General features: G+C 48.7%; 1 protein-coding gene across 1 annotated transcript; it reads right to left on the reverse strand.

Moving 5' to 3' along the window:
* Nucleotides 1–8,789: 8,789 nt before the first annotated feature.
* On the reverse strand, nucleotides 8,790–54,971 carry Ret (ret proto-oncogene). The gene is made up of 20 exons (XM_051203809.1): nucleotides 54,792–54,971; nucleotides 41,103–41,366; nucleotides 39,236–39,523; nucleotides 37,467–37,708; nucleotides 36,558–36,756; nucleotides 35,785–35,984; nucleotides 33,813–34,071; nucleotides 33,370–33,495; nucleotides 32,815–32,928; nucleotides 31,694–31,813; nucleotides 30,814–31,070; nucleotides 26,541–26,688; nucleotides 24,355–24,462; nucleotides 23,236–23,450; nucleotides 23,019–23,141; nucleotides 21,328–21,398; nucleotides 20,034–20,171; nucleotides 18,180–18,279; nucleotides 12,375–12,522; nucleotides 8,790–11,064 (listed from the first exon to the last, which is right to left on the reverse strand). The coding sequence occupies exons 1-20, from the start codon at nucleotides 54,862–54,864 to the stop codon at nucleotides 10,907–10,909; spliced, it is 3,351 nt and encodes a 1,116-aa protein (XP_051059766.1). The 5' UTR covers nucleotides 54,865–54,971; the 3' UTR covers nucleotides 8,790–10,906.
* Nucleotides 54,972–71,487: the final 16,516 nt, after the last annotated feature.

Genomic DNA, 71,487 nt, shown 5'->3' on the forward strand with positions numbered 1-71,487 from the left:
GTGAGGTAACTCAGAACTAGAAAGATGAAAGCTGCATGTTCTCTCTCATTTGAACTTCTTGGCTCCAGATGCTCAGACATGAATATACAACATGGAGCAAGCGCAGAAACTAGGAAAATAAAAGGGACTTTGGGAGGAGGGGACAGGAGGAACACCAGATAAGGGAATAGCAGGATAGAGGTGAAGGGAAAGAGAAATGGGGGAATGGAGGGGGAGGGCTGTCCGTTAGGACTGCACGGCTGTGAAGAGACATGTGACCACAGCCACTCTTAACAAAGGAACACATGTAATTGGGGGCTGGCTTACAGTTCAGAGGCTCAGTCCACTATCATCATGACGGGGCGCATGGCAGCTTGAATGCAGTGGTCCCTCATGTTTGTCTGTCATCTTTGATGTTCTTACTTCTTATTAATCAAGTCAATTTGTGGCATTTTCCCATTGTCTTTTTATTTGGAGTTAGACAGTTGTGAGCTGCCACGTGGGAGCTGAAATCAAACGTGAGTCTCCTGGGAGAACAGTCAGCATTCTTAACCACCACTGAGCCATCCCTCTGGGTTTTTGTTTTTAAACAATAAAAAGGCAGTTCAATAGTGAAAAAGATGTGTAAACAAAGTTAAAGAATATATGAAGAATAAAGAAGAAAAAATCAAATTACTGCTAAAGTCACAAAAGAAACAAATTGGCAAAGGGCAAGGTGGGGTAAATTCGGATGAAGTTTTGCTGCATTCTGGTCCTTGGAAACTGGAGACCGCATGGCTGAATGGGGAGGCTCAGTTGAAGTCCCTGGATTCTTGTCTTTCCTATGGTTAAAGCTGCTTTGAGCCTGTATTGGACAAAGCCATGCCTGCCAGGTCTGCCTTCATTTTAGTAGATTTCCTTGGTTGTGTAACAGGGGCCACTCAAGCCCCACTTAAGATTGGCAGTCTGTGGGCTGGGCAGGTTTGCCCTTCTGAGTCTCCATACGTCGGAGGTGGCTGTTTTAGCTAGGCTGTGTCTCCCAGTTGCTGGGGAGTAGGAGCAACCACAGCACTGATAGCCAGCATCTGGTGAGACCCTGTCTCCTACTTCTAAGACCTCCTCAGTATCTGTCACCCTGCTGGAGGGACACAACTGCAGTGTCAAGCAGAGCACTGAAGATTCAGGCATCAAGATTCACAGCAGTGAGAGGCACAGAGGCAGCATCAAAGGTTGTCCCACTCCCGAGTGCTGGCTCTAGACTACAAGCACCAGGCTTCATTTTAGTAGGTAAGCTCTGGGCCATAAGCAGAGGTGGGGCGACATCTCTGTCAGCACTTCATTGCCCGACTCCAGATGCCTGTCACTTGCTGCTTGCCAGTTTGCACAGCTGCCTCTGAGGGCTCCTCTCCCTGGCATGATAAATTCAGGTTCCCCATTTTGTGGCTGTCCCCTGTTCTATTTCCCTCACTGGTAATCTGCAACAGTGGGCTCTCATGCTGAGCCACAGTCCCACAGTCAGCCACCCAATCCTAAGAGTGAATAGCCAGCACTCTACAGTAGGCCGTATTGCTAAACTTTGATGCTCCATTGGCAAGGTGGAGTAAATACATGGCAACATCTGGCATTTTCGGTTTACATTAAGTTTAGCAGGATGTCGCCTCATTTTAAGTGAGGGAGCAACAGCACTGTGTTTACAATCGCAGCTGTTGCACCGCTCTGAAAAGCATTCACTTCACCAAGGAGGATTTGGGAACAAGAAACAGGACACATGCATTCAGCCTAGAGACAGCTCACAGACCAGAGGCAAGAATGCTTCCCAAGCCTGATGCACAGTTTGTAACCACTAAACAGAAGTCTCCAAGTGAAAGTCCAATTCAAAAATCGCTTCCCTAAAATGTTCTTTGATGAATCCAATTTGACAAATACTAATAGCAAAACACTAGATTTGTTTTCCCAGTAGATGCATCCTCTAGTCACCTCTCTGAATCCATGGCCCACCCCCTCAAATTGCTCCAGTCTGTCTCCTTCCATCCATCTGTCCATAACTTCTTTTGGTTCAGATCCCTGCCTAGCCCCTGAAAATGGCAGTCATCTCTTTTAAGACTCATACCCTTAAGCCACATATGCAGGCAACTGTAGAATGTGAACCTTGGACAGGACCAGAGGGGTGACTCCATGGGTAGAGGTGCTTGCTGCAAAGCTTAATGGCCAGAGTTTGATCCCTGGGATCTAGATGATGGAAGAGAGAAGAGACTCTTGATAATGGCCTCTGACTTCCACACACACTGTGGCATGTGACTCTGTGTGCAGACACATGGTGAATAAACGTAATAAAAACGCAAAAAGGAAAATTAGAAACAAACTAATTAAGGACTTTTTTTCTGTTGTGGAATATTATTTTAAGGTGTGTTACACTTGTTTATGCTGTGGGTCATTTGTTTAATGATGTAAAAAAGATGTGCTGCTTTTGTTTATGCTGCATTTAACTCTGTGTAGCTGAGATTCTTTGTCTTTGCCTGTCTAAAACACCTGATGGTCTAATAAAGAGCTGAATGGCCAATAGCGAGGCAGGAGAAAGGATAGGCGGGGCTGGCAGGCAGAGAGTATAAATACAGAGCCTATAGCTGATTTATATTTTGGAGGCAGGGAAAGAGTATGTGAGACTGGGCCTAGTTTGGCTTTTAAAAGCTTACTGCCCACACCCAGTGACACACCTCCTCCAACAAAGCCACACCTCCTTCAACAAGGCCACACCTCTGAATTCTGCCAAAACATTTTCACTAACTGGGGACCCATGCATTCAAACATATGAGCCTATAGAGGCCATCTTATTCAAACCACCACAGAGATCTGAGAATAAACTAGAAAACACATTTGGGAATTTAAAATACAGCCCTTTCAAATAACTTTCTCTGTGGAGTGAAACCTGAGAGGAACAAAAGAAAACTTGTGGGTTTGCACATCTAACGGCCCACTGATTCCCATCTCTTATCTATTCAATGAGTGAGGTTGTTAGTAATGCAAATAAGAGGAACATTGGGGCATAGAGATAGCTTACAAAATACCTTACAAAAGGAACCCAAACAATAAAACTCCCTAAGGTTGATAAAGTTCTCCAGAGACAAGAAAATTGCTGGTAACTTACCATGGCCTTGATACTATAGACCCAGGTGGGAGGTTCATTTCCTAGGTTGGCACTAGGATAACAGTCATTTGATCCCCACATTTCTGGGGCCAAAGCCAGGTGTCACAGTCTGAGTCCTGGAATCTGTGGAGAAGCCTTCCTGACATTTCCTCTAGTGGGTTCTGACTTTTTTTGGCTTTCCTTGGTATGGAGTGGATCTACAACACTCCAACAACACCTCTGTCTTCAAACTGCCTTTCACACTCTCTTCTTTATGGTCACATTCCCCTCTCCATCCCATGACACCAGTTGCTGGAGTCAGGCCCACCCTAATCCAGTATAACCCATTTTAATTTGCTTCCATAAATCGAAGCTTCCTACTTCCAAAGGTCAAACTCACAGTTCTGGGATGAGGGCTCAGGTGCATCCTCTGAAGAATCCAATTCAGAGAGCAACCTTGGGGGTCTCTGGTAAATGCCAATGCTGCTCTTTCTCCTTCAAACCTTGCTTCCTTACGTATCTCTTCCTGGGAGTAAACATTTAACACAGGCACCAAGCATTTCAAATAACCCACAGATGTTACCTATTTTCCAGCCTTCATCTGAAAACCTTGAACATTTATCTGCAAAATGTTCTTTCCTGCTCTGTGACATCTGTCCTGAAATCTCCTCAAAACCTCTTTAAAGATGTATTTTTATTTTTGCGAATTAGTGGTTTGCCTGTATGTATGTCTGTGCACCATGTGCATGCCTGGTGTCTTCAGAGGCCAGAAGAAGGTACCAGATTACCCTGGGATTGGAGGTACATGTGGTTTCAAGCCACCATTTGGGCACTGAGAATGGAACCAGAATCCTTTGCAAGACTTGCAAGTGCTCTTAACTGCTGAGCCATCTCTCCAGCCCCTGGTCTTGAAATATTAGTAAGAGAAACTTTCTCTTGATTCTTCACAGCCTCTGAGCCCTGTGGGAGGTTCTAGAGGACTTCTCCAAGCACAGGTAGATTGACATTACTCTGTGTGGACCTTTGCTTTCTGCATCACGTTACACAGATACCAGTTAAAGAATCACAATTCCAGATATAGGGGAAATGACAGGAGCAGAACTAATTAAAAGTTCTGCTTTTAGTAGGTTCTACTAAACCATTACCCATGCTTCCCCAGTGTACCTCAAAAGCAGAACTAGAAAAATGATCAAACCTGCGATTCTAGCGTATGAAAAATCTTGGCTTTCAACTTGATTTGGCCAGGGATTAACTGAGATGCATGCTTCCATGAGGAGCCCGTGAGGGTCCTTCCTGATGATTAACCGAGGGGAAAGACACATTCTGCCAGAGCAGGTGGCACCTTCCCATGCTGGTAGCAGTACAAAGAGTCCAAGGGAAAACCAGGACCACTGTTACCTGTCTGCCTGTGGTCCTCGGTGAGTACATTTACCCTGTTGCCATCTTCTGCTGGTATTGAACCCAGCTTTTTCAAGCTTTCAAAATCAAACGAAGACCAGCATCTCTCTGGGAATCCTCCAGGCCTGCAGTGTCAGATCTAGCCACAGGGACTGCTGAGCTTCTGGGTATTCAACCTTTCCAAAGTGCAGATAGCTACTGTTGGACTGCACAGCCCATATCATGCCTGGTGGTTTGAAAGAAAATGTCTCCCAAAGGGAGTGGCACTATTACAAGATGTGGCCTTACTGCACAGTGTGTCACTGTGTGTGTGGGGGAATGGTCTTTGAGGTCTCTTTTGTTCAAGCTTCCCTCAGTGTGACAGTTGACTTCAAGTAGACAGTTGTCTACAAGATGCAGCACTCTTAGCTGCAACCCCACATCTGCCTGCACGCTGCCATGCTCTCCACCATGATCATAACGGACTGACCTCTGAGCCACCCCAATACATGATTCTTTTTTTTTTTTACAAGTGTTGCTATGGTCATGATGTTTTGTCACAGCAATAAAAGCTCTAATGATGACACCATGCTGCAAGCCAATCTACTATCCCCCAATTTGTAATGTATTTCATCGGGTTTTTCTGTTTCTCTAGAGAATCCTAATGCAGATCTTAAGGATGTCTCGTGGCTGGTACTTATAGCACCCCCATTCTGCTGTTGAAGAAACCAAGATGGTGGGAAGTTCTGTTTTTAAAATAATGGGTGTCATTGGTACATTTTCATGTATGTACATTAGCCCTTTCTCATTATCCCCTTTCCCATCCTTCCCACACCTGGGCAGTGAATCTAATGACCCATTGATCTGCTTACCCTTTGACGTTGCAGCACGGAATCTTGCCTCTCCCCAGGGAAAGGAACCTGGTAACTGTCCTACTTCACTTAGCCTACTCTCAGATCTCATTCCAATCTATTAGATCCTCTTCTTTAATACTTATTGGCAGATGAACTACGTATTAACATTAAAGCTATCAAGTTGGATATTTAATCTCTCCTTTAGAATACAGTCCTCCACCTGAGGCAAACGTCTGTCTCTATTGCTCATAGAGCATACAACCTGTCAATAGCTGGCCCATTGAACAAATGCAGAGAAGAGACAGGAAATGTATTTTTTGAGCATGTGGCTTTGGTTGTTCATGGCTTTGTACATAGAATGCCACCAAAATGGCCAGCAAATTAAGTGACTTAAGTCCAGAGATAGGACTGTTTCCAAGGAAGGGAACTCTGCCAAGAAGGGTTATGTTGAAGTTAAAAGAAAAATTTTTGCAGCAAATTATTATGTTAAGCAAGGAAGCTAACCCAAAGCAATGGCTGAAACCAAGTAACTCAAAGGATGAATCTGTTCGTGGGGTTCAAGAAGGTATTAGAAAACACAACTTTAGACTGACTTGGAAGACTGGGGATAATCTGTTTCTTTCATAGCCTGAGTGCATGGTAGCACTAAGTGATTTCAGGTAGATATTGGGTAAATTTCTCTATGAAATTCCTCACATTCAGACAGATTAACTCGTATCTGTTGTGACACTATTCCTGAGTGACATGATAGGGAAGCCAATGGGTTTCTTTGGGTCACTTAGAAGAGCATGTCTGACTCAATGGCAGCTTTGTCTGCAAAAGCCCATTCCAGCATGGGCAACAACTCATGAAGGCTGGATCCCTGGGGCTTTCTGCACAATTTACAAGCAGTTCAAAAGATTGTGGAGTTTCCTTCCTTTAGCATCTAGGAAACGTAGCCTTTTCAGCTAACAGGCAATCATATATGTACGTGATCCCTGTAATAAATATTTAAAAATGCAAACTGCTACAGTACTTCCTTCATTGAGTAATTTCTAGGAAACCAGAATTCTCCCACCCTTAATGTCATGGGGGGGGTGGCAGGATCTCCCACTGTAGAGAAGACCTTCCCGTCTCAGCCTCCCGGGTGTGGAGAGTACCACCCTTAATGTCATTGGGGGGGGGTGGCAGGATCTCCCACTGTAGAGAAGACCTTCCCGTCTCAGCCTCCCGGGTGTGGAGAGTACCACCCTTAATGTCATTGGGGGGGGTGGCAGGATCTCCCACTGTAGAGAAGACCTTCCCGTCTCAGCCTCCCGGGTGTGGAGAGTACTACTCTTACTTTTTGTGATCCTAGTATCTCCTCTGCTGGAGAAGTATTTCTATTCTTAGATACCATTCTTTCTAAGCCCACTTTTCTATCTATAAACTGAAAACATACCTCAGGAATGTCACTCTAACCAGGCCTCACGGCCTGTCACCAGGAAAATTCCCAAGTCCTGTAAAACTTTCAGGGGTGACCCAGGATCTGTGAAAGCCATAGCCTTGATGGGAATGGAAGCCTCCCAACAGGGCTATGATGTAGCACCATCCATCCACTAGTCTCTGGCCCCTGGTAGCATTAGCAGCCTTATGTATGACCTAAACACGGACTAGAAGTTTCTAAACCCATGAAAGGATCAGAGTGAGACAAAAATAGCCAAAAAAGACACAGTTGCTGAGGAAACGCTCAGACACTTAAAGTGACCAGGGTATATTTATTCATGACAGTTTGCAAGGTATCTCCCCTATGAAGTATCGAAAGTTTCCATCCCAAAACTCCCTTTCTTAACAACACATATTTTAACTTGAATTATTGTGTCACCTAACATGGGTCTCCTGGTATAGGAAGGAGCTGGTAGTCACAGCAACTCAGATGCTCTCAGGCTATGGGCTCCCTCCTTACTTCCCAATCTCTCCTTGCAATGCCACTACAGCAAGATGTGTCCCTGTGTAGTCTCCCATATCTGGGCTTTAGCGGAGTGACCAATCTTATTGGCCAGGTCTTGTAATTTAGCATGTCCCCATAGCTGCAAAAACATCTTGTCACTTGCTACAACACACAATACCAGTCACAAAGATAAACTGATTTTTTTTTTAAAAAAAAAAATGTTCACCATGTTTGTTTCCATAACACTGGAAGTAAAGGATGCTTATCCTCAAGGGTGTCATTGGCCTTGCTACAGGCCATGGCCATGAGACAAAATTGAACCATTCTCTATATACAAAAACTGATTTCTCGTGATCTCACCTGGATGATCCATCCTGAGGCCTAGTACCCCAATGAAGTGGGGATCCTATGAAGCTCAGCTAAGCTGCTGCAATCAAAGACACAAGAGGGACTTTCTGTGTGGGCTGGGAGAAGACACCAGAGCAGCCAATCCGCACCCAAGAGTGGGACACAGAAACCCTGCTCCTCTGTATCTTATAGCCACAGAAGTAGAGAAGTCCTCACCCTTCCTGGCCAGCCCTCTAGGGGCAGGGGAAGCAAAATATGTACTTGAAGGAGAGGGATGGTGCCCCGGCCCTCCATTCTGTCTAGGGGAAATGCATTCTTTATACAGTGGGAGTATGCTTCCTCACTAATTCCTTTATATATGAAACACTTATTCAGGACCTGCTCTCAGATATAGTTTTCCACATGACAGAACATGAAAGGAGGGAATCCTTCATGGGAGGTGGTATGCTTTTTAAGGGAAATAGCAGACACACAGATTTACATGACCTTCATGGAGTCTATGTTTCCAGCCTACTAATATAAAATATTGCCCAAGGTACTTTTGAAGCTTTAGCATTATATTTCTTTCCAGTGTCTGTGGTCCAGACCGAAGTGGGAGAAAGCAAAGATTGGCAGGATGGCCTGGAGTTTGGCCTTGAAGGGCGAGGTTGCTGGGTGATGCAGGCAAAGTCCGTTGAGTACACACTGTAAATGACTCAGGCTCCTAGCATCCAATACACAACATGGTCACAGACAAGACTGCTGTTACTAACAACTAGTTTGCCCTAGATAGAGGAACTTGTGGGAGCCCAAATACCAAGGCTAAAACAAACAGAAGTAGCTGGTATGTTACAGTGATTGACAGTTTTCCTTCATTGTCTGTGAATTTGCCCATGGCTATGCAGATTTTAAATTTTAATAACTGAGACATGATTACTTAAGTTTCAGGAAATGAACATCTAAAAATTCAAAAGAACAATGAGTATCAGCACTGGCCTCTGCTTTGTTCTACAGAAGGTCACCTTCAGGGAGGAAATCCTGGAATCACAGATGTAGGCGACTTACCACTTGAGTATGTACGAGACTTATCAATAACACCACGCCCTTCCTTCATTACTGTTGCTCCCATGGGTACTCCAACAGATTCTCTGTGGCATTTTAATTATGTGCAGACACTTTAAAATCAGCAACCTCATTTTTTTTTTTGCAATCAGAAAGTTTGAGAGAAAAAATTGACACATTTTATGATTCACCATTTTATTTACACAACTGAAATTATTTCCTTAGTCACCTTGATTACAAAAACAAACCAACATGGTATGGTTTAATAGCCTTTCTTAAATGGATCTTACAAATTTTACTACCTGACAGATTGCTACTTAATAGTAATTTTTAATATGTGGTAACTTCTGCATATATGTAGATGAAAATCTGTCTGGTACTGTTAACAAGTATGGGCACTTTGACAAGTATGGGTACTTTTCTATCTCAGGAGCAGACAGACAGTGGTTATTAGTTAAGTGTTAACTTCCCACAGATGGGCTGGCTATTTAGATCTGGATCTTTCAGCCCATGAGAACCAAAGTGCTGTAGCAATGCACTTACTGTGTAGGCATGTTGAATAATCTGAGTTTATCCTTACCTTTGCATTTAATAAAACTATTACTAAGCACATCTGAAAAACAAAAAGGGTCCCATGACTAGAGATATTTATATATATATATAAAAACTTATCACAGTGTATCTGAAAAAAAAAAAAAGATGGCCCAAACTAAAGCCACATTACTTGCCTAAATTAGCATTTTTTTTTCATCTTTCTGTCTGGTCTGGAATATTACACATATTCCTAAGGCTCTATCTGGTATACTTATCTGAGCATTCTCAGCCACATAAAATGTCACAATTTTACTGTGTTTGTGAAATGCCCATAAAATACAGTATTTTACTATGACTATTTAAAAGTCCTATCACAGTGCTTTAAGTTTGAAGACCAGGCAGTGTTTTGGTAATGTGACCTTTTCCTGGGAAGTGACAACCCAGAGACAGCCAAAAGAGCTGTGGAGACTTCTAAGAGCCACCCCTGAAACCCTGGAGGAGGGTGGAGTGTCCATGGCTACAAACATCAGTACAGAAAGGTAAGGACCTTACACGAGTCATGGTCAGAACTGAAGAAACCAAAACACGTGCCATAGCAGCATAAACGACGAACAGGAAGAGCGAACCCATGTGCCTTTCACACAAGCTCTATGAGAGCCAAAACCTTGTCCTCTCTCCTCAGTCGCTATCAGGGCAACTTCTAATACACCTAGCCGAACTGTTCTTCCCTTTGGGCATGAGCTGACAGGGTACCAACTACAACGTGACAAACCCGCCTTCCCCAGATGCAGAGGATGAGTGCATTCTTTGGTGGTGGGATGTACTGCAGGGTGGTGTGCTGGGGGGGGGGGAGAGGGAGGGCAGCATTTGTGGCTCAAGGCCTCTGCTGCCAGCAAGTCTGGGCCTGAAGGACACTCCACTCCAAATGCCCCTTTCTTCATCCCGTTCTGGTCAGCTGGTAGTAGTCACTTAGTGCTGAACGTGTGCGAAAGATGCAGAGGGCTCAACGGGGAAAAGATGCCGTGGGGCTATCACTTCTTTCACGCTGCTTTGTATATAGCAAGGGCAGCACCGAATCTCTCCATTGTGCTAAATCTAAGAGCCATTTAACCATGACAGAAACAAAACGTTTTCCTAAGAAAACGTTACATGGTTAAAAGAAAAAAAAAATCTATATTCAGGATGTCATATCCTGAGCTGATAACCACCCTGAGGCCCCTCCTCCCCTCCAGCCCTGGTGGACTTGAATGCTGCCACCCAGACCCTTACTGGGCTCTCATTCTAAACAAGGACAGATCATTCTGGCCTTTTGTCAACTGATGTTTGTATGTGTGCTTCATGTTGAAACTTTTTTCTTTTTTCTTTTTTTTTTTTTGCATGGTAGGTTTTTATCAACCAGAAAAATCAAACAATTCAGGTACAATTTCTCATACAAGGTGTGAATGCCAGACCCCACACATGTGAACACAGAGCTCACTGTGGCTACTGATGAACAGAGGTGCTACCCGGTACTAAAGGGAAAGGGGAATCTAATCGGAGACTTGAACACCCACTCAATGAGGCGGGTGTGCTAGGAGGGAGGACCACCGGCTGCTGGAAGGAAAACCACTTTGGAAACCAGCTAAAACAAACTACAGAAAACACATCTGCCACCCGCAGCTGGTCTTGGCCAGTGTGATGTGCACAAAGGGGGCCGGAGGGCTTGGTGCTCTTGGCATGTTTCTTCCCCCTTGGGAGTCCATTACCGTTCACAAAGAAATGTTAACTATCAAGTGTGTCCATTAATTTTGCCGCTGAGGGTGAAACCATCCAGTTAGCATATACACTATCATTTGCATATCTTGGGAACCCAGTGCTAGTGCCATCGGCTCTCGTGAGTGGTACAGGACTCTCTCCAGGCCAGTTCGGGTCTGACATGCCTAAAAATGAAAACAGATAATTTGTTCTGCACTGAAGAACTCAACCTTCATGTGCAGACAGTAAGGCCTTGGCAAAACTCCCTTTGACAGTTAAACCAACTTGAGCTTTCTGTGCCAATTCCATTAATGGTTTTATATCCCAGGTTTTACTTCGGGCAATCCCACACGCTCCTGGCAAAGGTAATTTAGCAGAGTCTACCAATCTCAATGTCTATGCATTTAGGCTCTCAAATTTGAAACAGATCTGGTGAACCACCTAACTGTGTTCCTAGGACAGTATAAAGCCATCAGCAAACGGCTGGACTCCACAGCTTCCTGTAGTGGGAACACTGCAGAAAATGTTCTAAGGTAAAGGAGGCTATTCATCTGTCATCCCAGCTAAAGTGGAGGAGGAGGAAGGCTTCCTTTCCCATGGAGGGTCACACAGGCTGCCCGGCAGCATTGTCAGTACTCAATGGCATGTACTGACCCAAAGCCAGTGCGGACCTGTGACTCAGGGAGCATGTGGAAAGAAACCTACCTTAGCTTGAAAATGCTTGAAACTCCAAGACTTCAAAAAGGAACAAGGATGAAGGTAGGAAGCAGAAAAAAATTTCAAGTATTTAATCCAAGACAAAGAAGGAGTTTTGGCAAGAACCATATTTACTGTCCATTGCAAGGCCACAGCACCACAGACTATGCCCTTCAGAAAGCACTGGCTCAGTGTTTAGCACTGGCTTCATAAGTGACAACATTGTAATGGGGTAGGGTGCAAAGGATGTGACAGCAGCAGTCTGGTGTCTGCCCAGGGCCCACGTGGTTTTCCCGCCACCCCACACTGCATGGCCGTGAACAAGTAGCTGAAAGCGGGGATTTGGGAGGCTTTCGTGAGGCACACATCAGCCCAGGAGCAGCCTTGGTGCCCTCTAGGTATGTTCTCACTGAAAGCCGGGGATGCCAACTTCCCCTTGCTAAATTGAATCCCTCCCCGGATCAGGGAAATTTATCTAGATAACGAAGTCAGAAGTACTGCGAGTTGCTTCCCAGTGTCCCCTGAGAATTCTGCTCTAATCCACTTCTCCCGTGTCATCTTAAGTTGCTGGGCTGCGTGGTAATGACACGTATTTTCACATCCTTTTAGAAAGACAGAGCTGCAAAATGCCTGAATGTAAACTGGATGCAAAGTCAGATATTTACAAAGAAAAGGGTTCAGAGGAGGAGGCTTTGGTTTCGTTGGGATCAGAAACACTCTTAAAAAGCATTACAGAGAGTTGGGATGGTGCAGAAGGGACAGCGTTGTTAGAATCTAGTAAATGCATGTGAAATTCTACCATAGAGTTTGTTTTCAATCCATGTGGAAGGGAGGGAGCGCGGGAGGGGAGCACTGTTACAGTCCACCAGGGGCGTCTCCTCTTCTGAGAGGCCATCATCGTAAAGCAGTGAGTCAGAAGGGGTGGATGCTGCCAGGTCCAAGTAGTCCTGGAAGAGAGAGAGAGAGATGGCCAGTCATCTTTAACCCTAAACCATTCCTAAACATACTCAGGGTCCCTTACTGCTCATGAGGCCTCTAGCTGTGTCCCTAACCTGTAGAGGCTCACACTCTGTAAGACCATAACCCTCCACCAGGGAGGATGGCACTGAGGTTCCTTAATCCACTTTATCCAGCCAAGAGCAGAGGACTGGCTAAGTGACTTCTTTGCATATTCTTGGGCCTGAAAGCACTCGCTGTGGTTACATTATTCCTGTAAAAACACAGTGTTCTGTGTGGTAGATTCAAGCCAATGGCTGCTTCCCAGCTTCCCTCCCAGGACCTCTGCGGTCTGTATTACAGAGTACTATGCCAGGGCACAGACACAGGCTTCTACTCCCATGAACAAGAGTGTTAGGTACCTGCTACATATGTCACACTGCTTAGCTGTGAAGACACTTCATAGCTGTTGTCCTGGCTGTTTCTCAATACTGATTTGGGCATCTACTGTTACTCATGCTTAGGACAACCCTGCCTATAGATCTGGAAGATTTTTCTCAAGAAACAACAAAACTGTGTCAATGAGTTCAAGGCTGTTCTCCATTTTCTCTTCTATCAATCTTAAGTCGAGTGTAAAATAATGTAAAAACCCAGAGACAGATATTGGGGTTCAAGCTTTAAGCTGAAGATCAGAAAAGCAAAGCAGCCAAACCACTAGCTCCTTACCGCTACCTCAGACTTAAAGGACTGATCTTGTCTCCAGGAGCTGACCTCCCAGCCTCAGACTGCTGCCTCTCCTCAATGTGGCTGGAGACTAAATCTCAGAATGCTGCCTGAAACACTTCCTGCCTTTTACATACCTCTCTAGCGTTGGAATTAAAGGCATGTGACACCAAGTGCTGGGATCAAAGGCGAGAGCTCTGCTCTCAGGCTAGGGTGGCCTTGAACTCAAGAGAGATCCATCTTCCTGTCTCCTGAGTCCCGGGATTAAAGGTGTGTGCCACCACTGCCTGGCTAAAGGGCTTGCTGGTATAGCTGCTGGGATTAATGAATCACCAATGCCTGACCTCTATAGCTTGTGCTAGCTTTGCTTTCTGTATCTTCAGGCAAGCTTTATTAGACCATAAACAATGTATCACCACAGTTGAGGTCTTTGATCCATTTGGAGTTGAATCTTGTGCAGGGAGCTAAGTATGGATTCTTCTGTTCAGATTCTTCTACAGACAGCCATCCAGTTTGGCCAGCACTACTTTTGAATTTGCTGTTTTGTTCCGGTGTGCATTTCTGGCTTCTTTATACCAAAAAGAAAACATGTGTCCATAGGTGTTTGGAGTTATGTCTTGATCTTCAATTTGAGTCCACTGATCAACATGTCTGTTTTTGTGCCAATACCATGCTGTTTTTGTCACTATAGCTCCGTAATGCAACTTGAAATAGTGGATCCTGATACCTCCTGTAGTTCTTTTACTGATCAGGTTATTTCAGCTATCTTGGATTTTTGTGTTTCCATATGAAGCCGAATATTGTCCTTTCCAGATGTGAGAAGAACCGTGTTGGAATTTTGGTGAAGATTGCATTGAATCTGTAGACTCCTTTTGGTAGAATTTTTACTGTATTAATTCTACCAATTCATGTACATGGGGGATCTTTCTATTTCTGAAACCTTCAATTTCTTTTTTTCTTCAAGTTTTTATCATACAAGTTTTTCACAAGCTTGGCTAAAGTTACCTCAACCTAGTTTATATTATCTGAGGCTATTATGAAAGGTGTTTTTTCCCCTTGATTTTTTTCTCAGTCTGTCATTTGCATAGGGAGAGCTATTGATTTCTGTGAGTTAATTTTGTGTTCAGCCATTTCACTGAAAGTGTTTATCAGTTGTAAGAGTTTCTCAGTGAAAATTTTCAGGCCACTTGTGTATACTGTCACGCCACCTGCAAATAAAGATACTTTGACTTCTTCCCCATTTGAATCACTTTGATTTCCTTCAGTTGTCTTATTGCTATAGCTAAGACATCAAGCGCTATGTTGAGTAGACATGGAGAGAATGGACAACTTTTGTTGCTGATTTTAGTGAAAATGCTTTGTTCAAGTTGATGCTGGCAACAGGCTTGCTCTAAACTGCCTTTATTGTGTTGGGGTATGTCCCTTCTATCCTTATCTCTGCAGGACTTTTATCACGAAGGGGTGTCGGCCTTTGTCAAAGGCTTTTTCTGCATCTAATGAGATCATCATGTGGTTGTTGTCCTTCAGTTTGTTTATAGCGTAGATTACATTTACTGACTTAACCATGCTGAACCATCCTTGGCCTTCTGGGATGAAATGTACTTGATCATGGTGGGTGTTCTTTTTCATGTGTTCTTGGATTCAGTTTACAAGTATTTTATTGAGAATGTTTGCACTTAGACTCACAAGGGGTATTTGTCTGTGATTCTCTTTCTTTGTTGGGTCTTTATGTGGTTTAGGTATCAGGGTAACTGTGGCCTCATAAAATGAACTGGGCAATGTTTATTCTTTTTCTATTTTGTGAAATAATTTGAGGAGTATTGGCATTAAGTCTTTTTTTCAAAGTCTGGTAGGATTATGTGCTAAAATCATTGGGCCCTGGGTCTTTTTTAGTTGGGAGACTTTTAATGACTGCTTCTATTCATTAGGGATTATTGGTCTATTTAAATTGCTTATCGGATCTTGATTTAACTTTGGCAGATGGTATATATTGAGAAAAGTATCCATTTTAGATTTTTCCAATTTAATTGAGTACAGGTTTTTAAATTTGTCCTCATTAATTCTCTAGTTTCCTTGGTGTTTCCTGTTATGTCCCCTTTTCATCTCTAATTTTGTTAATTTGGATGCTTTCTCTCTCTCTTTAGTTAATTTGGCAAATCATTACCCAACAAAATACCAGTAGCACAGGCTCTAAGTTCAACAATTAGTAAATGGGACTGCATGAAACTGAGAACCTTCTGTACAGCAAAGGACACTGTCATTCAGACAAAGCAGCAGCCTACAGAATGGGAAAGCCTACATCAGATAAAGAGCAAAGGTAAAAATAATGGAAATAACTAAAAATACCCTGTATAACAAGAAAACAAAATAGCCCAATTTTAAAAATGGATACAGATCTAAACAGAGCATTTTCAAAAGAGGAAACTCAAATGGCCGAGAAGCATTTAAAGAAATGTCTAACATCCTAGAGGCTGGTGGATCTCAGTGAGTTCGAGGCCAGCCTTGTCTACAAAGTGAGTTCCAGGACAGCCAGGACTGTCACACAGAGAAACCCTGTCTTGAAAAACAACAACAGCAACAACAGAAACATCCAATATCCTTAGTCAATAGGAAAATGCAAATCAAAACTACTTTGAGAGTTCATCTTACACCTGTCAAAACAGCTAAGATAGCAAATGACAACTCATGCTGGTGAGGATGTGAAGTAAGAGCACACTTATCTATTGCTGGTGTGGTTGCAAATTTGTACAGTCACTATGGAAATCAGAGTTCCAGTTCCTCTGGAAGATGGGAACTGATATACCCTCCACGATCCAGCTATATCTACCTGGGTCCCATGCCCAAAGGATGCTTCATCCTACTACTGAAACTCTTGCTCAGGCCATGTTTATCGCTGTTCTATTCATAATAGCCAGAAACTGTAAACAATCTAGATGTTCCCCGAAGATGAATGGGTAAGGAAAATGTGGTATATTTGCACAATGAAATTGTACTCACCCATTAAAAAATTAAACCGTGAAATTTTCAGGTAAATGGATTTAACTAGAAAAAATACTGAATTAGGTAATACAGACCCAGAAAGACAAAGATGGTACAGTACATATTGCTCATATATGGATGTTAGCTGTTAAGTCAATGATAACCAAGCTATAATTCGTACTACCACAGAGATTAGGTATTGAGTAAGTGACCTGGAGGAGGGGAAGATATCCTTAGGAATGGCAAATAGGATAGTTATAGATAGTCAGGTGTGGGAGCTGGGATGGGAGAATCAAATGGGGAGGGGAAGGGAAGATAGGGAGAGGCAGGGAATACAGGGAGAGACAGCTAAAATAAGGACCATTACAGTATAGAAACCTAATACAGTAGAAGCTTCCTAAAACATACACATATATCAATTCTATATAAATGAATTTGCCAAATAACAATGGAGACAACCCCATCTGGACATCTCCTATCACAAAATGAAGCTTCTAGTACCACGTATGGGTTACATCTAGTTGAGTTGCTGGTCAAAGGGGTTTAATGGGGACCCCCTAATGACCCAGGGGCACTGCCAATGCTTAGGGTGGTCTCCACAAGAGTCAGCAAGGCTCTGTTGCTGAAGGTAACACCTACACAACTCTTTGAACTTGGAGAAGTTGAGTTGGTGCCTACCTAGAGATTTTACCACTACTGCTAGTGTTCTTGGTACTGGAAGGTACTCTGCATGCTATCGAAGGAGAAATGTAAACAGCAACCCAGCTACAAATCCTTCATCTACAATGGTGTCCTGCCTGCAAGATATACCAGTGCAGTGGTGGCACGAAACTTATGGGAGCATCCAACCAATATCTGATTTGACTTAAGGCCCACTCCACGAGATGGAACCCATAGCCAACACTACTTGGGTGACCAAAAACCTGAGAATGAGGTTAAAACCAAGTACTACTAGCAATACAATGACTTCTAATGACATTGTGCAATGCTCATAGACCAGCACTTTGCTCAGTCATCATCAGAGAAGCTTCCTCCTACAGCAGATGGGAATTAAGTACAGACACCCACAGCCAGACAATGTGCATGGTGTGAGAGACTTGGAACACTCAACCCTAAGTGGGATGTTTCCATCAAATCCCTTCCCTTAGATAGATAGGGCCCTTCACTGACTCTGGAGTTGATTCTCAGCATGTCCCAGAAATCCTGTTTCTCTCCTTGTCCTCCCTAGCACTGGCCACACTTGGCTTTTTTTTTTTTTTTTTTTTTTTTTAAGCTGCTGGGATTTAAACTCAGGTCCTCGTGACTGTGCACCCTTACCAGCTAAGCTACCTCTCCAGCTAAACTTCATCCTGGGAGCCTAGATTGTGAACTTCTGCTTTTGGAATTCAAAGGAAGGATAGCTTTTAGTAAAGATGAAGACAAGGCTTCTTTGGAAGTAGTGTGAGCAGGACAGCTGTTTGTTCATGTTTCCCTGTCTCCCTAGCATCCAGTACAAACAGTTGCTCAATAAATATTAAGCAAAAGCCAACCTTCTCACCATGGCAGAGACCAACTATTACCACATGTTGTGTTTGGCTCACACCTGGCTTCAGAAATCTACATGACCAGTAATAAAATCTGGGAGGCAACATAAACTTCTTAAAGCACAGAAGATCTGGCATGCCTGGACTCCTATTTCTGTAGGTCACATGTGGTGACAGTAAGATGCTCCTGAGGGACATTCCCATTCCTGGGTGCCAGAATTCTGAAATATTCTCCAGTACTTGCCTGTGAGGAGCTCTTGCCTGACAACAAGCTAGAGATTGAGATGTTATTATTGGAAGGCCCAAGAGAGCTGGCTTGAAGGGCAGGTTTTCATCCTCTGCCTGCCCTATGGGAAAGCACAGCCATCTATCCTTAGAGTGGGAACGGAGAGCCTCAAACTACCATCCCACGGTAAGCCCATGGCAGTGATTCTGGCACTCACTCTGCTCTTGACCATCATCTTCTCCAGATCCTTGCTGATGTCAGCAAATACTGGCCTCTTGTCTGGCTCCTGCTTCCAGCACTGAAGCATCAGGCGGTACCTAGAGGGAAGTACAGGCAGGTGCTGACACCTGGCAGGGCCACCACACCCAGAGTCTGCACTCTCTAGGCTGTTTCAGAACCATTTGCAGCTCTGAGCTTCACTGGGCCCAAGGGCAGGGCACTGGCAATGTGGCATAGCCTTCTCTCCAGAGGGGTTCACTGTTCTTTCCTTCTACCAACATGAGTAAACAGTGTTTGACCCTGTACCCACTATGGTGGCTGAGTACAGAGCAAAGCCCTTAAAACTTGTGCAGAGAGGGAACCGACTAAAGGCTCTGAGGGGATGGAAATAAATAATGCCAGCTTGCCACAACTTTCTGAGTGGACTTGAGGTTTGCTCCACAGGAGGGACATCCAAGCCTGGTTCTGTAATCTTGGTCAAAAGCCTGTGACTGGGGAGGTCCAGGGCCCTGGGGTAGAACCCGTTGCTGTTATTTTGCTAAATGGTCATGCTGTCCAATTTTTTCAAAATATTCATATTTACAGCCAGAGAAGCTTCTTTTTCTATTTTCTATTTTTTTTTTTTTTTTTTTTTTTTTTTTTTTTTTTTTGCAGTGAGCTGCAAATGCAGACATGCATAACTGGTCAAAGTGACAAGAATAAACAGCTCTGTTCAGCTAGTGCTCGGCCCTCACACACGCATCACCATGCACTCTTCCCAAGCAGGGCTCGGGAGCACCACTGGGAGGAGACGGAGAAAATGAAAGGCCCAGGGAATAGTGAGGAGGTGCGTCGAGATGTCTCCTGGCTGTGATGTGGCTGTTGCATTGGTGAACTCACAGCAGCTGTGGTTGCCTGCACATGACCAGTGTAAGATAAGTGGGCCACAACTCTCGCACTATCCCCCACTGAGGGGCTACTGGCCGTGGATTGTTGCTTTAAGAGGGGGGATATTTCTCCTTGGAGGGTGTGCCCACTAGTTAAGATTCCCACACCCATTCACATATATATGGGCAGCACTAATTGGCCTCCATGAGTTTTCCAAAAGTGAGACGTTAACTGGGAAAGGGACATGCTGCAGGGATGTGGGGAAGCTGAGGGAGGAACACGGGGGTAGGCGTGATTATACCGCATTATATACCTCTGTGGAATTCTTAAGAATTTAAAATTTTAACAACCAAGGTTCTGGCTGTTTTATCTCTGTCCTGAAGCTCTGCGTCCCCAGGAGCTGGGTGTGGCTGAGGGCTCTGGAGCTGTGATGGAGGTGTTATGTTGGGTGGCTAGCTGCCAGCCCAGGTGCTCAAAGTGACATCTGCCAACCTTGGCATGCCTACCTTGCTCTCAGCTAGGCACCGACTGTGGCATGAATGTGCCAGCCTATTTTCTCCAGGTAGCACCCCACTCTTTAACCTGGCTCTGGTCCATCTGATTTAACTGCCTGGTATAAAGCACAATGGCTCTAGGACTCTGGGTCTCTTAGGCTGAGGTTGGCTGCCCACCTCTGTACCTTACCTCCCTAACACATGTGCTCTCACACATTTTACAGGAGGCCTTGGGCTCTTGCCAGATCCACCAGCTCCCAGAAATTCCAAGGAAGTCCACCAGCCCTCATGCGGTCAGGGCCCCAACATCTACCTCTTACCTGTTGATGGCTGTCTGACCTCTGCCCTATCACTTCCCATCACTCAGCTTATTCAGGGTAGGTGGCACTTGGCTTCTTGGGAGTGAGAAGAGAATGAACGTCTGTTTGACTTTTGGCCCAGGACCCAGGGCATGAGTGTCAGACGCCAACTGGCAAGGAAAGCCTACTCACATTTCCTCGCTGCAGTTGTCCGGCCTCTCCATCCTATGGCCCGTCTTCAGAAGGTTGAAGAGCCGTTCAGGAGGAATTCCAGGGTAGGGGTTGCCCCCCAGGGTCACAATCTCCCATAGCAGTACCCCAAAGGACCACCTGTGGTGAGCAAGGGCACAGTAAGGAGCTTGCTGGCCCTCAAGCCTCCTTGGTGAGCCGCAGACGTTTATATTGTTAACCTCCAATGCCTAAGTGGATGACATACAGGGAATTATCGCAGTTCTGGCTGCACAAGCAGGTGCATAAGAAGAGCTGGGCAAGGTCCACCTGCCTACCTGGACCAGCCCTTGGGATGCTCAAGACCCTTCCATGCTGCTTCCATTGGTGTAACGACACTTAGGTGAGATCCCAGCAACAGAACTCAGGGTGTGCTGTGAAATTTTTATAAAGCCTTGAGTGTTTATAGAAAATATTTAGTAGTAAGAAAACACTATGGGGTGGGAGTACAAGTATCACAAAACACATATCACCTGGCAATAAAGAATTATGTGCACACCACAGACACTATCCAAAGGGCATCAGGAGGGAGGGGCCCAGTGTGATTCAAGGCACTCAGTCTCCAGTTGTATTTTCCTTCGCATTTTCCAGGTCTCCTAAGTCAACTTTATGTTATCAGAAAATGGTTGTTTAAAATTGCTTAAGAAAGATCTCTATTTTCATAGCTCACTCTATTCACGATCTGCACGTCTGCAGATAGCAGAACGCTTTAGAAGCAAGTTGATTTTGTTTTTGCTTTTTTTTTTTTTTTTTAAAGAAACAAGTATTTTGTCTTTAGAAAAACAAATCACATCTTGTCATCTGTCCACAAGTACGGGCTCCCATCTTTTAAGCAGTTTGGGTTACACCAGTCCACAAATTCTAACTGTAGTAGAGTTCCCAACCCCCACCCGTGGGCAGGTGGACATCACAGGATGCCCAGTCTGAGTCACATTTCTTCCGGCACTCATGGGAGAGGAGCGGTTTGCAGGTCCTACCCAGAGGAGAGGAGGGAAGTGAGGAGGAGTCGGGGGGGGGAGTGTGCTATGACGGCCCCCACCTTACCCCACTCCCACACATTCCGCTGTGGTTGGGAGAACTGCTGCCTGTGCCCAGCCATTTGCTGAATGAACAGCGGATGATCTCTTAGCCTGGGCTCACCATGGATGACCAGCACTACGGATGGGTATCTGGAACCAGCAGTATCCACTAGCCAAGCTGCAGAGACGGGCATCATGGACCGAACCCCCCACCCCAGGATGGCAACTTCCACACTTACACATCACTTTGAGTGGTATAGATGTGATCGAAAAGGGACTCAATCGCCATCCATTTGACGGGAATCCGGCCCTAGAGGTAGTGAAAGAAGGCGTCAGTATGACTCTGAGCTTTGTAACCAGGGTAGTTGGCCACATCTCTTTTAGCCCCAGCTCTGGAGGGAGCATAGAGTACCAGGTCCTGGGGACAGAGCAGCTATGCACTATCTTGAAGGGGGCCACAGCTCCAGCCTGAACCTTTGGCTTTGTTAAGATGCTACTGGGAGTCAGGGCATCCTCACAGCCACAGAGGGCAACTTTTCCCATGCCACAGTCCTGCAAAGAAGAAACTCAAGACATCCGGCTACAGTAGAGGTGCAAGGGTTCTGGGGCAGAGTGGAGCAGAGCAGTGCTCCCAAGCACAGAGCCAAGAACTTGTCTGGCAGGGTAAGTCCCTTTCCGGCATTCCAGGAGCACATGCATTCGGGAAATCAACTCCCAGTTTCCATCTGTAAACTTGGTATGCCATCATCAAGGCTCATCTGAGAAACCCTGAGGGGAAGAAAATGTTTGTGTACCAAAGCTGGATTGTGTTTTCCTTCTCTTAGGGACCTTCCAGCATCTCAGAATGTGTTCCCACGTCCTGCATTCCCCCCACCCCACCCCCGCAGCAGTGTGGGCATTTGACTGAACAAATCCTTTTCAAAAACAATGAATGGCTTTATGGACATGCTTTGGCCTTTAGCCTCACCATTTGCCCAGGATGGCTCAATAAGGATGTCTTCAGACCATATCATTTTAGAAAGTACACATCCACGGTCATTTCTATTGCTTGAACGTGTTTCTTTGTGATTACCCCTTTAATGATGTATGAGTGTGATCCTGACAGTGCTGCCTGCAGCCTGTGCTCTCAGAGGGCTGCCAGAGGTCCTGGAAGCCACGTATGCCTGTACACCTCCACTGTGACGACAGTCCTTCCTGCAAGGCATGCATGTGTGTGCGTGTACGGGAAGGCTCCTCCACACCCTCTGCTGTGTGCCACAGTAGCCCCTTCTACTTCCTCTATGCGGTTCTGAGATCTGTGGTCACCACAGAAACCCCGCAACAAACACACACAGCCATCATAATGCAGGTTAACACACAGAATCTACAGCAAGGCTGAGGCAGAGAAAGCTGTGTCTCTGTGCTGCCTCAAACGCCTGGCCATCAGGACCCTGAGCATGCCTTTGCTGTCATATGGAAGCTTTGGGAGAGCAGATGCCAGGTGACAAGGCAAGGCAGTTACCATGGGAACATGACGATGTCAGTGAATCAGTTGTCCACACACTGCTTTGACCTGGAGGAATTTCTCAAGACCTCTGAGGTGTATTTCTGGACCCAGTTTTACCGAGAGATCCCAGTGAAACTCCCACACGCAACAACAAAACAAGGATGACTGTGGGCCAGTCTATTCCACTAGGAGCTAAAGAGCAGTCACACAGGGAATGGTGGCCTTATTCTAAGGAACTATAGAGAGAAGACTAGTTCTACAGTATTGGGAAGTCTTGGAAAGTGACAAAAACACCAGAGACCCCAGGACTGGGATCCTGGGGACCCAGGGTTGGGATAATTTCTACTTCCCCAGTCATTCTAAGGGTACCACCCAACCCTGCCAGTATAGCTGTGAGCCCAGTGCTCCACCTGGAAACTTGCTAGCACATTCGTGGTCAGGTACCTTGCTTTTCTTCACATAGGAATCTTCTTCGTAAACATCTCGGGACAGCCCAAAGTCAGAAATCTTCATCTTCCGCCCTTCCGCCACCAAGATGTTCCTGGCAGCTAAGTCCCGATGTACAAGCTGCAGAAAGAAGAGAGCAGGAATCCTCAGACTGGCCAGGGCAGGAAGGGGCTGGGATGGGCACCAGGAGCAGCACAATGTCTGTGGCACGCACCTTCATCTCAGCCAAGTACTGCATACCCCTTGAGATCTGCCAGGCAAAGGAGATGAGGTCACCCATGGTCAGTACCCGTTCATCTGGGTGGTCTAGGGAGCTGGAATTGCGGCTGCCTCCACTGCCCACATAGCCAGGCCCAATCTTGCGGCTGTCACGAAGGAATCCCCGCAGGGAGCCATACTTGGCATACTCCACAATGAGAAGAAGTGGCCCTGGGGACAGAGAGAGGCAGCCCTGGGCATGGGATCAGGCCAGCCTCAGGCTTCATGGAGTATGGTGGGGAAGCAGCAAGCTCTGTCACCCTACCAATAGGAGTACCGGCACAGACCTGCTCTGGGCAGCTGGCAGGCAAGGCTCTATGGATCATGAATCTATGGAAGGCCAACTCACTCCTGGCCCACAGACCATATGGACATCCGCCTGAGTGGGTGAACACTGTTCTTAGCCCTTCCCTGGGAGCTACCATGCCCTGTGACTAGAATTTCATACTTTTTTCTATCCTTGGTCCTGTAGGCTGGGGGTAGGGGAACTAATGAAGGCAGGAAGGCTTGTGCAAGCTCCGACTTGGCCTCAAATAGCTCTGTGCCAGCCCATCTCCCTGCTCTTGCCCACCCTCAACAACTAGAAGTGCAGTCAGGCCTGGAGGTGGTTCGCTGCCCGCCTCACACCCCACACACGTGCACACAGGCAAAGTCCTTTGGCAAAAGATTGGGCATGCAAAAGCAACAGTCAGCGCAAGCTCCTTTGTCCTAATCTGAGGAGGCGACAATGCTCCTTTCCTGCAGGGCTGGGGTTAGGGTCACCTGTGGGGAGCAGCATGTTTGTTATCCTGTAAGTTTCCAGGATGCACAGTTCACTCATGGAGCTCCCTAGAATGGGTGGCAAAGCCGTAGACCGGCCCTCAGCAGGCCCAAGTAGTGCTACAACATGAACCCCTAGGAGACATGCCTGCTCAGCCAGGAGACATAGATAACTACCCAGACTAGGAGGGAGCCAGGCACCCAGACTTCCAGAGAGGAGAATTACGTCGAGTGGGTAAAGTACAGCTCAGGGAAGAAGAGGGGTCCCAAGTCCGTTGGCGGTTGCCCACCCACCCTATCATCCGGCCAGGCTTACCGTCCTGGCTGCAGGCCCCATAGAGTTTGATGACATGTGGATGGTTGACTTGCTTCAAGAGGTTGAACTCAGACAGGAGGTCTCGTAACTCACTCTGGGAGGCATTTTCTGAAACACAACACATAGAAACCTGGGTTGCCACAGCCCTTGGGATCCCCTTGTGAGCACGAGGAATTAGGACTCCTCACAGACCTCAGTTTCAGCCAACAGTGGCTTCATATCCCCCTGGGATAAGAAACCACATAAGCAGGACCTTCCCACCAAAGTTTCCAGGGCCAGTGCCTGTGTATATGGCAGCACATCTCTTTAGCTGCCATCTTCAGCAGAGAAAAGCCTACAGAGAACACCCCTCCTGTTTTCAGTCTTACCAGCAGGGATAAGTCTTGTCTATGTGCCCACACACCTGCTTATGACCGGTGCTGGAGAAAGGGAAGGACCCTACACTCAGCCCAGATCTCCGGCTCTACAATCTGCCTGACACCGGCTTGGAGTCCTGCGGCCCTCTCTCAAGCTTCCACTGTGTCCTGGGGTCTACACTCAGTTACTGAGAGGTCCCGCATGACTGCGCCAGAGTGAAGGCAGCATTAGCGTTCTGCAGCACACCACATATCTGGCCTGCATTTTCCCGATGAGATGGCATGCCATGCTTCGTTTGTTTGTATGTATATATTTATTTTTTTCTTATTTTACATATCGATCCCAGTTCCTTCTCCCTCCCTCCTTCCCTCTCATTCCCCCCCACCTCACCCCCCCACTCCACAGGGAGGGTGATGCCTTCCAGAAGGGATAATCAAAATCTGTCAAGTCATTTGGAGTAGGGACTAGGCCCTCCCTCCTGTCTCTAGGCTAAGGGAGTATCCCTCCATGGGGAATGTGTTCCCAAAGTCCTTTTGTGCACCAGGGATACATCCTGGTTCCACTGTCAGAGGTCCCTTAGACTGCCCAGGCCTTCTAACTGAGACCCATGTCCAGGGGGTCTGAGTCGGTCCAATACTAGTTTCCCAGCTGTCAGTCTGGGGGTCCATGAGCTCCCCCTTGTTCAGGCCAGCTGTCTCTGTGGGTTTCTACAGCCTGGTCTTGACCCAATTTTCTTATCACTCTTCCCTCTCTGCAATTGGATTCCAGGAGTTCAGCTCAGTGTTTAGCTGTGGGTGTCTGCCTGTTTCCATCAGCTACTAGATGAGGGCTCTATGATGGCATATAAGCTAGTCATCAATCTCATTATCAGGGAAAGGCATTTAAGGTAGCCTCTCTAATGTTGCTCAGATTGTTAGTTGGAGCCATGCTTCTTTTGAGTTTCTAACTGTATCTGGCACACTTTGAAGATGATCAGATTTCACCGAAATCATATCACCGAAACACATGCCCCCAGGGTGGCCACGCTTGGCTCTGGTTCTCACTAGGCACTTGATTCCAAAAGTGCACAAAGTGTCAGCCATGTAACCAAGTACTCTTCCTGGTTAGCTAGCCAGTGGCACACTGTCGCCTCTGGCACTGAGGCTGGTCTGGGATGAAGGACAGACAGAGCTGGGAGGCAGGGTGCCAGAACCCCTTGAGCCCGTGTAGGGAGGCCAGGAATGTGAGGGTTGAACCTGATGTGACTGTCTGGAGAAGCACACAGAGCTCTCTGGGCTGCAGTCCTGGACCACAGCACTGGAACTCAGCTAAGCAACCACTACAGGAGTTCTTCGCTGCACAGTCTGGCGGCCATAGGGCCCTCAGCTAACAAGGCTGGAGACCTGACCACAGTGAGGGCTACCCACCCAGTGCAGCCACAGCATCTGGTCAGTCACACCCCCTGTATAAGAAAGGTACATGTGCACATTGAGAGCCAGACCCAGGGCATGTCTGGTCACAGGAACAGAGAAGACCCATAGGGTCACTGGGGTGGGAGACAGTCCTTACAGAGAGGGCCTCTTGGATGACGCAATAAATGGGACAGACTGGGGTGCCGGCAACTATCAGTTTAATTCCAAAGGGCCTTAAAACGTTTTAAAGGCTGGACTCTTCCCTGACATGGTGCAGAAACTGCACGAAAGCAGCTTCTATCAGAGTCAGGCCCTTGCCTTGCCTCTTTAGCGCACTGGCTGCATAGCTGTGGGTTGCTCAGATGGCAACAACCACAGAACAACAATGGGCTCTGTGGGGGTCTCATGGAAGGAGGGCCACAGCTCCTGCATAGGTACCTTTCAGCATTTTCACGGCCACCGTGGTGTATCCTGCCCGACCTTTCAGACGGAAAGCTGTCGCCTTGACTACTTTTCCAAACTCTCCTTCTCCCAGGGTTTTCCCAAGAACCAAATTCTTCCGAGGAAATTCCCACTTTGGATCCTCCTATATTAGGGTTGAGACAGGGACCATTACCAGAGAAGGGAGAAAAGTATGATGGGAAAAGTTGAGAAGAAGTAAATACTGACCCCCAACCCTGCCTGGACAAGGGCCAGCATGCAGAGAAGCTGGTCATCACCTAAGCCACACCCACCATTTCACAGCTGATCCACTGAGGGTGCCATGGCCTGACCAGAGAGACCTGACGTGAGTCTCCAGGAGAAGGGCCTGGACTCAATGTCTTAACTCACCCTGCCCCCAATCCACTAAATACCCAAAGGACCAGTTAGGTTGAAGCTCTTATACTCAAGGCCAGATGGGTCCAGAGGTGCTTGTGGCTGACTAGACAGCAGCCCAGACCCAAGTTTTCCCTGACACCCACACCCAAGGCCCCTAGAGGACTGAATTGGTACCCATGGCCCAGAACACATCTCAGCCCTGAATTCCCCGCAGTGGAAACATGCAGCAAACCTCCCCCCAGGGCTGCTGTAGAATGGAACACGGAGCCCCTGGGGAAACTCCCACCCTTAAGTGAGAGGCAGCTGTTGCTCCCCCCCCCCCCATGACCTGTCCTATGTACCCCACACTGCTATACCCCAGCCTGAGCTCTGGCTGGTGGGCGGCCTTCCCAGCATTCTCCTCAAAGCCCACCCACCTATAATCATGACCACTCTGGGCACATTCCTAGACTTCCACCAGCCACGTCCACTCCTCAAGTGTGGGCCTCAGATTTCTATTTACAAAGTTGGCTCAATAAGGACACACAGACCTAGGCCAGAGATCTACATGGCATGTGGGGAAGAGCCTCCTTTCAGTACAAAGACACACATTCTAGCAAGCTCCTGAGTAATCCTGGTGTTAACCGAAGCCTCCTTCCCAAATGTGAACAAAGCAGGGATGTCACCAGTGTCACAGCTCTACTGCTACACTTCCATTACAGGCACTCGAAACCTGCGTGGGCCAAACCAGAGACTAAACTAAGTATGTGAAAATGGTATACATTAGCTGCTTTAAAATTTTAGGAAAAAATTTGAGGGTGGGCATGTCAGAGGAGCAGCAGGTGGCAAATGAGCTTCTGGTGACCGACCCACCAGGAAGCAAAGCACTGATAGGCGAATCTCAGACAGGCAAGGCCCAAGGGCTTCAGCTCCAGAATGTTCTACTGCTGTGCCTTTACATGTGCCATGCTGATATTTTTCTCTCTGGCATGGTGTGAATGGGTGTGTGTGTGTGGGGGGGCATTCTCACTGCCTTTAATGTAGTGTGACTTGTGATTATCTCATGGAAATATCTAGTTCTACTGGGCATTTTTACCTGTGGATTATTATGATGATGATTTCTTCTTAAGCTGTACTGTTTAACTGAAGCAATGATTTTCACAATAGTGTTGGTTTACTTTGATGGACAGAGATTTTTAATACAGTAAGGGACTATGACAGAGGTTAGTTTAGTGGGAAAATTAATATAGGAAAAGGCAGGATATAGTGTTGCCTCTACTCCTGGTAAAGCAGGAGCTGCAGAGGATAGAAAATAAGAACAAGGGAGTGTCGCACAATTAGGACTTGAGTGTCTCTTGAGGAGCCTTATAGACAGTGGCTTAGGTTAATGATTAAGGAAGACAACTGAGTCCCAGAAGCTAGGCTAGCTTAAGGTCTTTTCATGTTGGGAGATGGGAGACATGTTCACGTGTTTTGGTGTTCATCATCGCTAAAACAAAGATTTAAAAATTGCCTAACGGGTAGGTTAAGGTGTTTTTGTTAATGGCTTTGAGGTAGAAAATCTTGGGGGAACAGTTTAAAGTTTAGAAAGATACATTTTTAATAGCTGAGTAAGGGACTTGCTGAGATCAGGGGACAGACACAATGGCAGCCTGACTATGGCTGGCAGAAGTAACTTTCCTGCTAGGATGGGTTGGTGAAAAAAGGTGATGAGTAATTCCTTGTACTCAATTCTGCCCTCAGCTTACATACATACATACATACATACATACATACATACACACACACACACACACACACACACACACACACACCCCTACCTGTTGATAAATGGGTATGCACCCTGAGGATTTAAAACAGAACTGTTTTTCATATATAGAAGTTCAGATTTGTGATTCTTTGTAAGATTTTTTTTGTAAGATTACCTTTGAGATACATTATAAAGTAACAGATCTTTTCTTTGTAACCACAAAACGCAGCCAGCCAGTAAAAGAATTGGCTGAGAAAAGTACCTTGCTTGCTTACACTTTGTTAATCTATGCCAAGTTGGACATGAATGTATGTAAGTTCTTGGGGATAATTCGTTTTCACCTGTAATACACAAAATGTCTAATCATGTGTTTTTTTTAAAAAATTCTATTCATTGTAATCATTTGCTTAAAAATAGAATATTACCACATTGTAATTTTTACACTGCTTGAAATATTTTGCTGGGGCATGTAAGCTGTATAGAAAAAAATTAAGAATACATAGAAGGGATACATCTGACAGAAGAAATGAAGAGACGTGAGATGATAGAGTTTCAAGAGGTGTGTGTGTGTGTGTGTGTGTGTGTGTGTGTGTGTGTGTGTGTGTGTTTCCCTTTTTCACTGGTCCCATAGAGTTAAGCTCTCCCTGCTCGCTGACCCCAAGAGTTAAGTTTTACTCCCTGAGAAAGAAAAGTCAAACTGAGTGACTAGTCCACTGACTCCATGGCTCTCCCTCAATTCCCGAGCTGCTGAAGGCTGTCCTATAGTAGCGCCTCACTGTTTTGTTTGCTTGTTTTTGTGTAGTCTGGCCTTGAACTTGTGGTCTTCTTGCCCGATCTTCCTAAGTGCTGTCATTATAGGAATGGGCCACAGGACCCAATTCTCCCTGAGAAAACAGACTGAGTGGTTAAGTCATGAGGTTTATGTCTGGTATAGCTTGAGGATGCCAGGCTATCTCTAGGACAGACCTATGAGATGGATATGTATTTACCCTTGGGAGCAGCAGTATGGCCCTGCTATGCAGCCACATTGTGCTATCTGGGTTATGGAGACCTCTGGTGGCCTGCTATAGATCTCAGCTATTGCCAGAACCGGATCACATACTAGGACGTGAGTGCAGCAGCTGTGGCATACCGAGGATGGCCTTCTTTGGCCCCAACCAAGGGCTGGGAGTCACTCACATAGGCCCTGGGGGAGAAACGACCTTCTAGACACATAAGGCCACTTCACAACCTGAAACAGAAACTTCCAAGGGCCCATGGCCACTGGGGGCTCCCACAGGTGTCCCCATCACAGCCTCTTCCACCCAAACCTGCGGCTTACTCTGTTCATATCCCTTGTCCCACAGCACTGTCCCTGGCTGCTCCCAGAGCACCCCTGGCTTCCAGATCCTGCATGGATGAGGGCAGGATGCCCCTGAAGGTGAAGGCAGAGGCCACATGTGTCAAGAGCAGAGAAGACATGATCAGGACTGGGAGGCTTCAGTGGTATTATAGCTCTGAGCAACAACCATGGAAAGGTACGGCCATCTCAAGAGTGGTCAGGGCTTTCCTCTGCAGATGCCTTCAGTGCCTCCTCTATCCACATCTGGGTATTTGCCCCGTACACTGCTGCTGCCCTGGAGCTCTGGACCAGCACTTCATCATGAACCCCACACTCTCTGCCCCTATCCTCCACTTCTCAATAGAGTAGCCTATTGAAATGCTATAGAACACAGGCCTTGTCCACTGTTCCTATTCTGAGATAAAACACTTGGTGGTGGTGGTGGTGGTGGTGGTGGTGGGGTGTGTATGTGTGTGTGTGTGTGTGTGTGTGTGTGTAGGTCTCATTGTTCACATCCCTTGGGATTTCTGCTCACACCTCCCTTGCTACGTAGGGCCAAGTGCACACTCCCTGGGACCTTAAGGCCCACATCTCAGATCTCAGTCAGGCCCATCAAAATCAGTACCTGTCACGCCCTTCCTAGACAGCCTGCCATCACAGCTCAGCTTCCCACTGGAAGGTGACTGTATGAGGAAGGTAGGGATCTCCCTGCTGTTGGCCCTATGTGGCAGGAGATACAGGCAATGCCACATCAACCACTTGCGGGTGCCCCAAGTAGTAAAGAAAGCCTATGTTGCCGAGCATTCTCCAACACTGTCCACCTACCTCTTGGGGCCCCTTACCGGGATCTTGAAAGAGTCCACAGAGACCTGGTTCTCCATGGAATCCAGTGAGGGCCGGCGGGTACCCGAGGAGGAGTAGCTGATCGGGAAGCCCTGGGCTGGTCGGCAGAAGGTCATCTCGGCTGAAGCAATGGGTGGCTTGTGCGCATGCTTGTGGTAGCGGTGGATGCAGACCGTGGACAGCAGGACCGAGATGATGAAGCAGAAGAGCACGGCAGCTGTGATCACTGTGCGGCAGAGCTCGTCACACAGCGGGCCTGTGGCAGGGGCAGTGACCTGGTGAGGACTGCCCTGAGGTGAAGCCACTGAGCAGGCAGAGGTCCTACCGTGCTGCGTGTCATGGCAAACATGGCAGCACAGGGCCTGGCAGCACAGGGCCTGGCAGCACAGCAGCGGCAGTGTGCCGGCCACACCAGCTGTACTGTTTCCCTGTCACAAATATCTGGACGTCATAGGAGGGTAGGAAGCGGGGAAGAGGCTCAAAGGCTCTGCGCAGAGGGTCCTAGAGGGACTCCAATGCCAGGGGAGCTTCATGGCGCCAGAGGCCAAGCAGGACCCAGTACAGAGAGTCTGACCAAGTTACTCTGAAGAACAGCTTTTCTGATCATCCTTCACTGAGAACTTGTGGCTAGGAGATGCTTTATAGGGACCCCGCCCCCTGTTCATGGTTTCAAAGGGTAACTGAGGCCCAGAGGGAAGGAGGGAGCCTTCTGGGGTCCAATGGCCTCCCTAGTCTCTTCCGTTGGTAGACCTCACACTGGTTGCTCAGGGCTCTCTTCACGGTTGGGGTGTGTTGGGGTGTGTGTGTGTGTGTGTGTGTGTGTGTGTGTGTGTGTGTGTGTGTGTGTGTTCTGGGAGGCCTGTGTGGGGCGCTCCTTACCCTGGCTGTCCTCTGGCTCACAGAAGCACTTCTTCTCATCAGGAAAGCAATAGCAGGTGCCGTAGCCAGCTTTAATCCCCCGGCGCTCCCCTGGCTCGTGCCCTCCAACAATGCTGCCACCTGAGGACATATGCAGCCTGTTCAGTCTCCCGGTGTGGCCTGACACTTCAGGGTCCTCAGACTGTGACAGCCTTCTCAACTTGGTGTCAGTAACTCAGGCCTGGTGAAGGCTCAGAAGCTCTTTCACCTGAGTAAGGGTTTAAAACAATGTCCCCCTTACATGGATTATACAAGTAGGGGAGGAGCTGGAGAGAGGGCTCAGCAGTTAAGAGCACGGGCTGCTCTTCCAGAGGTCCTGAGTTCAATTCCCAGCACCCACATAGTGGTTCACAACCATCTATTATGAGATCTGGTGCCCTCTTCTAGTGTGCAGATAGAACACTGTATGCATAATAATTACATCTTTTTCTCTCTTTTAAAGAGGCTGGCCATAAAGGACAGCTTTACTGTGGCTAATATTAAGAAGAAGAAGAAAAAAAGAAGAAGAAAAGAAGAAGAAGAGAAGAAGAAGAAAAGAAGAAGGAAGAAGGAAGAAGGAAAAGAAGGAGAAGGAGAAGAAGGAGAAGAAGGAGACGAAGGAGACGGAGGAGGAGGAGAAGAAGAAGAAGAAGAAGAAGCAGGGGAATCAAGACAGTTCAGAGTCATTGCTGAGGTCCCAGAAAGCATCATCCATGGCTATCCCTGAGTACAGTAAAGATGTAGGAAACAGACCAAAGGGAAGGTGTGTCCTGAGCCAGAAGAATGGGGACCATGGCTCATGAGTCAGCCAAAGATAGATATGTCAGGCTACAGAAGCCCAGTCTTGGGAACACAGCAACTGTTCAAGAGAGATGATAGGACTGGCTTGACACATCCTGCCTGGTTAAACCTACTATTACACACTTCTGGTCTTTGGTGCTGAGGATGAGCCCATGACCTTACATAAGCTATGGCGCACAGACATGGTGTTATTCCCCAGACCAGCTTGATGCATCAAACAGACAAATGGGGCTCGGGGCTGGAGTTTCAAGCTTCCCTGTAAACTGATGAAATGTGTCTGCGTGGGTCTAGTGGGGGCTTACGGAGGAGACAGTCCTGGGGACAAATGTTGACATCCCGGCTCTCCACAGCATCACAGTGGCCATCGGGGCAGGTCCTGGTGCTGGGGGAGCACGTAGAGAAGTTCCTGGTGATCCCTGTGATGGAACACACAGCAGGCTGTCACCCACCCTGCCTCTTTAGGGAGACAGGAACAAGGAGAGTGAGAACTGCATGCACCTCAGACACCAGCTGAGGAATGATGGGGGCAGAGAGGTCCACCAAGGGCTGATGTGCCTTCCATTGACGGAAGCCACTTAAAGGCAAAGATCTCTCAAAGCTATACTGCCAGTGGGAGCCTTATAGTGCTAGGCACACTCACCATTCCATCCTATATTTATATATCCATCCCAGCTTTGGTCTAGACCCTTCCAAGGCCAGAGTGAATCCCACTAAGAAACCTTTGGTTTCAAGGTGGCAAAGCTCACTGCAGGGACTGGCAATCCTGGAGGGACCCTTATCGAGCAGCTATCCTCACTTCTGGTGGCAGCCAGTATAGACACCACCACCACCCTCCCCCTGCTGGCTCCCGGGCCTACCTTTGCCATCTCCCTGTCGCCACTCGCATCTGCCTGTTAGAGAGCCCAGGCCACCACATTCCTCACACTCAGGCTGTCTCTTGTTGACTGCGCAGGACTTGGGGCAGTCCACTTCTTCAGCAACAGCTGGGAGTGATAGACAAGCCAAGGTCACAGGGCTGGTGTGAGCCCAGACTCTAGATCTCCCCCCACTGTGGACAGAGTGTAACGACAGCCCCACGGCTTCTGAAGTGAGGCCTCGTGGGTTCGGGGTAACTAAAGAGTGTCACATGAAAGTGTCACATGAAAGCCAGAGCCAGAATCAGGTACGTGCTATCCTCCTGTCTGGGGAGTAGATGGGGGCCAGACTCAGCGAAGGACACACGGAGTTTCAGAGAAACAACAAACACTGGCTCTCGGTGATCACCTCCAACGCCCCACCCTCCATGGAGCCTGGTACTCACAAGTCCCCTCTACTGTGACGAGCAGCGAAGCCTGGGCCTGCTGGCGGGTCTGCCGGTCAGTGGCTACCACCGTGTACTGAAGCTCGGCACATTCAGGTCGCTGCAGGGCCTCTGTGTCATTTACAAATAGGGTCCCCGAGGTGTCCTCAGCTGAGGTGACCACACCTAGAGCGCTGCAGTTGGTGCTAGAGGGCTGTAGCTTGTACTGGATGTAGATACCACTGAACTCCTGGCAGTTCTCCACGCAGACTTTCCCAATCTGGGGGCAGGGGAGGGTAGCACCAGAACCCCTTAGCCAATAGCTGGGGAGGTTCTTGGGTAGACCGAGTCCCGGATGGTCCCCAACTTAGCCTGGATAACAGCCTCCCTCAATGTGATGTGTTCAACCGCTTCAGAAGTGCTAGGCTCACCTGCCTGGCCAGCCTTCTGCTTAAGGACATCAACTCAGCAGATACAAAGCATTGGGAATCAGATGCAAGGCTCATAATCCCTGCCTGGGTCTCCCATTGTTAGAGTACTGTACCCTAGTTGTGTGACTGCAATGTCATCACCTGAGGTCTGGAAAGAGAGCCCTTTCTAGGGATGCTTGGCTCTGGGGCCAGCCACTGAACCTTTACTTCTCAGCCACTCCAGGGAGCTATGGTTGCTAGGAGCTACTGAAGTAGTCCTGGATATGGGGGCCCTGTCTACAGGTGCAGAACCGGCCTAGAGGCCAGCCTCTCAAAGCCTGGAGCACGGATGGGTGCCACACTGACTCCCTAACAAACCAGCATCCTGGACTGTTCAGTTTCCCTTACGAAGAGGGTTCATTTCTCAGAGGATCCACCTTCTTAGAGGATCCTTCAAACTGTCCAGGGTCCCTGGCCTCAATTTGGTTTTAAAAAGTATGGAGACAGTAAGTCACAGGACAGTAACTAGGGCTTCTCAGTCTGTTTAATGTAGATAGATCTTCTTCCAACTGACACCTCTAACTCCTCCTTAGGCCCCAAGTTTTGCCATCCTGACCTGATGTTAACATCTCCAACTCCTCTTCAGGCCCTGAGTTTTGCCATCTCCACTCATGACCTGATGTTAACCCCCTGAAGGATGGCCCAAGGGGTTATCTACAGGTGGGTCCCTTGTGTGCTGGTGACAGGAGTAAATGGGGGTCAGAAGCGGACTGTAAGAATTGGGAAGACCATTGAGACCATATACAGCCAAACTGTAAACAAACCACAAGTGTGCGTGAGAAAAACCAAGCTAGGACATAAATGCTTGTCACTGGCGGCTATGGGTGGGAGAGGGGCAAGCCCACCTCCTTCCCCATCTTCTTCGGTGAACACTCTGCTTATTTTCCACTTTTAGGGTTCATTTATGTTTGGAGTGCTCAGGACAGAACCTTGCACCTGCTAGGAAAGCTCTGGAACCCTTGAACTGTGGCCCTGATCTTTTACTTTTCCATGTCAATTATTACTTTCCCAAAGACAAACACAAACATCACATTGCAATTTCTCTAGCACATAAACTTGTAAAAGCAGACGTGACCCTTCACCTTCTTCCCAGAGGGTGCAATGCCAATCACGGTCTGCTGCATGCTCAAATTCTCGCCAGTAAAAATTTGCTTTTGCACTGAAGGACTCCGCCAGAGGCCAGTGATTCCTCAAACCACTGATCAGCACACCACCAGGAACATCTTCTCAAGCAGACTTATGTAGGATTACCAGGAGATGCTTTTGTGTCGACACAAAATGTTTTAAAGACACCAAGTGAGAAGACAAAAATGGAGGGGCTTGCTCCAAGAGCCGAGAAGGAGCTAGGTGCCCTCTCTGGTGAAAAGGTACAAGCAGAGCTCAGGGATCCACCTGAACCTTCCATGGTTCCACCTATGCTAACTCTGCACTGGAGGGCTAGGGAAGAGTTGCCATCCACCTACAGCCCAGAATGCAGTCTGAGGACCCCTAATCTCAAGCCATGCAGTGGGCCACGGGCTCACCTGGGCGTAACGGTGGGCCCTCCTATTCACTGGGAAGGAGTAGGCACTGGGTAGGTTCAGGGTGACAGGCAGCACAGAAACGTTGAAATGGAGGAAGAGGACACCTGTCCCAGGCCCCTGGAAGTCTGAGTCATTGACCAGGACCACCAGCTGCAGGACACGGCTCTCTGAGATGGGCAGACTCCGGTTGAGAACCAGCTCTGTAGGCAGGGACACAACGATCATGCCCTATGCCACACACTCCACTCCCACTTCAACATACAACCCTGCACACACATGCTACTTTCATTTATGTGCCCGTATAATAGGCCTGGTGGGCAGCCTTGCAATAGTACTGCTATTTAAAAGATGGACACTCTACTGAACTGTATCTCTTGGGTGTGTATGTACATGCATGTGTGTGTGCACATGCGTTTCAGAGAGACAGAAGTTACCCATTGTATATGTGTGGTATGTGTTTATATACAAGGTATATTAAGTCCTGTAATTTGATATGTATATAGTGTGTGTATTTTTTGGGGGGGTGCAGTGTGTTATGTTGGTATGGAGTGTGCCATGTTTAATGGTGTGTAGAAATAGCATGTGTAAATGGGTTTTTGTACAGGGTGTTTGCATACATAAAACATGGCACTTGAAGGATGTGCTCTTGTGTTTTTGGTGTGTTTGGAATGTGTGTACAGTGTATGCGGTTTTCACGTGCTGTGTGCTTATGTGTGTGGTGTGTACAGAGTGTCCTGACGCTCTGGAAAGACATCACACCATTGGCTCCTTACTGTAATCGTGCATGGTTGCCCGCACGGAGTTGTTGTTGTTGGCCTGGGCCAAGGTCTCGTTGGGCGAGTGCTCCACCCGGAAGTTCTGCTGGGCCCAGGAGTCCCCTGAGAGTAGTGTGCTTGTGTACCGTCTCACCAGCTCCCCAGATGCTGGCACCACATCTGCATCAAACACGTGCAGAGTGGCCACAACAGTGCCCTGCAGGTAGCAGAGAGTTCCAGTCAGAGCAGGTGCAGAAGACCGCATGGCACAGCACAGGCCAGAGTTTACCAAATATGTATAGCAGAACTAGTCCTAGGGGCAGATGGTCAGAATTCAGTGTTTGTCCTCATGGCCTCAGTAAGAATTCTGAGAAAAGCCACAGGTTCACTGAGGTCACCCTAACGTTGTCCAATCAGACGTTCTCTCCCATCCCCATACCTACTCTCACTCCCTAGGAATCCTGCACCTGGGTCCCCTGAGAAGCAACTCTTCCCTCTTGCTACTGAGCACAGGAGCAGGCTGCAGAGTGGCATGATGGCCAGCAGGTGGCAGTAGTATGCCTCCTAGGCTGGTCAGCATCACCCAGGCTCCTGACTGCTTCAGAGGCTTTTGTGACAAGCTGTCCAGCTGCCAAGAGAAGCCAGCGCTCTCCTTACCAGGTCAGACAAGCCAGAATGTTGTCCCTGATGCTCCCCCTGGGACCCTTGGCCTGATTAGACACAAACTAAGCACCCCAGGTTTGGGCTTTCACAATCCGGTTTACTGCTGGCTATCAGGCTGGCAGTCAGCCAAACAGACAAGACAAAGGGGACAAGTAAGAGAGCCACATGGCTAGATGGCTGATGGAAGAGACAAACAGATCAAGGTATAAACTGACAACAGAGGCAAAGGACACGACAGACAAGCAAATCCAACTGTGGACAAACCTCCTTCCGCTTAAATCCCACCACACCACTGGCAGTGTCAACTCCTCCCGAGAAAGTGGGTGCCGAGTCGTCCTCGTCATACACGGTCACTGGGAAGGACACAGTCACCTTCTCTCGGTTGGCACCAGTGCCCACTATGCACTCGGCCTCCAGGACATATTTCTCCTGAAGCTCCCGGTCCAGAGCCCAGCGAGTGCTCACCTCCAGGCTGTCCGGGTCACAATGGAAGGGCAGATTCTCCCCTGTCACAAAGCAGAAGGGAACCCCACATGACCAGAGAGTGGGGAATGGGATGGGGGATGGACTGCCTTCCTTAAGGTTCTACCCAGAGCGGATGACAGAATGGAGGAGTCGCAGTGAGGACTCTGACATCCTAGTGACTGCCCCTTTCTAGCTCTGTAGGTACGCACTCACTACTCCGAATGCAGGCTGCTTGAGGTGTGTGTTTACTACGTGTGTGTGTGTGTGTGTGTGTGTGTCTGGAGCCTTTATTCATGCAGATGGGCAAACAAGTGTTGGCACAGGTCAGATCTCTCCTGATGATCAGGGAGGGTCTCCTGACTTCTATAGTGGGCTGGGGGCGGGATCCAGGAGAGCAGAGGATAGGTAGAGAGCCAGTTCCAGGTACTAGCTGGTTTAAGAATAACATCAGCCACTTTTAAAATCGCAGAAGTGTTATTTGCTCATCTTAGACAATGTGAGACAACATCACAGTTCCATGACTTGAAAACAAATAGTGGACATCGGGGGCATACTGACATTAAAACACAGACATTTCTGGATCCAAGGTTCACATTCCTGCTGTGTATCTCCCAGGTGTGTGACCTGAGATTGGACTCTTGGGACCTTCATGTCTTCTACCCTAGACAAGATGTCAAAGGGTGCAGGTCCACTTGTCCCAGAGGGCCAGCTCCTCGGCAGGTCTGCTATGCTTGGTGACACTAGCAGAACCCTTGGAACTGGGCTGGACACCCCTTATCTAGCTCAGGAAGAATCCATCTGGGTCTCCATGAGAGCATGCCAGGACACTCCCCCATTCCCATGCCAATTCCAGCCCATGCCAGCTCTTCCTCCCACTCAGGGACCTCTCCTGGCACACCTCTGTCTCCATAATTTCACCATATACTACCCTGATCCAGAACCATACCCAATGTAGGAGTCCAACTAAGCCTTTCAAAGGCAAGTGGAGACTTCTCTCCCCCCCCCCGCCCTGCCCCCACCTTCCTCCACAGTTCCCTATGCTCCAGGGAACATCTCCCCCCCCCCCACCATGCTCCAGGGAACATTCCCTGACAGAACTAGCCTGTCCCTGTTGGCCTCTGCCCCTCCAGTGCCTAACTGTACCCCTGCCACAAAAGATCCCACTTCAGCCCCCTCTTGTGTCTGAGTTGTGCATCTGGCACCAACCCACCCTGTTTACCAGCCCCTGCCCTGGTCACACCATTAAAAGTAGTCTCTATCATTTCAGGTCCTCTCGATTTTTCTTTCCTCCTCACTCCTCCTTCCAGAAGCCACCCAGTTTCCTCAACATGCCATAGGTTCTATCCTCTAGAGGATTAGAGTCTGCAGGCAGGCAAGATGCCAGCCTGTTTGTCTACAGTTGTATCATAACCTCCTTCAACAGTATTTGGCCCACGACAGACACGCATGAGATTTGCCGGAACATTAAACGGTGGCAAAAAAAATGACAGGTGACTCACCCAAAGGGTTTATACCACTATGCCTGCTGTCCAACAGGACAGAGGAATAGCCCCGAGGCTGCCACTCACCTTCCAAGAGCCTGTAGGCCACACTGATGTTCTGGCAAAGGGACTGCACAGGCAACAGCTGAAATCGGTAGAAGGTGCCAGGGGGCCTGTTCTCTCGGATGCGGAAGGACAGGCCCGTCTCTGGGATGCAGAGGTCCTGGGGTTTGAGGGAGCTACACGCTGGGAAGGAGTCATTGATGAAGGAGAAGTACACGCGGGCACAGCCTGGCCAATGGCATTCTCCCTCTCGCTGGGTTGTGGTCCCCAGGAAGACCTGGAGGAAGATGGTGAGCAAGGGGAAGCCGCCATCTGTAGGGAGAAAAGAAGACAGCCCCTTTCAGGTGAGGGATGAAGAGTAGGGCAGGGATGCCAAGCTTCACTATGGTCCACGAGCCTCCGCTGCCTCCCCACCTCTGCTGCAGGGTGCCAAGGCCTGAAGCATCACTAGCCCTCGCATCTGCCTCTCTTGTCACTCAGGCTTCTGTTCAAACAGCTCCTCTTGAGAGAAGTACTCAAGCCCTGGGGCTAACGGTCCCTGGTCCCTTCGGGTGGCTGACCTTACAGCACAGGCTCCGATAGTACGGCCTGGCTGGCTACACTCCTTGGCCATTAACTTCAAGTGCTTTTTCCACACCCCCGTTGCTTCTCTTCTGTTCGCTTCCTCTTAACCTATATTGCATCATTACGATCCCACTGCAGGTACTATTCTGTAACCAAACTGTCCAAATTGCTATGCTTCTTTTCTGACTGGCCAAGGTAGTTGTCAAATGTGGGTGGCATAGGTCCTCAGGCAACTGCAGCTTCACAGAACATTCCACCCTGGCCTCCACCAAGGGACTGTCATTCTCCAGTTTCCCACTATGGACCAAGGCAGGCCTCTGAGAACTTCCTCCAGGAAATGTCTCAATCAGTGGTTCTCATCCTTCCTAATGTTGTGCCCATTTAACACAGTTCCTCATGTTGTGGTAACCCCAGCCATAAAACTCTCTTGTTGCTACTTAATGTCATGTTGCTACTGTTATGAACCATAATGTTAATACGTGTATGCAATCCTGTGGGGTTGTGACCCACAGTTGAGAAGCAGTTGGAGAGTGTCTGCTGGCAGCAAACTCAAGTGCCTTCCAATTTTACAATACTGGCTGCCCTTGTCAAATAGGTCAGCTTTTCTGCACATCCTGGGAGATGTCGCTCACTCTGTTCACAGAGTTCCACTCTGCCTCTTACTTGCAGACAGGAGCTTAAAGATGAACGAGGCCACGTCTCAGGGAGTGCCAGGAGGTGTGAGTCACCCTGTTCATACCATCACCATCTCATGCCACACAGCTACTCAGATCACCCATTCTCCCCACCAGGGCTAGAATCCTGTGTGGCCCCAATGCAGCCCAAGCCTCAGCTTTCTGTTGCTGCCTGGGTCCTCCATCTGGGTCCTCCATCTGCTCTGCCTCCTTCCTGAACACCTCTGCTAGCCTGCTGCAGATGTGGAGCCACCCTTCCTGGGACCTGGTATTCTTCAGCAAGTTCCAAGTCACCAGCTAAATTAATCCCCTGGGTTTTTTCCAGCTCCTTGGAATATCTCTTACAACCTATACACCCTTAGCAGCCCACTGCAAATAGCTTCTACTCCACATAGAGAGAATGCCAAGTCACTTGAACGGCTCTCCCAACTCCCAATAGCCTCAGGAGGACCAGGAGTAATTAGAGCTCCCAAAGTCATTCTGGTCCCCACTAGACTGGATACAAAGCAACTGCCTTTACCCCATGTGGCACACCATTGCCCACAGCAGCCTTAGGGAAGCCATCCCTAGCCACAGACTTGCAGCCCAAATGAGGGCTGCTCCAGGGCTAGGCCAAAGTGGTGTGGGGATGGGGCACTGGGCCATTCCCTTACTGCGGATGCTGAGCTGTTCCCAGGAACTGTGGTCTATGCTTTGGTTGAGGTAGAGAAGGCCAGTGTCCTCATGGATGCGGATCCAGTCATTCTCATGCAGCCGTGTGCGGTAGGCGCTGTAGAGGTGCTGGCCCAGGCGGAAGCTGGGCACTTCTTCAGGGGCATCCCGTAGGGCATGGACGTAGAGCAGAGGTATGCCAGCTGGCTGGTCCACATACAGCCTCTCCCAGTAAGCATCCCTTGAGAAGTAGAGGCCCAGTGGGGCTGTAAGAGACACGAGGGTGTGAGCAGGGGTGGAAGAAACAGCTTCTTCATGGCCAAAAAACATGGTTAGTTTTACATTCTAACCTTAGCAAGAATTTCCCATCTCTAGTCCAAAGAACATCAACATAGATAAACATGACTGATAATTACACCACAATAAAGCAAAGAAAGAAAAGAAGAAAGGCAGAAAATATAAAAGAATCCCAATAGCCCAGCTAGCCCAAGAATTCAATAAGCTTCTTAACTAACCACCTGGAGCCAGGAGAGATTTCAAAGACAGGAGACATTGCCAGATAAGCAGGGTAGGCATTAGTCACCAGAAACAAAGAAAGTACTGGACAGAAAAGCAATTGATCTTTATCAACATGTGCTCTTAGAGATGACCCAGCAAGTCCACTCCATTTATCCTGGAGAACTTCAACCACCCATCCATCAAGTATCCTAATACCACATGGAAGAATTACTTATGGCAACCAAGAGCCAGAAACACAGACGCCCTTCAGTGGGTATTCAGAGAAGCAAACTAGTACATCCATGCTGTAGCATCCTAGGGCGGCAATGAAAACAGACGGACCACTGCTACACACATTGCTCTGGGTGGGTCTCACAGGCATCCTGTCCAGATGAGAGAGTCAGGCAGAAGGAACACATGTAGTTGGAACCTCAGCAAGTTTCAGGTGATCCTTAGGATTGTTAGGTGGGTACAGATGGGGTTGACAGCCTGAGAGTGGCAGATGGGGAGTTTGGGGGGGCGGTGTAAATATCATATGTCCTGATTCGTAGACAGGTCGTGTGGGCATATTGTAGTTCCTAACGCTGCATAACTAAGACGCATGCCTTTCAATCTGGGATGGCTAATCTTGATTGTCAACTTGGCTGGATTAACAAACACCTCAGAGCTTAGTGAGGCACACATACACTCTGGGTGTGCCTGTGGGGCATCTCCAGAAAGGATCAACTAAGGGGGGCGGGGGGCGGCCCTGAATGTGGGCTGCACTGTTCCAAAGGCTGAGGGCTTGGATGGCATAATAGAAAAAGAGAGCCAGGAATCCGTTTCTGCTTCCTACTCACTGGGATGTCAACTGTCCAGCTCCACCATGCCCTTTCAGCCAAGATGGACTTAAACTGTTAGACCAGATGGGGGGCACAGTGGAGGTGGGGGAGAGGGAAGGACACCAATTCCATGACTGTCTGATTAAAGCAAACTGTATTTAGCAAACAGTATTTACAACTGGCCAGCTGGCTGCCTCTCCCAAAGTTGAGATTCCACTAGCTTTTGAGGTCTCTTGTATGGGGAAGGGTCAGGGTTGATAGAAAACAGCTGTCCATATAATTAGTTATTAACCCCTGGATGGGGGTAGGGGGATGGGGGTTGGGGGGCTGTCAGGGCTCAAGGCTGCCTGTAGGGTAGGTAAGTGCAAGAATACATCACACAGGAGACGAATCATCAAGGTATTTTGGAAGACACTTTTTTTTCCCTAAGGCAAAAGGGCAATCATATCTCACTGGGTTAGGAGTTAGCTTAGCGAGGTAAAGGATGGGCACACATCATGGGGCTCCAAGTTCAGTGTTGACTGAAAAACATGCTTTGCAGACTACTAGGCTTAGGAAACACACACTCTTGCAAGGCATGGGGACTTAATAACAATGTATAACAATGTGGCTCCTTAACAAGGATACAGCTCCTGTTTGTTTCACAAAAACCTGAGCCAAAACATGTTTATCTCCTTTAAGTTGTTTCTGGGAGTTGTTTTGGTCACAGCTATGGAAACTACTTAACACAAGGCCGTGCAAGATTCACTGAAGTACTAATCAGAGTGGTGGATGTTGACCTTGGCTACGGTTCCTGCTGCACTGCTGATTCTGTTTATGTCCAGTAACTTTCAGATGTTTTTCAAATAGTAAGAGCTCTTTAGAAGCCTTGCGCATGCTGACGGTCAGAATTTGAAATGATGCAGGTGCCATAGAAAACATGAGGGTCCCCCAAACTATGTAACACAGACGACCCCCCCATAGGATCCAGCAACTCCATCTGAATGTCATCCCAGAGAACTTAAATCCCAAAGAGATTTACACACCCGTTTCATAGCAGTATTACCTCAACAGCCAAAGGTGGATGTGGCTCTTGTGCCTATGGATGGGTACACAATACGCAAATTACAGCACACACATCATTCGGCCTTAATTTTAAATGAAACGTTCTGATACTGTTCTGGCTAGATTTATGTCAATTTGAACAAGCTAGAGTCATCTCAGAGGAGGGACTCTCAATTGAGAAAATGCCTCCATAAGATGAGGCTGTAGGCAAGCCTATAGAGCATTTTCTTAATTAGTGATGGATGGGAGTCAGCCCAGCCCATGGTGGGTGGTGCCACCCCTAGCCTGGTGATCCTGGGTTCTATAAGAAAGCAGGCTGAGCAAGCCAAGCCACAGGGAGCACGTTAGGTTTCCTGCCCTGTTTGAGTTCCTGTCCTGACTACCTTTAATGATGGGACTACGATACACCCTTTCTTCCCCAACTTGTTTTTAATCAGGGTTTCATCACAGCAATAGTAACCCTAACTAGGACAATTGCCGTTTATTTGCAAAATTCAAACAAGGGGTTGGAGACATGGCTCAACAGCTAGGAGTTGTTCCTTGTCAGTCACTTAGACACAGTGACAGAAAAATAATTTTCTAGACCTACGATGCTCATTCTAAATCACTTGGCTGAAGCCATAGATGGAGGCCAGGGAGGTAGGACTCACCTAGGAAGCAGTGTCAGCCCGGACAGGGGTAGCCTGGCCTGGAGGGCAGAGGACTGAAGATGTACGTTCAGGAAGGAGAGAGATGGAAATGGCAGATGCTAACAGGAAGTCTAGCTTCTCAGGGCTAGAAGATCATGACCTCAGAAGCGCTGTCAGAAGCAGAGTCATATCAGATTGTGGATTCCAGTCAAGATCATGGTCTAAACCTGGGGTGACAAAGTGCACCATGTCTGGTAGAGTTCGGGCAGTGGCTTGGGCAAGGGCTATACATTCATGTCTTAACTATTTTCTCCTCTGCTCCCAAAGAACCCTTCCTCTTCATAGGGCTGATGGGAGCAAAATCTAGCTGATGGATGTGAAGTTCTAAGAACAGTGGCTGCTGCCATCCCCATCTTCTCCATCCCCACACCTCGATGTCCACCATCTAACATCAGCACCACAACCACCTGCGCAATCATTAACCATCATTTCCATCTTCCCTCCAACTATCAGCATCACCTCCAGACCCATCTTCAGAGTCCACACACAGTAAAGCTCCCAAAGCTCTCTCCACAACATCCCTTCAAGTCTGGACCCCCCCCCCCACACACACACTAGTATAGAACAGAGAACTCAATGTGCAGTATTTCTATAGACACCTACCTGTCTTACTAGGCTTCCAGATTAGGGTGGCTGATAGCAGCTAGACAGAAGAACCCTGGTATAGGGGTTGGGCTGCTCCTGGCTTGGGAGGCTCTGCTCTCCCTGTACATCCACTTATGGTCCTTACATGTCCCATCCCCTGAGCTGGTGCTGTAGGACATCATCTCTCCCAATCACATTAGTACTGCCCCAGGGTTCAGCCCTTTGAAGCATCTCATCATTATATCGTTCTCTGCTGCGGGTAAGGAGGGCATCTACCACACCACTGAGGTGCTGAGGTTAGGGGCTAATTGGTCATTGGGATAGCCAGACCCCAGAGCTGCCCTCTACACACACAGCCAGCCTTCTCCTCCAAGGATCACGGGGAGCAGGTTTTATCCAGAGTGTGCTGTAGCTACCACCTGCATTTCCAAGCCACCCAGACCAGCTGCAGTGGCCTGACTGAGATGAAGGATGCTCCCACCCAAATGTGATTTCCCAGCTGCTACCAACTTAATCGTGGGTCTTGCTGGCAGTTTCTTCCGGCTTCTATACAAAGGAAACTGCCAATTAGGTTACAATTAATTTCTTTCCTAGGACAAGGCCTGGCCACCCAAGTGGTATATAGCTGGCCGCGTGTAGGAGACCAGGCCCCTTTAGCTCCAGGGCTCTCTCTAGTACTTCACGGCCTTAACTACTGCTGGTGCAACTGGGTCAAGGCACTAGCAGCTTTGACCCTGATGACTCTGGACTGTGCAGCTGTTCCCACATACCCAGCCGAGAGAGCACCGTGACTTAGAACATGCCCACGTGCCGAGTGGCCACCCCACATACCTCAAGGCCACCCCGCATACCACAACTCCATCCCAGCACCCTTTGCGTCACCTTCAATATTCACCAATGAGATTTCTGTAGTGCTGTTTTAAGCACATCAAAACTCCTAATGGATGTTACGATTCCCATCTCACTGAGCAATAAACCAAGACAGAGAATGGCCCCAGGCCACACAGTGATTTAGGACTTAGCCAGCTTGGCCAGGCCCCTTTGTTCAGTGACAGCTGTTCATATAGTGCTTTTGAGAAACCAGGTCACAGAGATCCAGGACCAGGGGCCATCCATTTACAGGCCCGCAGCAGCAGGCTGAAAACGCCACCATGGAGATTCATCCATGTCTTCCCAGGCTCTCCTCAGAAAGTCTGATGCCCCTTGAAGTTTCTTCGGTGCTTATAAAATGGCTCTTTGATATTTCAGTGAGATGGAGTCAGGGCAGGAGCCCCACAACAAAGTGAGGGCTCAGGAATGTGGGACCAGGTGGAGTTTGCTCGGGCGCCATCCCACCAGAGGTTCCTGCATGGAAGGAGCTCCCACAGGTGCAGAACCCAGTGTTAGACTCACTGGATACAGGAGAACCGACTGAGTGTGAGTATCGTGGAGTCCTACCCTTTAATGGCTGAAAGGTCCCGGTACCACGAACATGCCAGAAGGGGGATGTTGCAGTCAGTACAGAGCCATTCCTGCTTCTGTGTGGGGATCATGCCTGCAATGTTATTCTTTAGATACAGTTATAAGAATAAAGGCTGCAGAAGGGGGGGGGAGAGGTGGTCCCAAGTGAGTGGGGTCCCAAGGCAGTGGACCACGTGAGGAACATAGCAGGTTCCATAGCAGGTGAGGGTGACCGAGGTGGTGAGGGAAGAACACACCAGGCAGATAGAGCTTAAATGAGTTTATTTAGAAAGGGGAGTGAGGGAGAAGGGAAGAGACATAGAGGCACCAGGAACGGGGGGGGGGGGGAGAGAAAAAGAGAGGGGAGAGAGAGAAGACAAAGCAAAAAAAGAGAGAGGAAGAGAGAAAGCAAAAGAGAGCATAAGTGGGCAGGCATCTGACTTTTAAAGGGGTCCTTTACACCTGCGTGCAGACTGGTACTCATGGAACCCTGGGCTGACCAGAGTACTGCCTGAGTGCATTCTGCCAGGTGACAGGGGCAGGCCAGCACAATGCCTGAATCCTTACACGCAATCTACAACTTGTGAGGAGGCACAGCTCCTAAGGAAGATGTATCCACATGTGACAATCTCACAGTATTTCTCCACACTGCACGGATCTGCTCAGGGCAAAAGGGAAGCTGGAAAGCCAGGGACATCTTAGTGTGCCCTGACCAAAGACTGAGGTGCAATAGCAGCCAGAGGCCACTTTAGTCCCTGGGGAAGAAACAGAGGACTTCCTGGGAAAGAGTTGGTAGATAAAAAAGTTCTGAGCTTCTACTCTGGAGGGAGGAGAGTGGGGGAATACAAGCCGGGGACCTCACAGGAGCGGTTCCTGGCTCTGCAAGGACGCAGAGCCAAATGCACTAGAATCCTGGGGGCCCTGGTATGACAGGGCAGGCCACTGCTGAAGGCCCATCACTGGTACCTGGATCTTGTTGTTTGTGGTGGCGAACCCTGAGTCTGAATGCAAAAGAGAGGCCAGTGCCTCCATACCGCCTGCCTTCCCCCGCTACACAGCTCTAGCCAGCGGCATGACATCACAGCAGCAATTACCGTAATCAACTTAGACCAATCTGCCCAGTTATTTTTAGTCTAGATGGAGGCAGGGTGAGAGGGCAGCCCTGGCTTCCCAGGCCGCCAGTTCCCTGGTTGGGTGTGGGGTGGGTCTCTGGTTCCCAGCAACCTCCCCTTTCACAGGGAGGTTTCCAGGGCATCTGCTTTTCCTGCACAAGCTGTAATGCCATTGTTTCTAGAACATTTGTGCTCAGTGTGGCGCAAGGGTCCTGGTGTCCAGAGAAACTCAGACACTCAGTGGGCAGTGGAGACTCAGTGTTCATCCAAGGACATCAATGTCTTCTCAAGAGGCTTCTCATAACTGAGATGCTGCTGGATGAAGGGGCTTCTCAGCCATGCCTGGCAGAGATGACAGGTCAAAGGCACTCAACTCAAAAATGGCCAAAGGCGTTCAGCGCTGAGCAAGATATTTATACCATGAACTCTAAGGCTCAAAGAACACTGGGAAGAGAAAGAATGTAAGAGCTGGAAGAGAAGGAGAACAGGCTCCCCCCCTCAAATGTTATCCTTAGGGTGCGACACTGCCATTCCAAACATGATCTCACTGCAGCCTCACACGCCTATGACCAGACTACAGAAGCCTACATGTCAACAGCCAATCACAGAGTGGGCTCAAGGGGGCCTTAGCCTCTCCCTGTTGAGTTATTGGCTACCGATAGATTCTTAGGGAGGGAAAGTTGCTGTGGTAAGCCCACACACTCCAAGGGAGAGTCCCAAATGCTCAGACTTGTAGACCATCCTGGTTAAAATCAGAGCAACACAAACATACCAACAAATAAGACTGTGGAGGACTGTGATGACAAGGGTGGGTGGCAGACAGGGGTGGTAGGCCAGCATGCCCAAACAACAGCATGGACAGCAAGCCACAGCAGGAACTAGAGAGTGTGGGAGAGGCTCACTGTAACTTTGCACAGCTGCTGGAAACGACAGGCCTCTGGGGAAGGGCAGTTCAGTAGCTGCTCAAAGACCAAACACCAAAGCCTTAAGCAGTTGCATTCCCAGGAAAGCTGAAAACAAGAGGATGTTCTTAGAAACATTGTTCACACTAGAAACCATACCCCTCAGGGTCAGGAAATAATGGATACATAAGTATGGCTGTATCCAAGCAAAAGGAGTATTAGTCACCCTTAAAGAATGATGTACTGACTCATGCTACAATGAAGATAAATACTTCCACAAACTACCATAAACATTGTGCCATTTACATGACATGCCCTGAACAGGCACTTCTAGAGATAGCAGCAGGCTTGAAGAATGGGGACAACTGTTCAATGTATACATGACATTCTTTGGGCATAACAAGGGTATTATGGAACTACAGAGGGGACACACGGACATTGGGACAGCTTAAGTCATGTTGCACTATCCTCTTAAAAATGGTTACCTTTATGCTTCGTTTGTTTCACTTAGGTTTTTTTTTTTTTTTTTTTTTTTAAAGACAATTTCAATCATGTCACCTCTCTCACCTAAAGCTGTTGGGCCCAGCATATGCCCCTGCTGCACTATCCTCAAAAATGGGCAGAGTGGTCCACTTAGAGAGGCCAGTGAACCTGGTCTGGGACGGTAAGCTTTTATTTGTTTGCTTGTCAAATTGGCACAAGTTAGGATCATCTGGGAAGAGAAAAACCCAACTAAGAAAATGCCACCATCGTATTGGCCTGTGGGCAAGTTGTGAGTGAATTTTCTTGATTGACATGAGAGGGCCCATTCCATGGTGGGCAATGCCATGTCTAGAGCAGATCTAGTTTGTATAAATAAAAACAAGCTGAGCATAGAAAGCAAGGCAGTGAGCAGCATTCTTGCCTGGCCTCTGCTCCAGGTCCTGCCCTGACTTTCCTTCATGATAGACTATAAGCTGTAAGAAGTCCTTTGCTTAACTACATTGCTTTCAGTGTTTATCACAACAACAGAAACCAAACTAAAGAGGGTCCAAAGTTTGGAGACCCCCTCCACTTCTCTCTGTACTCCCAGGCTCCCTCCCCTTCATGGAGATGGGGCTCCGTGCAGTGATTCACAACACAGGCAAAGTGACACAATGCCATTCCAAGCCTGGCTCCACCAAGCTCTGGATCTTTCTGTGCATATGGCTCAGTGCATATGGCTCTGGGGTGCAGCTTCTTTTGGGAGAGGCCATTCCTGGATGTAGAGGACATGCCAGCTGCCACATAGGTAGGGCACTTATGTTAAGACACCAAGACCAGACTGGGTTGTCTGTTACTCAGTACTGTAGGTACAGTCTGGGGTGTCTAGGGAAGAACACGTTTGAAATGTACCTCAGGCCAGCCTTTGTAGGCTTCTACAGATGTGGACCTACTGGATGAATCTTCTGCAAAGGCAACCTCCAGCAGACCACCTGTGCTGAGTCACAGCCAGGCAGAATACTCATGGGGGCAAAGAACATCTCCAGGTCCTCAGCACTTTAAGCTCATCTTGCCAGGGACGAGGGTGGTTCCCAGAACCATTTGCTGCTTGGATCATGGGTGTGTAGAAATGGATCCCTGACTTCCACATATATGCCGTAGTTACCCTAGGTAAGGGTAGAGAGCCATAGAGAAAGACTGGAGAAGACAGTCCCCAAGTCACCCAGAATCAGGCCCCAACTTTTCCTGTCATAGTGGCAAAAATGTCTAAGTCAGCGATCCCCCCCACACTCACCGTGTGCCCGGCAGCCCTGCTCTCATCCCCCAGCCATGAGTCCTGGCACTCACATTTCCTGGTTTCTTAAGTTTCAAGGTATTAAAAATCCCCCCCCCCAAACTTTCTTCCTGGAATTCAAGTGTGAAATTAATGTGAGGGAGTGGAATCAATTTCAATGAACACTGACCAGCTTCCCTCGCCTCCTGCTTTAGGGTCTCGCTGCCTTTCACACAGCCCCGAAGAATTCAGACTCCAGCACCGCAGGTCACAGAGGAGGAAGACCTGGCACCACGAGGGGTATCTGATACTCCCGAGTTTGGAAGAAGAGGCCCCATCTGCTAAGATCTGGGCCACAGGACTGCTGCTACCTCTTGCTGCAGAGAAGAGACCACACGGCCAGCTCACAGGGCAGGCGCACACCTGTTCAGATGCAGTTAACCTACAGTAGCATCTGGGAAGCTTGGGTGAGTGGAGCTACCTACGAGGAAAAAGCAAACACGAATGTTTGCTTGTGGGTGGCCACCTGCTCTCCTCCGAGCCCAGGTGGTACCTCAGAGGCCGCGTTCAAGGTCTCACCAGCCCGCCTTCTAAGGGGCACCACTGTGCCTGAGACGGAGCTGCTAGAATACAGCAGCACTCTGCTGAGCCCCTCACCACACCTGAGTAGGTCACGGTTTCATAGGAGATGGTTCAGGGACCGACAGATCCCAGTCTCAGGCTGAAGGGGGGGGGTGGTCCCAGAAGCCCCCTACAACAAATCGCACAGCTGTGAAGCCTGCTCAGGGAATCTCCACAGCCTCTGCCAGGAGTCCTCTGAGAGGAGTTAGAACCCCACTGCAGGTGAAACACCCCATTCCAGAGCACAGCCAACAGGCCTCACACACAGAGGTCCGCTGCCATCACCTCCTCTGGGGCCCACGCCCAGGGCTCCACATCGGGGCTGCCCAGCATCCTTGTTACCTTGTCTTGCTGCCAGCTGTTCACCTCTATCTGAACCATACGTTTCCCTCTCCCAAACTACTCTGTTTTTTTTTTGCCGTTAGATCCTCCTTGCAAAACACCACTCAAAGCTCTTTTTGATTAGTGCCATCAAGTCATTCACACAGAAAAATAACGGGGAAGGAGGAAGGTCGAGAGCATTGATGGAAAATTGAGGTAAGAGATGGACATCCAGGCAGGCCCTAGTCCTTACCCCAGAAGCAGCACCCCTCCACAGTGCAATTATGGCCGCTCATCTAGAAGGAAAGAGCCACAGCAAGTGGAGGCTGGACTCCCAGCCAACTTTGCCCTTGTTTCCTGGGCACGCAATGGATGTTTTCTTGTATTGGTTTTTCCCGGTGCCCTAGGGAGTGGATTCCACCTGGATGACAGCACACAATCACACTTCGCCCCTAGCACAGCACGGCCATTAAGGTACCAGGTGCCTCAGCAGACAGTGTACAAAGGACAATCTTTGCACGGCTTGTCCCCACCAGCCCTCTGGCTACCTGCAAACACGCCTTCTCGACAGGCCTGGAGCACACAGGCTCCCTTCCCAGGACAGCTCTGACAGAGCCAGACCTAGTGTTCATTTCTAGCCCACAGGATTCCTACTGTCAGTAAGAGCAGCAAACATCTCTCACTGAGAACTCTGCTCAGACCCAAAGAGGCTTGGGTCTGGTGTCTGTGGGTGGGGCTACATGACACAAGTCACCCCTACATCTGGTCTAGTCATTCTCTAGAGCACCTGCAGTCAAACGTGAGTGACACTTGCTTCTCCCAGCTCTACTCCTGGAACCAAGCTCTACTGGCCCAGAGATAGGACTTACTAAAAACGAGAGGCAGGAGTGAGGGAGTTCTTAGCCACAGGTTCCAGAGTCTACAGATTGGCAGAGCCTCAGTTTGTTCACCTGTAAAATGGGAAAAGAAGATGACAGACCTCACACGGTTGTCTGCTAGTTTACCAGGAAATAGGACCAACAGAGTCCTCTGCCAGGCTGCAGAGGAAGGGATCCCGAGGGAGGTAGCAGCTTCCAGCTTCCCTTTCCTTTCCTATCCCAGACTCCATTTCAACAGATACCATAATTTTTAATTAGTTTTCCCCTCCCCTGGCTAAAAGGCCATTAGCACCCCATTAGGTGGATGCAACCCATTTTCTTCACACCACCAAGGAAGCAGTGATTTACTTAGCCCATTCCTAAAGCAATTCTACAAAATAAAGGCAATCTAGTGAAAGGGCTCAGTAACCTCCCCACTGGCTGTCTGCGCTCAGGCCCCACCCTCAGGAGCTCCCTGGCTGGCCCAGTATGAGCACTGGAGCTCAGCAAGCTGGAGGCAAGAGACAAGGAAGGGCCCAGGTGAGCCTGGATCCGGGAGAATCGGAACAAGTCTCCAGGATCCCCTTGGGCTCAGTAAGGGGAGAGAGGAAAGAAGAAACAAAAGAGTGAATCTGTGTGCCCCAGACGCTTACTCACGAGGTTGCTGGTGTATGCAGATATGCATCCCTCACACTTATAGAAGGGCTGTCCAGAAAGGGACCTTCCCATGACACGGTGCCAGATCCTTTGGTTCTTACTGCTAGAGGTGTTAAACAAGATGCCAAGCCAGGAAGATGAGGGACAAGTCTTGCCAAGTAGCTGGGGTGGGGTGTGTGGGTGGGGAACCAAGGTGTTCTGGGGCATGTATGGGAGCTGGAGAAGCTTCCATTTAGTATCCTCGTCCATACAGTCAAGTTGTATCTGTACTGCAGTGGAAAAAAAAATCAAGACAATTCTAAAAACTTGGAGAAGGAAGATGCCATCTCTAGCTCCAGGACACTGGGGCTGACAGTAGTGAGATGAGGGGGTGTGGCACAGTGCTGTTGACATGTGGGGTTCTTTGGAAGACGAAGGGAGTCAGGCCTTGCTGTGGGAGTACATATGTACCCACCGGTCTCTTGAGCATGCGTTCATGGGAAAGGGTGGAGGTATGTCTTCATGATAACCCGGAATGAGGTTTAAGTGTGAGCTGAGCAAATTTCCCTCTTCTCTAAGGAACCACTCCAAACCCTGGGGGACAGGACCAGCAACTAGAACACAGTGTCCACTAGAGGGCGCAGGAGCCCAAGCTGCTCCCTATAATACGCGGAGGAACCGCACCCGTGCTCTCTAGTGGCAGTCAGGAGCAGATCAGTGATGGTCACAATCGCTGCTCCACAGTCAAGGCTACAGGGCTTCTCCAAAAGCCTAATTATTTCTTCCGGGATATGAGGCTGCTTCTCCCCTCCCTGTAGCACCATCATCGTTTCTTGGCCATCCAGAAAGGGGTGGGTTTAAGACGGGGCTCATAGTCCCTGAATTGTACATACTATCTGTGGCCACCTGATTCTTTGGGGGCAGGGGTCTCACATAGAAAACTCCCTATAGCCCTGCCAAATGCCACAGGCCAGATCCTTGAGCTGGCTCTCTGCAACCACTGGAGACCTTGCTAAATTCAGGGCTAGGCGGGTTTGGGGAAGCTACCTGACACGTCTTCCTAAGTCCACTCCTGACTTCACACCTGAAAATTATTAAGTTTAAATCCAAAGACGCAGGGAAGCTCCGCAGTGTTAACTTCTGTATTTCCAGGTTTGCTAGGCAACCTCCTGCCTACAAACCGCCCCCCAACAACACTGTGCCCCAGCACCCCCAAAATATAGAAGCAGACTCTCCAATCTATTTTCCCCCCAGAGATGATAAAATCTTTATCCCATCCCCTCTCAGCATCCTTCTCCGTGGTGCTGGGAGGCCCACAAATGCAACTCTGAGCTGGTCTTGAATCCAGTCTCTGCAAGACACCGGGCTACAGACAAGATGATCAAGGCTTTTTCTGTTCCCAAAGGCTGCAGAGAAAAAGCCCTTCGTGCAGATGGGGACGAGGGTGGCCTGGGTTCTGTTCTGGCATCAGAGAGAAACGTGGTATGTATGTATGTACGTACGTATGTATAAATATTATATATAATTTCCAAGGGGAACCAAGTTAGGGTAGGTTGGAAGGACACTAACAGCTGCAACCACGGAGGTCAATATCCTGCATCCTTAGGGTTCATTTGGTCAGGGTATAGGAATAAGGGTAGTGACCAGCCTCTGAAAGCCACGCCTAATAAAGGACTCCTATGTGCTTATGATGCTGAGCACATCACCACACTCGACTCCGGAGTGGCCTGGTCCAAAGCGCTGGATAAATAATTGTCAGTCCAGGACCCTGTTAAACATCCGGAACTCACACTTTCAGGTGCTCCAGCTGAATACCGGGCAGGGCTAAGACCTTGTCATGCTAGAGTGTTAAGATACTCCAGAAACCACAGGCTTTTAGGTTTTTAAAGACCAGGGCGTCAAAAACACACAAGGGAAAGATAACCACTACTAAAGAGCCTCAGCATCCTTCAACCAGAAGAGCAGAGCTACTGCAAGTGCGGGAGTGAAACGCGAAAAGAAAACCTGGACGCAGCAGTCTTTAAGCTCTGGCGCAAGTCGCGAGCTTCCCAGGGCTGCCTACCCTGGCCGCTCGCTGCTGCTTCCCAACCACGACAAGATCTGTCCGCTTCCCCCGGGGCACGCGGCTGCGGCTGGAGACACGACCAGCCTAGGGTTAGCAGCTGCGGCTTTGGCTTAGCACCCACCACGCTGTCCCGCCAGCGACCCGCACCGATCCGAGCCCCGCCCAGCCGGCGGCCCGAGCGCTCCGGGAGCAGCCGCTAGCTACCCGCAGAGACCCGGTTCCCAGGCCCGGAGGCCACCAGCCGTGCAGCCGGCCGATGCCAGCCAATGTAACAGCACTTACGCGCGCGTCACCTCCCCGGCTCGGTGCACAGCGCTAACTTCGCCCCGGTCGCTCGGTCCTAGCAGCCAGTAGGACTCACTCACCTTCGCCCAGCAGCGGCAGCAGCAAAAACAGCTTCAGCCCCAGCCCTGGGGCGCCGGACGTCGCTTTCGCCATCGCCCGTGCGCGCGAGGGCCGCGGTTGAAGAGCGGGCGAGTCTCGGCGGTGGGGTACGGCGCTCAGCCGGGTCTCCCCATGCCAGCCTGGGCGCAGCGGGCACTGCGGGCACTGCGGGCACGTTGCGTCCGGGAGCGACTCCCAGGTGCGGACTCGGAACCGCTCTCCGCGGCTGTGTGCCCGGTTCCAGTTGCAGACCTGCTCTGGCTGCGCCCGGGGAGCAGAGTGGGGCAGGGCAGGGCGCAGAGGGAGGGGCAGCAGCAGGGGCGGGACCAGGGGGTAGCGGGTGTGTGTATAGGGGCGGGGCTCCAGGTACTACGTGGGGCAAGGTGGGGCGGCACCCGACTGCTGCGAGAACTGCGATTTCCTTCCTGGCGGAGGGCCGGTTGAAGCTGGGTGCTTTTGGGTTGTGGTGCGGATGTTGGCCGACTATAGGTAGCCTGGATCCATGATCATCTGCTGGTACAGACACTTTCTCACCCTGTACGTCTGCTTGCAGTTTCTGCGTTTGTCCTTTCCCGCCTCCGGGAAAGAGCAACACAGAAGATTCAGGGCCTGAACCGACTTGTTACCTATACTCTCAAAGAGACCCAGACATTAGATGGATGTCCATCCAGTCTCTGGACTCGGAGAGCATCCTCCGCCATTTATCAGGGGGGCGGGAGTGGGAAGTGCGTTTGGAGCCTGCAGCCTCTTCTGAGGCTAGAGGAGGGAAGAGGGGAGGAGCCCTGACCAAGAGAAAGAGGGCGAGAGAGCCTGCTTCCAGCATCTAGCATATCCCGTGGTGGAGGGGGGGGTCCTGATGGGCTTATTTGTGATTTCCGGGACCGGTACAACCAATAGGATCAAGGAACTGGCTAACAGCACACCTTTCAAAGAGACCCGCTACTGTAGTCTAATGCTTGGAATTGTGCTCTTATTCCACCAAACTGAAGAGCTCTTTGGATGTGAACTGACACAGCAGCTGGTACAGGGATGCATGTTGGGGGGGGGGATGAAAACAGAAGTTTACCAGAAAAATCTACCTTCCCCCCCACAAAGAAATTATACCTAAATATATTTATGCTTGATATGGGCGCTTTTAGACAGGAAGTGGAAGGTCAGATATGGGCTCTAGAGCTCTGTGGGGAAAGCCCAGCTCTCCCCACTCCAGCTGCTTTTTGAAGCCTGGCTTGCACTTAGTGGTGGAAGGAAAGGAAAACAGACTCCTGTAGGACCTTGGAGTGAACAAACTGGTTCCGGAACCTGAGCCTGGGGAGGGGCTCTGCTGCTCCTCTCCTGCAGTATGCTGAGCCCCACCCTCCTGCCTGGCTGAGCTCAGGGCTGAATAAGCAATCTGTACATCACTCTGCAGATATGAAGTCAAAGTGAAGTCACCCTCACAGGCAGGAGCAGAAGCTGCCAAGACATAGGCTGACTTGGGACCAGGCCAACTGAGATGTTATTCAGAGCTTGCATACTGCTGGGTGGGTGTCCAGACCACCAGCCGGAAAGCCACCCTGAGATCCCTGGTCCTAGGGTTTATGAAGCTGGACTGAGTCACAGGGTGCCAATACACCTGACCTCTGGAGCTATCACTTGGGCCTGAGCCTAAGGAAGGGACCTGAATAGGAGGATGTAAGGGAGGTACATTTTGGCTACAAACAGCTTCCGGTGGCTGCTTTCCAATACAGTTCAAAGAAAAAAGAAAGGTCTGGTCCATTCTTCCAACCAGCCTCCTGATACCTCCCTCACCGATCCTGGGATAAACTCTGGCCATGTTAAGAACCCATGCAAGAATACACTCCTGTCTGTTCCTCAAGCCTTTGCACCCTTGAGTGTCCAGATACCATGGTGGGGACATTTCTCTGTCCTCAGAAGATCTTGAGTGGACTCTTGTGTGAACTCTAAATTCACACATGCATGTTTGAGCACCTATGTACTTGAGTGCATATCTTACCCTCCCTTGTGCATGCCCAGGGAGCTGACCAGAGACAGCAGCATCTAGAGCAGAGGGAAGTCCTGGACATGCTAGCATTAAGAACCACGTGGAAGGTTCAAACTGGGCTCTGGATCTAAGACTCAGTATTCAGAATGTGAGTGCAGTAGGAGGGAACATGTACAGGTCTGAGGCCAGGCTATCATAGAAGGCAGAGTGCTTCTTTGATAGGAAGCCCTGCCCCTCGCTCTCTGCTCTCTTCCTTTTCCTTCTTGGGGAAGGGGAGGGTCCTCATGAGGCTCTACTTTCCCTTTCTGACTCTTTCTAATCTTTTTTCTCTGAGCCTCACTTTTCCCAACTGTAAACATCTTCCTTTCAGAGAAAGGACTTACTGGTTTTAAAAAGGGAGTATATAAATCATAACCATTGTCTTGTCTAGGTTTTCCTAGAATTTGACTTGACATTGTCCTTCTCCCACTGAAGGTTACAAGTGCTCTAGGAGCTAGAATTGGGCGTGGTTTGGTAGGTGCTAAACTTCATCCACAAAGACACTTTTCTTTTCCCTCCCTCCCTCCCTTCCTCCTTCCCTACTTTCTTTCTTCCAAAACAAAAAGATACTGGGAATCAAACCCAGAGCCTCAAGTATGCTAGGCAAATGCTCTACCACTGAGCCACTATGCTTGCATCTTCTAGAGTGAAATCTCCCTAAGAGGTCATGGTTCAGGCTGCTGCTTTGGAGTGATTTAATTTGAGGTTGGATCTTGGCACTTCTGCAATCCTACCTCTCTGTGTCCACTGTGTCACCTGCCCAGTGGGAGCTGACAGATGGCTATGAGGAATTGGTGGGTAGGCAGCTCCCATGGTGCCCTTGCAGCAAGTGGGAATGGAAAGGTCCTCCATACATGGCTTCTGAGTATGCGGGGCCCTTCGGAGTCCCTCGGGTCCATCCCCAAAACACAACCCAAGGACAAGAGGGTGGAGGCCAGGTTTAGCATGGACAGAGATCCTAGCTGGCACAGGATTCCCCCAGTAGGAAAGAGCCACTTCTGGATGGGAGACGGGCCGGGCTGCTCTAGGAATATGGAGGCATAGGTGTTGGGAGGCACGGGGTCAATAGGCATCAAGAAAGCTCAAGGCAGGGACAGATGTGGCTCCGAGGGTCTCTTTAAAGAGGGGTCAGAAGTCCACAAGTACCGCCCAGACCGGGAAGCTCTGGAAGGCTAGGCCCCCCCCAGAGTGGATATGGGCACTTCCCCTGCAGGCTGTGGGCACTGTGGTTGGGAGCACAGATTCTGCCACCCTGTTGGGTGTACTATCTATTCTCCACCTACCTACCACTGCACACTGCTACCTCAGTGCTACTGAGGTGGTGTGTGAGCCTATTGCTTCTCCATAGTTTGCCTCCCTGCCTACTCTTGGCTGCCCTCCAGGGAGTTGCAAGAAGAAAAGCATGCCCAACAGCTACCTCTGAGTACGCCAGCCACATTGACTAGGTGTACCTAGTCAAATATGCTATATCATCCACGTGTTTACATGATGGCTGGCTTGGGCTGGCATACCGCAGCAAAAGGGTGCATTTTGCCTGGCTCCTGGACATCAGTCTGGACTTCAGTCTGTCTGTCCGAAGACATTCCTCTTATGCCTTCTTGGGGCCTGCCTTGAGACCTGAGCCCCTACCTCATGGAGGCAAGCAACAGGGCCTAGCTGAGGCCCTTGGGGACTGGACAGAGCCAACCTCCACATGACTTGTCTTCACCTCTTTCTCCAGCTTTCCATATGTTCCCACTGCTGTCTTCCAAGTGCCTTCCTTTCCCTCCTTCTTCTTCCCCCAGCCCCTCCCCCTTCCCTTGGAAGAATCTCGTCCCAGCACAAGAACCAGGTGGATGACATCACTCAATATCCTCCAGAGAATTCTTCTTTAACACTGATCCAACAAGACAACCGCCTAGCAGTGTTAATTTGCACTTAAATAATAATATACGGACGGGCTCAGTGGATAGCGGGCGCTTTTCTCCCTCGTTTAGGCTTTTCTCTGTTTAGTCTGGAGCCTCACGAGAAGCAGTCCTTCTCCCCAGTTTCCTGAGAGAGAGCCCTCAGTCAGAGCCCACCACAGTCCTGATGAGTAGCCCTTGTTATTATCATATTATATTATATTATATTATATTATATTATATTATATTATGATGAGTGTTCTCGTCAGCTTTAGAAATAGAAAGCCAAAGATATCAGCGACTATTGCTAACGAAGCATATGAAGCCTGGTGGTCCCTCCTCCAAACTGCCTGCACCAGGGTTCCCTCCTGCCAGGATGAGAACCCATTGTGCCAAATGCAAGCCTGGCTTGCCTCAGCTAGCTCCTGTCCCCCAGCCTCCTGGCTTGGTCATTGGCTCCAGGCCTTCTGACCCACAGGTGTGTTGGAAGGAGAGAGCTCCAGAACACCAGAGCCCACCCTTTGCCATTTCACACTCTAGCTGAGTTTCAATAGCGGTAGGTGAATTCATGACTGCACTTACCTGGACCCCTGGATCGTTTGCTCATTCTGTGTCCTGGTGGAGGGCATAGCTGTCTGCTATGGAGGGCTCAGGCTTGACTGTGTCTCCATGTATCATCTGTAGCTGTGGAGGAAGCTTGCTGGCTCACAAGCAAGCCATGGAAAGGGCAGTGAGCACAGTTGGCAGAAACGGCCTGAAGGCCTTTTAGAAAAAAACGTCTCCCAAGGCAGTTTCATAATCTGCCTTGTAATGCAGAATTAGACAACTTTTTTAAGAATGCACTTTTTAAAATAGGTCTTAATGGACCTTTGCAGTAGTTACCGTCCATTGTGTAAATGCAAACAGAAGGCTTTTTGAAAACATGTATTATTGATCAGAAAGGCAGAAGCAATTAGAAGCCAGTGTGTCATATTGTTCAATATACACTTCCTATACAGCTCTGCTGAACTCACTCATAACTTCTGACAAATTATCCTGTCACCAGGAAGCATTTTCCTTTCCCTTGGCTTCTGGAAGCAAAGGAGGGTCTATTTTCAGTCAGTTATTAGCTGGGGAGAAATGAAAAATTAAGCTTACCTTTATAATCACAAAACCTATCTCCAACGTCTCAAGTTTCAGGCTAAAATAGCTAAACCTTCAGGTAGGATGGATGATGCTGCTAGATTTGGTTTATAGTGCAGTGGCAGTGTGTGTGTGTGTGTGTGTGTGTGTGTGTGTGTGTGTGTGTGAGAGAGAGAGAGAGAGAGAGAGAGAGAGAGAGAGAGAGAGAGAGAGAGAATGGGTAGTAGTATTCTGCAGGAGGGCAGGAACATCCAGGGGACCCAGAGATGCTCACTCTGTGGTGGGAGGTTGAGGCAAGAAGAGGTCATTCAGTAGGATTCAGGAACCCTATTGTCCCACCTGGTTGTTAATGTCCTCAGTGTTGCCTTATCCTAGCATGGACTCTGCAATGATGAACTGGGGATAAAGCAGAGACTTGGTATTCTGGGATGTTCTGGGATCATGGTGTGGGAGCATCCAGAGATGCTCAGTCAAGAAAGCTCAGTTCAAAAATGGGAACCTGACCCCCAGGGTCTTCAGTAGCCATGAGTCCAGGAGTGTAGCCCAGATGTGGGAACACTGGCTAGGTCTGTCAGAGTGAGCAGGGAGTCTCAGTGCATCCTGCAGGCAGTGTAGAGCTACATTTTACCCAGTCTGTCTACAACCCACTTCACCTTAAAAAATGCATGTATTTCTCAGGTGCTTGCAACATTTGAGATACCAGAAAACGGAGACACTACAATGAAGAAAAGGAAGATTCTCCCTTTACACTTTTTCTCGTGGACATTCCGTGATCTGGCAGACACCTGTTCATTGATGCATAAACTAGGTAGGGACATGGAAGACATTCAGGCCTGGGGACCTGGGGTAGCTGACTTTGGGCAAAGAGACTGGGACTGGGCATACAGTGCTGCCCTGTAGATATCAGGAGGTGTGACATGAATGGCTTGGAATTCCCACATTGCCTGGAAAGGACAGGAACACAGGAATCCTCCCCTCTGCAGCCTTTGTCCCCACTGCCCTGGGTCATTTTGGTCTTGAGAGAGTTGCTACCTTCAAAGTCAAAACCACCTGCTGTGTTTTTGGAGCCCTGACAAATAGGAAGCCCACTGACTTAATGCCCCACAATGGCCTCTGCAGATAGGATCTCTGTGGGCTGCAGTTCTAAATGTGGGGCATGTTGTCCCCAGTCAGCTCAGGCCTGAGGGTACTGACATGGTCACTGCCTGCTTGCTGCACACATGGTAGCAGCCATGATCTGGGGCAGGAGGAGTGCAGAGCAAGGGGGCACAGCCCAAGCAATTCATAGCCCCTTGTAACTCTTAGCCCTCTGTAAACAGGACCAGCGGCTGTCATAGGGGAACCCCTAGGTTCCTGTACAGCTCAGCCCAGAACCCAGCCACAGACACACCTCAGGAGCTCACACTCACTGCTTTCCTCTCAGCACCAACTCTACCTGCAGGGAGGTCTGCTCAGGGCTTCTGACCATGCCACGGGTTCGATTCCTCCCATTGGCCAGATGCTGCCCTGTCCTGCTCACCAGGAGTCCGCAGCCTGTCCTGCAGCCAGAAAGAGCATTGACTAAGAAAACACAGCACTTCCATGCTGGTTATGTTCCATTTTGTGTTTCCTGAGCATTTGCAATGTGGAGGTCAGGCAGAAGAAGTGAATTTTTAATTGTATTGAACTGAAAAGAATGTGAAATTAGCCGGGCGTTGGTGGCGCATACCTTTAATCACAGTACTCAGGAGGCAGAGGCAGGTGGATCTCTGTAAGTTTGAGGCCAGCCTGGTCTACAGAGCTAGTTCCAGGAAAGGCTCCAAAACAATACAGAGAAACCCTGTCTCAAAGAACAAAAACCAAGCAAACAAAAGAAATGTGAAATTAAATAGCCACATGTGGCTTGTATACTTATCAGACAGAGTGGACCTAAAACAAAAATCCAAACCCCACAAACACCATCTCAGGCTCTCCCGTAAGATTCTTGGTGGGTGGGGGGAAGATGGGTTTCTGTCCTAACCTCTGCCAGTGGACTGGCAGAAAGGCAGTGTGGTCCTGGGCAGTGCTGTGGTGGCTCACTTTCTGAAGACTTGGAGATGCCAAGCTCCCAGAGAGAAGGATAGCATCGTGGGAATACGCTCTGGGCATCAACCCACCCGTGGAGATCTATATTTCCCTCCAGGCAGAGTCCCCAGCCTCCCAAGGCCTTCTGAAATCTCTCCCACTGCCAGGAAACATAGTGCAGCCCCAGCAGGGCCTGCTCTCCAGGGCCTCTTTGCAAAGGGGCTGATGAGTTCATGCATATTAAGATGCTATAATGAAGGATTGTCAGGGGACTCTGTGCTGCAGCCTGAGGCCCAAGGGCCTGCTCACCAAAGCTGGATCTTAGCACTTTTCCCTTTTGAGGAAAGCCCACCTGTTTTCCTAATGAACAGACTTTCTGGGGCTCCCCAGCACTGACCCCCCCATTTCTCTATTCTTGGACCCCTCTGTGCCCAATTCTTCAATATTCAGCAGCCAGCCCCTACTCAGATGTCTTACGGAGACTGCATGAGGCCCCTTGAATAGCTGAGCTGACCTCCAATCCCAGGGGAGCAGTCTTGGAATGACCACAGGCACCTAGTTCTCAATGTTTTATGTGCCACAATTGTTAATTGCTATACACATCCCCTGACCTACCTTTGCCCATTGTGGGGACAGTAGCTTGTTGATGGTGAATGTCCAGCATATCATGTAATTGGGGACCTAGTGAGGACTCATAGCTAAGGGTCCCACATCTGAGTGTGACTGTCATTCTAGGCAGAGAGGCTCGCCAAGGTCCGGACACGGAGGAATGTCACCGTACTGGCAGGTGGGCTCTATGAGAATCTGCTGTATCAGCAACCACTGTCCCACCCTCGGCAGTTCCCCCTGGATGCTCACACGCTCCCCTGTACCCTTCTCCCTTGGGGCTGCCCCTCACAGAATAGATCGAAGCCATTCATAAACATCGGCAGAAGGAGCAAAGAGGCCAAGCAACCAGGGTCTGACGCTGAAAGGGCTTGAGCAGGGAGAGAACAAAGCTACCCAAATAAATCACCTGGGGCCCGACATTTGGAGCGTTTGTGTTAGAGAGCAAACGCAGATGCCCTTTAGATAAATACGTTTTTGAGAAGCGTTCTTCGGGAGAAGTTTACGACTTTAATAGGTTTTTAGTGTCAGGCAAACATCAGGAAGTGTTTTGCGGAGACTCTAAAAAGCTCAGGAATGCTTTTCCCTTGGCCCTTTAAACTTTCTGAGCCACCTCAGAGAGGGGAGAGGCCCACCCTCTCCAGGTTCCTTTGGGATTTGGCTTGGGCTGTGATTGCTCAACTGAGGAATGTTCAGGAAGGTTCTGGAGGCCTCAATGCTTTAGGCCAGCAGTGCTAGGCTGGGAGGGCTCTTGGAAACCTGAGTTAGAAGCCTGGGAGTATCCTGCTGGCTCAAGGAAGCTCCTCTCCTCAGCCTACTGCATCCCCAGAGAGGAGGCTGGACAAATGATCATCAGGGATGAAAAGGACTCTGTACAAGGATGTGGGTATAAGGATGATTCCAGAAGTTGGCAATTTTCTGTAGATTGGACGCTTTACAAAACTCTCTACAATGAAGCCTGAAGTATGAAGGGGCTGAGCTCACCATGGGCCCTGCGCCAGAGGCAGGAGACTCAAGGAGAAGGTCAGATGCAATCATGTCTGGAAGTCACTCTTGTGGCTTAGACATGGGTTTCTACCTGCCCATCCTGGTCTCTGTCAGGTCCTGAGCTGCTTCCTGCTCAGCTTAGGTGAGACACATGTAGAAGTGAGTATATCTTCCCAAGTCTTTCTGCTCTCTGGATCCCCTCCATGGCAGACAGGGGCCATGTACAAGGGGGTAGGTGCTGTTTTTGAGTTGCATCCAAAGTTGTGTTTTTATCAAGCATCAGATGACCTGTGCTATTGCCACTTGCCAGCGTAGGATCCTGGTAAGCTTGTCATTGCAGCCCTGTGACTGTGATATTGAGCCCAGGAGGAGGTAGGGCACCATGGCTGCAGGATCTAGCTAGCAGAGAAAGGGCAGACAGGAATGTGAGAGGAAAGGAAGCCCAGGGATAGGTTGGGGGGTGGGGTGGGGAACTCCTAGTAGGTCATTGGTGGGAAACAGGAGAGAAGATTGTTTCTCTGCTGCTTCCTGCGACCCCTTCCTAAGGGCTAGAGGACCATTTATTCAGAGATTCCATATTGACGATAGTGGGTGTCTTCTGTTCAAGTGCATTTTTATACCTGAAGCCATGTTTTCAGCATGCCCAGCAGTGGGAACTGAGTGGGAAAATTGGCCTTAGGTTTTCCATTCCTGTGAGTGTTTTGCTGCCCCCCACACCAGCCCCGGCCTAGCTTCAAGAGCTGCCTTAGATTCCCCAGGCTTCCACTCCTCATTGGGGATCTCCAGAGACTGTTCATTAATGAGATCATGTGTGACCAACCATCTGGCTTTCTGGGGCAGTGAACCAGGCAGTGGATGCTGAAAGCCTGGAACTGAACCAGACCTGGCTCTCCCTGTCCTCAGGCCTGCCCCCTCCCTCATTGACCCCCACCTCACTATAGACTCCCTTGCAGAGCTCAGACTCATGGATGCAGCTGGCTCTTCAGACACTACCCACAGCAACACCTCCACCCCATCGTGTCGTGGAAGCAGTTTCCAGAAAGTCCAACAGCAGCTCCCTAAACAATGCATGGGTTTTCTGAACTTCTGGGAATTGTATGTGGATTGAGAGAAGAGGTTGGTCTGCTGGAACTGATACACAACCTCGGAGAGGGAGTGTGGCCAGGTTACTCGTTCGCTTTTGTTATGTGTACTGATACATTATTTATGATTTATTAAAGCTTGCCTGAAGATTCAGAAAGCAAAATCATCCACAAGCCATAGAAGCCAGGCACATACCTGTAACCCCAGAGTCAGAAGCTAGGAGGTGGTGGTACACATCTTTAATCCTAGGATTCGGGATTGAGAGGTAAACAGATCTCTGAGTTCAAGGCCACCCAGGGATACACAAGATTGAATCAGTCTAAAAGAATAAACAGATTGCATGCCTTTAATCCCAGCGCAAGAGAGGCATAAAAGATAGAAGCAGTGACTTCAGTAGTCAGCATAAGGCATTCATTCTCCAGCCACGCTGAGGAGAGGTTACAGTCTGAGGCTTGGTGAGAGCTTGTGGAGACAGGATCAGCCCATTCAGCTTGTGGTAGCGATAAGGAGCTAATGGCCAGCTGCTTTGCTTTTCTGATCTTCATCTTGAAGCTTGAACCCCAATATCAGTCACTGGGTCATTTATTTATTCCTGTTACAGTTACGTATCAACATTCTCCAAATCCCAAAAGCTTGGGGTCTAATCACACTTGCCTGACTTTGGATGAGTCAAGTGAGCTCACTGTGAGAGGTAAATCTTTGGGAGCCATATTCTCTGCAGCCTGGGTGCTGAACACACAGACAAAGTGTGTGGAACCTCTGGCTCAGTCAGGAGTGCAGCGCCTCCTGCTGGTGACAGGGTCTGTTTACAGGTGAGGTCAGGGAGGCACAATCTCCGTGTGTTAGTGGCTTTCTCTGCTATCACCAAATTCCCGAAAGAGTTGCAAGGGCGGAAGTGGTGCTCTGGTTGGCGGTTTCAGAAGCTCCAGTCTGTGGTTGGCCCGGCTGCTGTGGAACCTGGAGTATGGAAGACCTTCACAGCATCAGGCATGTGACAGAGGAGATTGCTCACCTGATTGTGGCGTCCTTCAAAGGCGCCTCCCTCCCCAGGGACCCCATCTACCAGACCCTCACAGAGAGGGGTCCACACTTTCAACACATGAGTGCACAGGGATCACTGGAAACCCAAATTGTTCTTTCTCTGAGGTTCTTGTCCAGTTATTTTCATGTCATGACCAAGGCAACTCACATAAAGAAGCCTTTCTTTCGGCTTACACTTCCAAAGAAAGCCAACAATGATGGAAGTAGAAGTAGGTGGCAGGCTTGGGCCGCAAGAGCAGGAAAAAACAAACTGCAAGTAGGGTGAGGCTATAAATCCTGAAAGCCTGTCCCCAGTGACATACACCCGCCAGCAAGGCTCCACAACCTCCGGAAACAGCACCAACCCACTGGGGGCCAAAGGCTCAAATACTCAAGCCTATGGAGAGTATGTCTCATTCAAACTATCACACCTTTCTTGTTCCATACCGCGTGTCCTCTCACGCTAGTGGAGGGCGTGTCCCCAAACATGAGGTGGGAGAGGATGTGCCTTTGTCACAGGCCTTCTGACTTCAGGTGCTGGAGGTTTCAGGACCACATTTGGGACCCGGGCTCTAGTGTAAGGAACCAGGGAAGTGAGAAGGGGCCTTGTGTAAGGGCAGCCAGCTCTCCCTGCAGTGCCCTGTCCCTCCTCCCTGAAGCTCCATTGGTTTCATTTTCTGCCCCTATGATTTGTGTCCACAGCCCTGGCTTCAGCTAGAGTCCCCAAACCTGCCTGCTTTGCCCTCTGTGGGCACCTGTATTTGCAGATAGCCCTGAGGGTCTACCTGTCCTTCCTTCCTTATCCCAGGCCTTAGAACCAGACCCAGTTTAAGCTTATGCCGTACCAGCAAAGATGCAAATCATTTCGCCATCTGAGCCTGATCCTACCTACGATCCGTGACCAAGTACACAATACTGGACTTTGGGAATTTCTAGCTAATGTGTTCCTGTTGCCTTTAAAAGGCTATAGAAACAGTCTCACTATGTTTTCAAAGAAAGGGGTGCTGACCTAGGAAGAGGTAGGGGGGTGCCTAGTGAAAAGCAAAGGCTGATGGCCATATGTCCATCTCTGGGGGTGGGCAGGGTCCTTCTCCCAAGTGTGGTGACTTGGCCACTTGAATCCTCTGATGACTCAGACTCTGTGCATGGGTAAAACAGGAGGCAGATGTGGTTGTGGATTCCTAAGCAACGTCCACCCTCCCCCACAGGTAGTGATGGCTGTGACAGTGACTCCGGCTGGCCTGTGTATTGTTATTTCCAAAGACTGAGTGTTTGGATCAAAGGACTGTTCATTCTTTAATGAAAACCTTGCAGCCAGGGGCAGCACCCCATTAAATGACTGATACTCATTGAGATACGCACTTCTGAGAAATGTCTCCTAGTCAATGAAGAAGAGATAACAGTCAGTGGAATAAAAATTAATCTGGCCACTATAGGAATTAATATAAAAACATCAGATGTGGGACTTATAAGGGATGCCACCTCCAACTAACCCTCCCTAGGTTAAATACCCCAGGGACACTGATTTACATTCCGCGCCTGGGGCTTCTGCCACAATAATCGATAGGGATGAGAAATGGGGCCAGCTGGGCCTGCCTCCTGGGTTGGATCAGAGGGAGCAGGCATGCTGCTTGGAGGCCAGAGGGAGTAGGGGACCCATCTAATCCTTGCCATCTTACTCCGCCTCTCTGGAGAACTCTGGTTGAAGTTGGCAGGTGCCCTGGCCCATGGACTTTCTTGGTAAGCCTTTTCAGGGGCTATGGGAGACATCCAGGCCAGGTTGCCCAATGCTGGTACAGAATGTCTTCCTACAGGACCTGGGGTTGGAACAGATCTCCACTCAGGTTTGCAGGTAAAATCCCTCTCTCTCTCTGTCTCCCTCCCCCCCCCTTTTTTTTTCAAGACAGTACTTTCCTGTGTAGTGTTGGCTGTCCTGGAACTAGAATAAACTGACCTCAAATTTCAAGATCCACCTGCCTTTTCTGGGATGAAAACTGGGTGTCACTGCATCTGGCATTCAGTCTTATTTTACAAGGATTTATTAGCACATCAGGACTGTATGTAATTATGATATTCCAGTACCTGTATGATCATCAAACCAGGCAGTTAGTTTTCCATCACCTAAACATGTTGGCTATGATGATATTTGCTTGAGCAGCAGCTGAGTCTCAAGCCCTAGAATCTAGACCGCTGTGTTCCTAATGAGTGCCCTGCCTTCCTGACTCTGGGCTACTGCTCTGCCTTCTCCTGTGAGGGGCATCAGGTTGGGCTCCAGCTCACCTGTGATGAGCCTCACAGCTGTGTGGGCATGGGGCTGATTGTCCTGCAGGGCCGGGCCAGTGTTGGATTTCCCACACTCTTGAGTGGGAAGGACCACACTGAAGCGGAGATGGAGGAGAGTGCGGTGGGTGTCCCTTCCCAAGCAGCTCCCTCGTCTCCCTTCTCCCTTCTGTGGCTGGGGGCAGAGGAGCCTGTTAGTACCTGTTCCCCAATCTGGAAGCCCTGGAAAGAGGGTGTCAACACTGGTGACAGGTGTTCATCCTTTAGCTCCACCTCCGAGGCCCAAGCTTCCCTACGGGTCCCCTTCCTTCAGCCATGGCTGTCCACCAGGCTTCCTAAAGCCCTGATGTACCAGCTCCTTACCGTGTATCCCAGGTCCCCCTACTCTCGATGTCTCTGCTTCTGCATAAGCCTAGTGTGTGTCCCACCAGTGCTCAATCCCCTGACCTTGAGCTGGGCATTACATAAGGACCAGTCCTTCTAATATTTTCTTTCAGTGAGTGACAGAATAACGGGTTTCACTGTGATACTTACATTACCTGTAATTTGTATTTGCTCCTATTTAGCACTTGCTCCCCTCCTCCTTTCCTTCCTGCCTACACACACACACACACACACACACTCATACAGCATAGATGTGCATGTTTAAATGTCAAGTCTACATATGACTGAGAACAGGCCCTGCTTTGCTTTGCTTCTCTGTTCCTGTATCCCTTTCTTTGGGCTGCTCATAGTCCCCTTGTCCCCTTGTGCGTGCATGTGTGTGTGTGTGTGTGAGAGAGAGAGAGAGAGAGAGAGAGAGAGAGAGAGAGAGAGAGAGAGAGAGATTGCATATGTATTCTAGATTTTTGAATCCTGCTGGTCTTAAATTCTCTATGCATTCAAGAATGATCTGGAACTCTGTTTTTTTTTTTAAGCTTTATTTATTTTATGTATATGAATGTTTGCCTACATGCATGTATGTGTACTATATGCATGCCGGGAGCCTAGGGAAATTTTAAAAAGGTATTGGATCTCCTGGAACTGCCACATGGGCGCTAGGAATTGAACCTGGGTCCTCTGCAAGAGCAGTGAGTGATCTTAGCTGTTGAGCCATCTCTCCTGCCTGATCTTGAACCTGTGATCCTCCTTTCTTAGGATCATTTCCTGTGCTGTTGGAGTCCTTTACAGAGAGTCCTGGTTAGTGACTGTATCTGGTGCCTTCCTCTAGAAGTTTCAGTTTCAAGTTTTACATTGAGTTCTTTGATCCATTTTGAATTGATTTTTTTTTTTAATGTGAGGTGAGAGATCTGGAACTAGTTTCATTTTTCTACATGTGGAAGTCCAGTTTCCCCAGTATCTTTTATGGCTCTTTTCTCCAGTGTATGTTTTTGACACCTTTGCCTCATTAAATGGCTGTATCTCTGTATCTGGGCCCTTTATTCTGTTTCATGTTTCTATGCTGGGACCATGCTGTTTTGGTTACTATGGTTCTGTTGTATAATTTAAGATCTAGGATTGTGAAAATTCCAGCTCTTTCTGCTTATAATTATCTCGGATATTTGTAATCTTTTGTGCTTCCAAAAGTCTGTGAAAATGTTGAATTTTTAATGGAGATTTTGTGCTGACTCTGGATATTGCTTTCAGTAACATAGATAATTTTCCCAATATTAGTTCTTAGTGTCTTCGGTAGGGTTTTGTTACTGTGAAGAGACACCATGACCACAGCAACTCTTGTAAAGGAGAACATTTAATTGCGGCTGTTTTACAATTCCAGAGGTTTAATCCGTTGTCATCATGGCAGGTGGAATGCAGGCAGACCCAGGGCTGCAGAAGGAGCTGAGAATTCTACCTCTGGGTCTGTAGGCAGCAGGAGACTTCTGGGCTAGCTTGAACATATAAGACCTCAAAGCTCACCTCCACAGTGACAGGCTTCCTCCAACAAGGCCACACCTCCTGGTAGTGCCATTCCCTATGAGCCTATGGGGGCCAATTTCATTCAAACCATCACACCTGCTTTGTAACTCTCCACCTGCTGTTCCCACTAATGTGTCTGGTATATGAATTGATCTCTTGCTGTACTTGTTCTGTGTCTATTAAAGTGTGTGTAACCACCTCCACAGTGGAACTTGTCATTTGGGGTGTCTCAAATCTGTCCTCTCAGGCCACAGTCACTCAAATGTAGTTCAGAACAGATGACTTTATTCCCTTTGGAGTGAAAGTGGTCAACAATTGGGCAGTTCAGTATGAGCCCCCTAGTATGATCACTTTCACCACAGTAGTCTCATGGATCAGCCCCAGCATGGGCTCCTTGTGCCTGAGCATCCTTGCTGCTTCCTTGGGTGGGTGCTGCTGAGTTCTTCCTGGGCCCAGGGTTCCCTTTGGGGTTGGTTGATGATATGTTGGCTTGTAATGAACTGCTTATTGGATATCTTATTTGGTTTTTTGTTTTGTTTTGTTTTTGTTTGTTTCATTTTTTCTGTTTCTGTTTTTGTTGTTTGAGACAGGGTTTCTCTGAATAGCCTGGCTGCCCTAGAACTTGGTCTGTAGATCTTGAACTCAGAAAGACCTGCCTTCCTCTGCCTCCTAAGTGATTGAAGGCATGCACTGCCACTGCCTGGCAGGGTATCTTATTTGTATTGGAGCATTTGCTTGCTAGCATTGAACGCTTTCCTGTGCCCTTCCTCCAACATCTAATTGCTTTTTTTTCTCTGTCCCCTGCTTACAGAAGCCTTCTCCTGTCAGCTTAGAAACTCTATGAGCACCTGACCATAAAATGCCAAAGGTAAGTGGTACTTGCTCAAGCCAATCCATGGCTTATTTTTAAATCTTTAAACAGGAATTCAACTTGAGGGTTACTTTTGTTTTAATCTAAATTATCTAAAGCAAAACCAATAACACTTCTAAGAAAAAAATAAGATCCAACTATTGAAAATTACTACACTGCTATCAATATTGTGAATGTTAAGATACAACATATTCTTAGATGCAATGGTCTGTCAGTTTATAACAGTATAACCTGTCCTGATGACTATCTGCCTTGTAGATATGGCTAGATATTCTTCAGTGTAGGGCCTATTCATCCCTATCAACCACACAAACTCTGGTGTTCAGAAGTAACTTGATGGAATCAGATTTTGGATGTGTACATATGACCCTCAGGTGGAGAAGACTCTGGGAATCTCGATAACATACTCACTCCTGCTTACCTTGGAGTAACTTTGACTTTATTGGCCCTTCTTAGAGATAACCAATTCTGAAAATGAATAAATAGCTTTCTGCTGCTATGAAGATATTTCCCATTACACAGAAAACCCTAGTCAGAGCCTCTCGTATGTAGCACATCCCTTCCTAATACTGCAGTCACTGAGCTCCTGGTATTGTAAATTTGATACTTCTTCCCCCAGATGCAGAAGCCACTTGTGCCCGGTCAGAGCTCATTGGGATGCAGAGCCATCAATACCATCAGGAACTGGCTCCATGTCCACCCAGGGTTTGCTCACAGTTATGTACAAGCACTGGGCTTTCAGTGAAGCTTGAATTCACCCAAGGGCATTGTTCTCTTTGTTTATTGCTGCATAACAAATCGCCCCCAAATGGAGTGCCTGAAAATAGCACCAGCACTTCCTTTGCTCACAGATGGGCAATTTGGGC

The sequence above is a fragment of the Phodopus roborovskii genome, unplaced genomic scaffold (assembly GCF_943737965.1).
Source record: "Phodopus roborovskii unplaced genomic scaffold, PHOROB, whole genome shotgun sequence".
Classification (NCBI taxonomy): domain Eukaryota; kingdom Metazoa; phylum Chordata; class Mammalia; order Rodentia; family Cricetidae; genus Phodopus; species Phodopus roborovskii.

Bases quoted from the DNA above. Each gene is read 5' to 3' on its own strand.
- Ret (XM_051203809.1), bottom strand. From the start codon at position 54,864: ATGGCGAAAGCGACGTCCGGCGCCCCAGGGCTGGGGCTGAAGCTGTTT. The intron at 36,757-37,466 runs GTTTGTCCACAG...TGCTACCTGCAG, and splicing joins TGGGATTTAAGCGGAAGGAG to GGCACTGTTGTGGCCACTCT. The intron at 20,172-21,327 runs GTAAGTGTGGAA...TGCTCACCACAG, and splicing joins TATACCACTCAAAGTGATGT to GTGGTCCTTTGGGGTACTGC.